The following is a 72,089-nucleotide window of genomic DNA, read 5'->3' on the forward strand; positions in this document are numbered from 1 at the left end:
TGTCCTTTTCCGGAAAACAACCGAACGCATCATAAACATCAAATTCGACGATCAAGGCTGGAAACAAGCTTCCCTTCCTGTCTCCTTTGGAGGTCTTGACATCCGAAATCATATCGATGTGTCCCGCCCCGCATTCCTGTCTTCACTGTACAGCAGTCAAACTCTGGTTCGGAAGATTCTCTATCTCCTCCCCGAATCTTCAATACCTAAGATGACTACCTACTTTGACAGTTGGAGCGCAAACGAATCGAAGCTGCCGTCGGACTTCTCCTCACAGAAGAGTTATGACAAGATTGTGTGCGAAGGTCGGTTCGAGAGTCTCCTAAAGACATCGAATCAACACCATAGAGCATGCTTGCTTGCCTGGAGGTCCACGGGGAGTGGAGAATGGTTGGAAGCCTTCCCGATCGGAAGCTTGGGGACTCTCTTGGATTCTGACAGACTGCGAGTTGGTATCTGTCTACGTATCGGTCTCAAAGTTTGTGAACCACACAAATGCCGCTGTGGTGCATCGATTGATCAATTTGGACTTCACCCTCTTTCTTGTCGAAAAAGCGCTGGTAGATTCCCGAGGCATTCAGCTCTCAACGACGTTATAAGAAGAGCTCTCGATTCAATCAGATTCCCATCAGTGCTGGAACCACCTGGATTAGACCGAGGAGATGGAAAACGCCCAGACGGGATGACTATCTTTCTGTTTTTGGAGGGAAAGCCTCTCGTATGGGATTCAACATGTTCCGACTCCTTGTCCAAGACAAACATGTTGGAAAGTGCCTGCAATGCAGGCACAGCTGCGAATAAAGCAGAAGACATCAAAAAGAAATATGATGGGCTCACCGATCGTTGCGTTTTCCGGCCGGTTGCTGTCGAAAAATATTCGATCAAGCATGTGCGTGGTAGGGCACGAGCGCCCTGGATACAAGGGCAAGTAGAGAGGTTGCCTGATGGTTTTAATTTTTTAAGGTTCAACCAAAGCATAAAACGTTGGATATCTTCAGCAAGTGCCTCTCGTGGATATAATCAAAGACATTGTTTGTGATTACAATAACACAATACATTCCACAATAGGAAAAGTCCCACTGCATTTCTAAAAATGGCTCAAAGTTGCGTTTTTTTTGTATCGAAGACACTGAACTTAAGTTAAAATTCATTGAAGTAGTGTATTTGTTTATTTAAATTAGGCTCAACACAATCTTAATTACTTTGGACGTGATAAATTTTACAGTTTATTGACACTCACCATTTATAGTGCCAGACGTACTGATGTGGCATCTGTGGTATCTAAATGTGTTTATTGTCAGGTAAATTACCAATTTTATTAATTCTAGTCGAAACGATTGCTTGCGACTAAACCAGCAATAACGCCTATTATTGCTTCTTCCCCAAGAGAACGATACATTGTACACCTTTTTGGTATCAAATATCCGAACTGAGATGTCAAACGTCATTATTGTGGTTTCTAATATCCGAACTGAGATGTCAAACGTCATTATTGTGTTTTCTAATATTCGAACTGAGATGTCAAACGTCATTACTGTGGTTTCTAATATCCGAACTGAGATGTCAAATGTCATTATTGTGTTTTCTAATATTCGAACTGAGATGTCAAATATGTTAATGTCAAAATTACGTATCTAAAAAAATATAAATGGATTTTTGTTCGTTCGAAATGAATACTTTTGTTAAAACTATGAATACTTCTTCTCGTGTTAGTGAAACATATAATAAAACAAATTTGGAAGCCAAAATGAGAATTATATCTGCTTATGAAAATGATGATGCAGATTGGCATATTGTGGCGGAATCGAATGGAGTTAAGCGAAATACAGCTTATAAATGGATACGAAATGCTTCACAACCTAATAAAAAACGCGGAGGATTCAGATGGTCAAAAATCACAGACAATGAAATATCGAGAATGATAAACTATGTTGAGGAAAATCCTGTCATCACTTTAAGCGAAATTTGTGCGAGACTACTTAATGAAACTGGAATTTCTATCCATTATTCGACAGCTGCTAAATATTTACATGGAAAATTATTTACAGTTAAAAAAGTATTTTTATATTGGTAAAGGCAAGGTTATAACTGAAACCAATTTAATGAATTCAGAAGCAAACAAGATGAAAAGGAAAGAATATGTCGAAAAAATAATAAATAGAAAAAGTCGAGACAAAAATATAATTTATATGGACGAAACTAATGTAAACTTATTTTTAAGAAAAACTCAAGTATAATTTATTAATGTTGATTTTAGAAGGGGCGCTCGTTAAAAGGGAAAAGATGCATTTTAAAGACTGCAGCAAACAAGGGACAAAATATTCACATAATTGGAGCCATTAATGAGAACAAATTAATATATTGGGAACGAAGACGCGGACATTTTAAAAAAGAGGATTGCCAGCAATGGTTCAGAAATATGATCAGAACTACAAATGAAAAATATTCAGAAATTTGTATTGTGATAGACAACGCACCGGTACATTCACAGTTAGAGAAAATGATTGGAGAAGAATTTCGAGATATTGAAATTATAAGATTGGGACCTTACAGTGCACCATTAAATCTAATAGAGGAATGCTGGAGCGTGCTTAAGAGTAAACTAAAAAGAAAAATGGCGACAACTGATTTTGTAAGTGCAGAAAATGGACTCACCCTAAAAGAAACCAGGCTACGAATTTTAGAAAATTGCATAGACACTTGTATTTCTGCAATAACACCAAGAATTTGCTCACGAACATGCAATCATGTTCAGAAACATTTTCCAAGTATTATCGAGATGAACGATTTAACTCCCGATGACAATATTTAGCAACTTAACATTGATTTCATCAATAAATATCATTTTTTCACTATTGTGCAGAAAATATAGGAACGGACATTTGACATCACAGTTCGTATATTAGAAAACACAATCATGACGTTTGACATCTCAGTTCGGATATTAGAAACCACAATAATGACATTTGACATCTCGGTTCGGATATTAGAAAACACAATAATGACGTTTAACATCTCAGTTCGGATATTTGACATCCTAGTTCGGATATTCGATACCAAAAAGGTGTAAATCTTATCGATTTAAGACGCTATTCGACCCGAAATGAAAATTATTCCTGGGTAATTTAGTAATCTAAATAATAGATTCTTGTTTTATTGGATTCCTTTTCAAAATTTGCTATGGTAGAATGTGCTTTTACCAAATCAGCTAAGGAGATCCGCGGAATCCTAGATGATATGTTTTGTATTATCAAGGGTCCACTTATTCTCCATACTGATAATGGCAACAAGTTTAGAAATTCTGAAATAAAACAACTTTGTGAAGAATACGAAATTGACCATGTTACCGGACGACCACGAGCCCCGTGGATACAAGGGCAAGTTGAAAGGTATTTCTGTGTTTAATTTCAAAAGAATTAACCAATCTTTAAAACGATGGATCTTATCCACGAGTGCATCAAATGGAAATTTTGGATGCTATAAAACATGCGTGAAGAAAATAGCAAGAGACTACAATAAATCCGTCCGCGAAACTACAAAACAAAGGCCTTTTGACCTCTTGTTCGGAACTGATTTGGAGAAACCAAATAAAAAACTAACAAATTCTGAGGTCGTGAAAAAAAGGAAAAAAGCCCTTGAAAATATTGTAAAATCGAGAGAAAAAATGAAAAGGCGGAGAAAATGGAAATATGATGAAGTTGAAAGTGGCGATAAAATTTTAATACGCCATGATGGGGATGCAAACCCGGGTTATAGAAAATACCCATTATACGACGAGATATCTGCACAAAAATATATTGTGAAAAATAGGGATCGAGAACTCGTAACGATAATTAATGAAGAGGATGAAAAAGATCAAAGGATATATATTAGCAGAGTAAAAAAACTTGGTTCTTTTCTATTTCATGAATCACGAAAATAAGCACTAATTTAACTGCAAATATTCATGGGGTTTGTTCTGTGTTTTTGCTCGTATCATATTTACTTAATTGTGAAATAATTGTGCCATTGTTACAAATTCGACGCGGCCGAAGGCCGCATAGGGAAAAATATTTACATTGAATCATCCGGCCGTAGGCCGGATTGTATTTTAGAGTTTTAATGATAAAAATAGAAATTTACAACATTTTTAAAAATTAAAAATGGATTTTCTAATAAACTTTATTGTTGAGAATTGTTTGGCTAACCTTGGTTAAAGCGTTTTTAAATAAAATGCAAAATCAATACGGTAATTATGTGGAAATGACTGGATGTTGGTTTTTTATGAACTCAGTAACTTCAATATTTTGGCAAAAATAATATTAAAATCAACAAAAGAATGAACAGAAAAAGAAAATAACTTCCGAAAGGTAGTTTTTATTAAAAATTTTATACATAACCGATCTGGCGCCCCGACATATCTGGACGGTGACATTATATAATAAGAATCGTTATACTTTTTAATTTTTTTTTCCAAGAAAACCAATGTTTAATAAAAATTAATTATGTAAATTCTATCTTAAATTATTTAAGAATCCAGATCGTCAGTGATTTCTCTTCTTCGCTTAGAAGAAGAGTTTGCAACAAAATTCTCATCATTTTCCATTTCTGCGTCAAAGTAATTGTTCAACTGAGTGTCCTCACGACATGCCAGCTCCGCAAGTTGATTGGCGGCAGAGGCGTACTCCTCGTTGTCTACCTTCATCCCATGTCTGTGTTCAATAAGCATACTCTCTAGAGTCCTCTTCAGCACAACCGACTGGATGTATGTCCTCGTTCCTTCTTCAATGGATAACTTGTCCATATGACTTTTAAAGAACTTTGAGACAACTCCATCCCATGTCAAGACAATTGGAATAATCTTCACTTTTGCTTCATAGAGAACTGACAGTTCGTTTGCAAGCAGGTCATATTTGTGAAATTTCTCCACTTCAACTTGCTTTAAACGGTCTTGCGAGGTAACTCCCACTTCGATTAAATGAATTTCTCTTTTCCTCTTGTCATAAACGAAGATATCAGGTTTATTGAATTGAACCTTTGTTTCAGTCATAATTGAAGTGTCAACTCTGATTTCGACATTTTGGGTCGACATTGTTGACACGACTGAATGTCCTTTCAATTTCCTGCTTCGTTTTATTCCATACATTCGACACAAGTGGAGATGAATACACTTTACCACTTCGTTGTGTCTTCGGAGATAATCACTGTTTAGCATCCTACCACACCGCGTGGCTAGATGGTCAACAGTCTGCCTGCTTTTTTTGCAGTGGACGCATAGTGATCCCGTGTATGCAAAGAACAAATTCCTATCTTGCAAAAGACAGTACAATGCTTCGCTTCGTGGACCATTGTTCCCTTTCGATAGCCATTGCGAAGAAGTAGATATGTCGACATCTGATTCCTCCATACATTTGAACATCACCGAGTGTAGTGATTTACTGTTAATTCGGTTAAGCAAGAGTTTCCTTTGTGCGTCCTTCAGTAACTCAATGGTCAGATTTTCCCTGCCGACAGCTGCATATTTGGAGACAAGAAATTCTGCGATTGTGGCTAAGTGCCATTTTTTTCCTTTTATTACTCGCAGAATACCCGACCTCCGCAGACAGGTAGTCGACTGTTTTTCCAAACTTTTAAGAAACTGGAAGAGCATTAATTCGCTTTTGAAAGAAATTGAGGCAAGTCCTCTTCCAAGGGTCTTGCGGTCCAAATACAACCTCTCCTTATTTGCAGGCTGGAGGTGTAACTTGAGAGTCGTAAGTAATCGGCGTATTTGTTGGTCAATCTCATCAAATTCGTAAGGTTCGATATTGATTAGCCCAATATAATAATTATATAGGGATAATGCATATTCATTGATTCCACGAAACAAATTTACAGCATTCAGGTTTGTTTTTGACAACATAGTTATCCTCTTCTTGACATTCTCCAATATGGAGTCCATAACTTTATTCTTGAGAACATTACTTCCGCCATCTTCAAGTACACCCAAGTAGCGATATCCGTTGATTCCATCGACAGTCTCACAGCATGATAAAGATTCCACATTAGATGCTGATTTTTCGGAATTCATCTCTAGGCCGACACTTTCAAAAAATCCATTAACAGCCTCCATCATTTTGACTAACACATCTTCTTTGAGGGCAACTATTTTCAGATCGTCAATAAAGAAGAAATGATTGGTGGAGTATGTCAACATATTGGGATCTTCCCGACTAATTTCGAGTTTGGGAAACATGGAGTTAAGCATCCTGCTTAGGGGATCCATCGCCATAACGAATAGCAGCGGGGACAATGAATCTCCTTGGAGTATTCCCCGGCTTAACTTTACTTTCCCAATTCTTTTCCCATCGATATGTAAGTTTACTGTCCACTTCTTGACTATGTTCTTTACAAAGCTGACAATCCAATGTGGTATTCCAGAGCAATCCAATACGTGGAACAAGAACTCGTGATCAACTGAGTCAAATGCCTTCTTCACATCGACCCAAGCAGAATAGAGGCCATTTCCATACTCCTTATTTAAGCATTGGTTAATGAGGGCTTGCTCTTTGGCGCCTTGACATTGCTTCCTCGTTCCAAGCTGATTATCTGAGATTAAGCCAAATGCCTCGATGAAATCGGCCAGTTTGGCATTAACACATTTGGTGACAAGTTTATACAAAGTTGGCATACACGTTATAGGGCGTAAGTCCTTCGGGGTCTCACACTCACTTTTTTTAGGGATCAAGTAAGTTACGCCAGTGTAAAACCAGCTATCAGGCGTGTACTCTCCATTAATTATTCGGACTATCTCTTTACACAGAAACCCATGCAAAGAATCCATCTTCTTTAAGAAAAAGTTATACGTTCCGTCGCATCCGCATGCCTTCCAGTCAGGTGCATATTTGAGCATATCCATAATAAAATCACTTGTGAATTGAGGTCGCATGGTTTCACCGCCAGTACACCTCACACCCACAAAATCATAAACTACGGGCCCCATATTTTTCTTGCTCCAGACATCTTCCCAAAATGATAAGCACTCACCATCACCAAACCCATACAGGGTGGCTTCGTTGCTCGAAGATAAGTTTCGATAAAATCTTCTGCGGTTTAATTCAAAACACGCATTGTCTTTCCGGAAATTTTTCCTCGAGGAATGGATAGATATCTGTTTCTTTTTGATTCTAATTAGATCATTCAATAGAGTCTCAATTCTGGTTAGCTCCCCCTTCTTAGACTTCTTATATCCGTAGCGGCAGAGAACATCCATTGCCTTTTGCTTTTCTGCCTGAGGCAAGGTTTGTTTGGAGAAGGAACGAACTGTGTCAATTTCATCTGCTAATTTAGAGATTTTTTTCCGTGTTTTCCAACCATGTGCTCTGTGGTCTGGCTCTCGTAGTTAAGGCCAAATAAGCACACTGTGCAGCATATAGAATATCGGTAATTTGATTAATATCTTGGGGCGGATCATCTTTTGTAATATGATAAATTGCAGAATTTAATCCAGCCAGGATATCAGTTTTTACCATCCTTCGTTGCACCTTTGGAGTTGGCTTTCGAGAGTCTCTCTGAATAGACTGAACTTTCCCAATTTGGAATTTGAGTTCCTCTAGGCAATTTCTAAAACTGGAAATTTCTACGTCCACATCATCTTGCACTCTGGAAGAGTCGCATCTCCCTTGCACATTGTTATTCCGTCTAGCCATGCTCTTTAGTTGGCATAAACTGGAGCACTTTGCCGAGTACTTCTCATTGAACTTCTCCAGGACAAGGTTCCAACCACCTCTTGGCATCCTTCCAAGTCTTTGCTTCGCGGCAAGGGCAATCTGAGACACCCATTCGCCTTCAGAGACACCATTGACATTTCCGATGATCGCAGAAAGAGAATGCAAGTTAGTTTTGGCAGCATCACCAACAAGATCTTCTTTAACACCATTAGCTCTTGTGGCATTGTGAGGTCCCATAGGCGACGGTCCTGTCTTTTTTAAGTTCTTTTTATTTGCAGGAAGGCCCGTAGGTTTCGTTTTCCTTAACTGCTTGAAACGTACATGCACACACCACAACAACTATGCTCATATACTTTTTAATAGAATACATTTCAAAGAAATGTTTTGATACATTTTCCAATCAAAAAGCATGCTTTTCTGTTACTTGTCTGAAAACCTCGATTATAAATGGATTTCGATTATAGACCGGATAACCAGTTCATATAACTCAACGGTGCATTCCACTACGTCGTTTGCACCGTTCAGAATTATGTTTGGAGAAAATGCCGATCAGTCTGCAAACATACACTATAGCCAAGAACTTAATCTCCTATTCGCAAATTTGGATTCATTCAACATGGATGAAAAAGATGAAGTAGAGAATTATATGGCTTGGAAATGGTTTCAGCCTGCAATCATTCTCAATTCGCGTGTCCATTTATCCGACTGTGACATAACATAAAATGGACTGGTCACCAAATACCATCAACGGTACTTAAGACAGCTGGATGTAGATAAGTCTCTACAGGCTTATATACAGTCAATTTTTCATAAGAAGACTCTGACCAGTATCTTAGGCCCAAAACCGAGGTTATTATGTTCATACAGATTGAAAAACATGTCAATAAGCATACATTGTGGTTGTATAAGTACTACATCGGGCTGATTGAAATCAAACATGCAAATTTGAAAATATTTCTGTGGTCCATAAAAGTAAGCAATTGTCCTCCAATTTCTCAAGGACATTGAGATGAAAGATGCAGTTATTTGATAAGAAATGGAATTATGGAGGCCATGTAATCAAAGAAAACAAATATGACTCCTATCAAGGAATTCCTATGTGGAAGGTACCAAACGGGGAATCCTGAAAAGCCTCAAATTGAAGGTTTGAAAGATGTGCAAGGAAAGTATTAAATTGGACAGAACCAATTAAATAAATACAAGTAACAAAGAAATAATAGTGTTTTAGAAATTTCAAAATATGTAAAAGAAACAGATTAAAGGAATAAACTCGAAAATATTCAAAAATGATGGAATTTCAGATAAAATAATCATTAAAAGAAACAACATCACGAAATATCCCTTCTGAATTCAATTACAATAAAAATCAAGTACAGTTAAATAATGAATACAGCACAACAAAGTAAATCAATCTCATGCAAACACGTGTCTTTATTTATTAGGTTTGCCATCAAAAATTATAATATTTTAAATAATAGATAATGAGAAATAAGATAGGAAAATATAAAATAAACAGTTGACCACTTTGCCACTAGATTTAGGAAAATGCTCAACAAGTTTTACCTTAAAAGACAGATTTCGTTGTGAAATGTTTATATTCCAATTTATAAAGAAAATTTGGAATCAGAAAAACCAAAAGGCTTAAAATCTATTCAGTTCAGTTCGTTGCCGCTAATGAGTTCTCCGAAATAAAAGTAGATAGAGCAAACCGACACTGTTATGAAAAACAACAAACCCGATATGTTCGTACATGATAAAACCACAAACACGATGACTCTTGTCGAGTTTGGAATGACGTCCCAGAATAGCTTGAAACAGATCAAAGTGAAGAAGATTTTAAATAAATTTTTTAGCAAGCGAAGTAGGGATTATTCACAAAATAAAAGTTAAGATAATTGAGGTTTCTACGTATTACAGAACCACCTTTAATTTCTTAGAATACAAATAGAAACAAAGGCATATATCCAGTTGCTCGTGATTCGGAAAACTATTATACAAGTGTATAAAACCATTCTACAAACAAGTCTGATAAAATACAAATCGCTTTTGCAGATTGATAACTAGGGCAATTTTTTTTTAACCTAAAAACTTCGATTTTTTAACCTAAAAATTTTAACTTTTTAACCTAAAAATAACCAAATTTTAACCTATAAAACAAATTTTAACCTAACAAATTTTAACTTAAGAATCATTTATTATACAAACATATAACATAATTCTCTATATTTTCAATATTAAAATTTCTGTTATCCCTCATAAAGTTTTTAATTTGAGAGAAGCATCGTTCTATGGAAGAGGATGAAGGCTGACACTTTAAAAGCATACAATATTCTTCAGGAGAAATTGATGAATTTGTCATTCTTATAATTTGACATAAATCATTTTTTTGTAATCGTTCATTCAATATTTTTTCAATTATATCTGATTCGTCGTCAAATTTTTAAATTCTTTAGCTCATTGTAAGCTAACTCTATTGAGGAGTGAGACTTTCAAATTTGCACAATAATTCTGCTATTATTAAACTAGTTTTACCTGGAATTGTCGAATAATTTCTAACAATAGAACTTAAGCTTTTTACTAGAGATTCATCTCTTAGGCTATTTTTTGCAGCCTGAACAATGATTCCATCATCAGGAATTGTTTTGAAAATGTTTATCACATGTATTAAATTTTTTGCATAATAAAATGCAGCAGTTAGCCAAGTACCCCATCTAGTTAAAACTACATGAGGTGGAATTCCAATTTCATTAAATAGTCGTTTTCTCTTGTTATTTTTTGTTATTGCCGCTTGAATTGATGCAATAAGAGAATCAATTTCAGGATAAATAGTCCTGATTTTCATTGAACAATTATGCATCAGATGAGCACACAAGTTACGTGAAATAACCTTGGATATAAAAGCTTAAGAACTTTTCCAGCTATAATTATATGTTAAATTAAAACCTGCTAGCATATATTTAGCGGAATCTGTTATTAGGAGAAGGAAATTTTGTCTTTCAATTAAAACGCATTTAATCGTATCGTCAACAATTTGAATAATTGTTTCTTTGGTAGAAGTTTTATCAATTTTTACGAAAGAAATCAAATAAGTTTTATCGGGATTTTTAAGTATCCCCATTAAAACTGCAACAAATTTTTGACTACGAATAGTGACCTCGTCACTTATGGCGAATACAAGTTGATTTCTAAAAAATTATATATTCATAAACCTAAACTTTTCTTGAAATAATACAATATATTCAGTTTTCAATTGTTTAACGCACATTCTTGCTTTGTATTGGGAAGGAAGAGGCAAAGAAGTATTCTTGAATAAATTCTTTAGAGGAGGCATAGTCAATTTATGCAAGGGTATATCGCATTGAATAAATGCTTTAGTGACTTGCATTGACCAGTCATCATTGGGTAACTCGTCCAAACAAGGCTGATAGAAATTATTCTCTAAAAATTATATTAATTTGTAAAAACTTAATAAATTTGAGTGCTTCTTCGATTCTCGGTGAGAATTCACAAAATGCTTTTTCTCACACCTGACTGTGCATAAGCAAAGTTGACATTGCAACTCGCCATTCTCTCGTAATAAAAACTCCAGCGGATATTCAATAACAATTTTTTTTGCCTTAAAATACATTGTTTTTGCAGTTCTTGGCATACTAAACACCCACGCGCTATTTTAAATAAAGTTAAAATTTTTAACTTTATAAAAAATTTTTTTAACTTTTTAACTTTATTTTTTTCTTTAATAAGTAACTATTTCATTTAAAAAAATACTTTATTTTTACTTTTAAGCCAAAATACACATTTTCATATATTTTAACTTTTTTAACTTAAATTGCCCTATTGATAACAGAAGACAAGAATCCATTTTGGTCTCTCTAAAAGAAAAAAGATATTATAAAAATTAAATATTATATTATTAGAATTCCAAATTTTATTTGTTAATAATAATATTTTAGAGCAGGATATACAACCTTATCAGATAAGGCAAACTTTTGATAGCAGAAAAACGTTTTTCCGAAAGCTGAAGGGACTGAGTAAACGATCGAAGGACTAATTTAAATTTGTCTTTTCATAGGTGTTGGGAAAATCTCCCAGAATGCCCAGAAATAGATAGTCTTCTCTTCTTCAGTACCTCAAACGTTGGTTAACACGGATCTCTTTGAACGTACAGAAGAATTGTCTAAAGCAGTGGTTCTCAACGGTGGGCGATTCGCCCCCTAGGGGCGATTTTTTTGGTAGGGGGGCGATTTTTTCTGACAGGGGGGCGATGGCTGATTGCTAATATTTGAAAAATTAAAATCTTATGTTAGAAGTCGATAATCTGTGAAAAAATAAAGATATATAATCGAGTCTTTATTAAGAAAGAAACTAATTAACTAAGTAATTTTACTAACTAAGTCCAGAGCCTTCGAAGTGAGCAGAAGGCGGCACTCCACGCACCTCCTCCCCTTCTTCCTCCTCTTCTCTGGCACTGTAGACCTTGAGAAGGTGCAGTCCAGCGCCTCTTGCTGACTAAACGTCAGGAAAGGGCTGGATCGGCGAGCATCAAACGAGACACTCTCCAGAGTCCTCTTAAGAACAGTTGACTGTATATAAGCCTGTAGAGACTTATCTACATCCAACTGTCTTAAGTACCGCTTGTGGTATTTGGTGACCAGTCCATCCCATGTCATCACCACGGGATGACATGGACTTTGCACTGGTGCATCAGTCCTAGCTCGTTTGCAAGGAGGTCATACTTCCTCCTTTTCTCCACTTCCACTATCTGCAAACGGTCTAGGCACGTGATGCCCACCTCCACGATAACAATCTCCCCGGTGACCTTATCGTGGACCACAATGTCGGGTCTGTTGTGCTGGACAACAATCGAGGTGCGTATGGGGGTATCCACCTTAATGCACACCCGCGAGTTCTCACACACCGATTGAACTCGATGGGTTCGCAACTTTCTGGACCGCCTCAAGCCGTACTTATTGCAGAGCAAAAGATGGAGGGACCTCACCACCTCGTTATGCCTCCATGTGTAATCATGGTAAAGCATACTCCCGCACTTCGTGGCTAAATGGTCAACGGTCATTGCCTTACTCTTACAGTGGTTACACTGTTTCCGTTGACCATTAAAAAAGTTTCTATCCTGCAAATATGAGAACAACCCTTCTGATCGGGGAGAGTTATTCCCATATTTCAGCCACGTAGATGACGACGATACGTCAATGTGCGGGTTGTCCAGGCTGCTAAAGAGAGTCTTGTGAAGGACTTTTAAGTTGATCTTTTTAATTAAAGACTCCTTTTGAAGTTTGATCAACTCCTTCACATTAACTTGGGTAGCACCTAGACCATACTTAGCCGACACATAGCCTTTTATGGTCCCTAGGTGTGTACCACGCGCTTTTTCAGCAGCAAGGATGGCAGCCTTCCTTTGGGATACACTCGACCCACTCCACAAGGTGTCGTGCATCTTAGTAAGAATTCGCTCACTTAAGTGTACGATGTTACTCAGTCCACGTCCTAGCTGCCCGCGAGACAAGTACAATCTCTCCTTATTGCTTGCCAACACGTGGACATGATTCTCTCGGAGTACTCTTCGGACAATAAGGTCCATTTCATCGTACTCACTCGGCTCGAATTCGATCAGGCCAACGTAGTAGTTTAGCAATGAGATGGCATACTCGTTCAAGGCATGAAATAAGTTCCGTGCATTAAGCCGAGTCTTACATAACATTGCCGCCTACTACGCACACCCTCCACTACACACTTTCTCGTTTCGGGTGTGATTAATGAGGCTGGACTCTCAACCACACCAAGATACTTATATCCTTGGTGTTCCTCCAAGACTTTGACTAGGTCACCACACACAGGGGTGTTAGTCGCCGACTTGTTGTAGTTGAGCTCCAACCCCACGGCCTTCATGAAACCTTTCAGGACTTTACCCATTGAGTGAAGGATCTCTGAAGACCGAGCGAACAGCTTAATGTCGTCTATGAACATGAGATGGTTGGTGCTAAAACACCCTCCTTCATGTTCGATCGACATTTGTTCGAATTGGGCAGTGAGGACTCTACTCAGCGGTTCTAGGCAGAGGACGAACAGCAGCGGAGACATGCTGTCGCCCTGTAATATGCCCCTCTCTAGTTTCACCTCGCCTATATCGCATTTGTTGTAATTTAGATGGACGTTCCACCTGTCCATCACAGTTGCAACAAATTTGATAAACCACATTGGCAACTTAAGCCTTCGCAGACACTCAACGAGGTAGGCATGATCAACCGAGTCATATGCCTTCTTCACATCCACCCACATTGACACTAGTGAGTTTCCGTGGGCTCTCGCGAGGCATTTGTTGATCAGTGCCTGCTCCTTAGCTCCCTGGCAATCCCGCCGAGTACCTAACTGGTTCTCGGACAGAATCCCATTCACCTCCACGAAATTTCTGACCTCAGTAGCCACCACCTTAGTCATCAACTTGTACAGGTTGGGCATACAGGTTATCGGACGATAATCTGTCGGAGCGGAAGGGTTATCTACTTTAGGGATCAAATAAGTGACCCCAGTACATAACCACTCTGGAATCGAGCCAGGGTCTAGTGTAAACTGTTCGATTGCTCGACACATGCAATCATGGATAGGTTTGCAATTTTTAATAAAGAAATTATACACTTTATCGACCCCAGGTGTCTTCCAGTCAGAGAGACGGGTTACTGCTTCATCGAACTTCTTGCGGATGTCAGGGACACCACAAGACTCGGTCATCAAGGGAGCATCGGGTCCACAAAACGGAAACGACACACCCTTGCGAGGACGTGCTTTCCACATACTCCCCCATGTGTCAAGCATTTCGGCCTTTTGCTGGGTACCCTCCTTCGTCTCTCCGTGCAACCGACGATAGAACGACCTGCGATTAAATTCAAACAGGTTGTTCTCCCGCCTGCGCTGACACCGAGACTCATGAGTTGAGAGCTTCTTCTGATAAACGAGAATCAGCTCCTCCCTCTCTGCCCGGACACGCCTCAACTCGTTGAGGTCCCATTTGGCAGCTCGTTCCCGACGAAGTAAAGTACGCACCAAGGGGGGAGTCTTGCCCTTGACCCCATTGCTCACATTCAAAATGTGCCCAGTCAGCGCTTCCAGCTCGGCTTTCCTTGCGGCTACTTTTGCGGCAATGTTTTCTCTCCATCTACTCTTTGGGGCAGGCCTCTGAGTGATTTCATCATAGGTTGTCTGTGCCGAGTACAAATAAAGAGAAATCTCGTCCATTGTCTCCGGAGGCTCACGCACGATCGCGTAAGCTATGGCACGATTGATGCAACCCATCACGTCACTTCTGAGTTGCCACCGAGGTATCTTTCGGGTCACTCTGCGGTCCGCAAGGGGGACAACACGATTCGCAGAGATATGCCTACTAAATATCTCCTTAACCTGCAAGAGTAGCGATAACTCACTACTCTGGTGCTCGTGTTGTTCAGAACACGGGGGGCATCCTGACGGCGTAACCGCAGCGGCAGTCCTCCCCCGCGAGCCAGGAGGAGGGGTCTTGGCCAGCTTCTTCAGTGCATCTAACGATAGGTTCGAGCTAAAGCGTCGATTGAAACACTGAAGCAGGGTAGGCCACCCATTTCTGGGCATCCTGGAAGCTCTTGCCAACACGGGAAAGGGCGGATTTGCGGATTTAACCCAGTCCTCCCGGGTCGTGCACTCGATCCTTCAGCAATGGCAAAGACGATGTTCTTGGCCATCGGAGCGTCTGTCTCTCCGATGCGGTTGTCCATCCTGCTCTAGGTATATTATTATTAATAATATGTTAGTTTCTTGTTGTCCAGGTAGAGCACACATCGAGATAGTAGCACGTTGCATACAGACTTTTGAATTTATATCGAGTCTAATAATATATTATAATATGATATTTTTATTATATTTTATTTAAATTTCTAAGCGTGATTTCTAGTTTCTTTATGGGTCGTGCTCAAAAAAAAGTCAGAATGTATAAAGATGAAATATTTTTCTTGGATTTATTAAGATCCTCAAGATCCTAATAAACCACTTTGTCTTCAATGTGGTACAATTTTTTCGAATGAGGCAATGACACCGTCTCGTTTGATTGAACATTTAAAGCGAAAACATCATAATTCAATTGGAAAAAAGCCAGACTTTGGCGATATCGTGTTTTAGCGTCTTAAAATCATAAGGGACCAATTTGATTAGAATCGCAAATAAATTATATTATATTATTTTTTAAAAATTATTATAATTATCAAAATAATTATTATCTGCAACGCTTTACAGTATTTTTGAATGATGTATTGTGGAAGGCCGTCTGCATCGACTATTATTGTTAATAAACTCAACCAACATATGATTTGTTACTATTTGAATTGAATCACCGAGATTTTGTGGAAATAACAATGACCACGCAAGATACGGTCAATTGGTTGGCTCAATATCAGCTAATCAAAAATTCGATGAAATGCGAAAACTGCAGCACGGATTGCCGTCTTCTTTCAGACAAATCCCGACTCGACAAATTAAAGTGGAAATGTAAAACATGCAATTTCTCAAAATCGATTCGAGATGGCAGCTTTTTCTCACATAGTCATCTTGAATTGAAGCAAATTTTGGACTATATCTATTTTTGGGCACTCAACTCAGAAACGATTATCTGCAGCAAAGAATCTCGATCAGACTTTAAAAAAACATCAATTGATTGGGGAAACTTTTTACGTGATGTATGCGTAAAGTGGGTCGAGGACCATCCTTGTTCTCTCAGTGGAATTAATTCAGAAACTATGTTGCCAATTGTCGTAGAAGTGGATGAAACAAAATATTTTCATCGAAAATACGCAAGAGGTACCTGGCACGAAGGGCATTGGGTTGTTGGTGGAAAAGAGAGGGGCAACCCTAGGAATATTTTTCTGGTCGAAGTTCCTGATCGGAGTCGAGACACGTTAATAACTATTAATTCTCAGTATCTTTTGTCTTAATAATTCGAATTTTTCACTGTTTTTGTTTTACTAAGTTGCTGTAAAAATGTAGTTTTAAAAAAATTTTAATTTAGGGTTGCCACAGTATTGTACATATAAATTTAATTATAATAATTTTTAAAAAATAATATAATAATATTAATTTATTTGCGATTTCTAATCAAAATTGGTCCCTTATGATTTTAAGACGCTAAAACACGATATCGCCCAGACTTTTTTCTAGAATTAAAAAAGAATTTTGAAAATAAAAACACCTTACCGTCAATCTTAATAAAAATATATCTCAAAATGTCTCTGGATTATCTTATTCATATAAAGTTGCAGAGATAATCGCAAAAACTGGTTGCATTATTATTTTAATTTATAGGTAATCCCATTCGATTGCAGAAAATGTCATCCGTCCTTGTTTAAATTTATTTATAAACGATATCTTACAAAAAGATTCTTCAAATATTATGAAGACTATTCCATTAAGCAAGACACTATACGAAGAAGAATTGATGAAATTTCTAATGAAATTGAACAATCTTTAATTTTATTTCTCAGAGAACGCAAGTTTTCAGTCCAACTTGACGAATCAGTTGTCGTTGAATCAGTCAATTCACTTTTGATGGCATATGTAAGGTATTACTTTTTATAAATACTTTTATAAAGATATTTCGATGATGATTCTATTTTGCAAGAAGAGTCATTATTTGCAAAATCTTTAGTCACGGATACTACAGGATTGTAATATTCAAAATGTTTGAATCTTATTTATTCTTAGATGATATTCCATTTGAACATATTTTATCGTGCGCAACTGATGGCGCAATGCCTATGGTTGGAAAATATCGTAGTTTTTTTTAGCTTTTCTAAAACAAAAATCTCCAATGTCCACTTCAATTCATTGTATTTTACATCGGCATCATTTAATTGCAAAAAAATTATTTGAAGAATTGAATGCATCAATGCAAATTGTTATCAAAGCTATCAATAAGATTAAAAGAAACAGCAAGTACGATCGTATTTTTCGTGAATACTGCACTAATCAAAATGAAGATTATGTTAGGTTACTTTTACATACCGAAGTAAGATGGTTATCCAAGGGAAATTGTCTTGAAAGATTTGTGATATTATTTGATGCAATTGTTGATTTTGTAAGATTACAAGAAGAATTTAAATGTTTAATTCCTGCAAAATTCATAGAAAAAATATTTTTTATTTTTACTAATAAAATAAGGGGGCGATATAAAAATTGGAGGGGCGAAAAAAATTTCAAGGGGGCGATACAAAAATAAAGGTTGAGAACCACTGGTCTAAAGTCATTTATTCTGGCTTGTGGTGAGAAATAGCGTTGTATTAGCTTGTCAAAATGCCCTATATTAAAATTAGTTCTCTACATTGGTTTTAAATCGTATTGTTTTATCAAAGAAAAAATTGAAACATGTAAAAATAATGTATAAATCATCCATGCCCAAATATTTCAAGCAACGTATGTGCACGCGTTTCATTGAACAGTTTTCGCATTACTCCATTGGCCCGACTCTGATCCAACTCTGTAAACCACCAGAAGAGGTCTTTTTTGGCTACAACCGCCACTCTTTAGTTTCCGAATCGGGCTACCGCTCCAGAAACATCAAACTCCTCAGGGGGAGCCGCAAGGGTCCTGCCTCAGTCCACTTCTCTTCAATTTGGTAATGAGCAGTTTCCCTTTGCCCCCTCTCGACCACCGGACAACTCTGCTTTTATATTCAGATGACGTCCTCTTCCTTGAGACCTCAAAGGACGCAAAGACCTCAGAAAGAAGGCTTTCCATCTACATTGAGGTAATAAAGGAGTGGTGCGCCAGCAAGCGGCTCTCGCTAGCAATGGACAAATCCGCTTATTTGCAAATCAACACGAAAAAGTCACCTGGGCCCCTAGCTGAAATTCACTACCCCAGCTGCATACGCTACCTGGTGCTTAAGATTGACGCTAACTCGGGTTATTGTCTGCATGTCGAGAAAAAGAGAGCGAAAGTCATCGCAGCTCTCCGCCTCTTAAGAAGCATGCATCTGGACCCAAGGACTTTCCTCTTCGTGTTCCACCCAACCATCCTACACAGCTTGCTGTATGGGATGGAAGCATGGTACTACTCGAAAGATCTCAAGAAAATTAACAGGAAATGCTAAAAAATCGGGCGCTACGCTCTGAAGCTAGCTTACAGGCTTGACCCGCGAGGCCCGGTCCCAAGCTGGGCGGAGACCAGGTTTGCGGAGATACGACAGGTCATCGAGAAATCTATCCGGTCTTTCTGTAGACGATTTTAAGTAATCAACCTATTTATTGATCTGGAGAAGTGACCGTCCAGCTTGCTCCAGAAAACAAATAGACGTTTCTTCAGAAGAGTTGGACTACCTCGAGAAATCGTCTTGTTGTATCGCCGTCGAAAAAATTTCTCTCCAAGTCTCTTGTTTATTACAATAAAAATTTATGCTCTGTTCTGATTCCTTTTTTCCTTAAAATGCTTTTGTATTCCGTTTGCCATGCTTTCAATTAATTTTATTATAAAAGTATTTGCTTGGTTTTAAAATCAGCGCATAGTTGTATTAATTCTTGAATTTTTGACGAAATTTGCATGATTCATTTAGGCCAGGGGTCACCAAACATTTTTCACTGATTTAAACAAAAATAAAGTAAACAAAAATTTTAATGGGAGCTATGGAACTGTGATCTTTTTTTGATAACTTCATCAATATTTGGTTTTAAATTGCTGCATCCTATCATGAGAGTAGATTTTAAGTGTCCGTCAGTCAATCTTGCACGATGGGCAGACTTAACTCGAAAACGTTTGCTCACATTGGTAAGTTGTGCCAAATATAGAAATCATCTTCATCGCAAAAATTTTTTAGTCTCGGAAACTCATCATCCTTGGGATATTCGTAGAACTCAGCGAATTTGGTCCGTCTGTGACAATCTTTGAGCTGTCCTTTGATTGTAAGTCAATAACTAGTCAATAACTTCTATCTCGAAATATTGCATGGACCAAATAAAATGTTTTCGCGTGACGTAGTTTGGTGACCCCTGATTTAGGGAAAACAAAAATCTTTAGTTTTTACACACCTTTTTTACCAGACCTATAGAGTGGTCGTGCAAATGCAAATATAAAATTTTTTTTAAGAAACGAACCTACTATAAATTTTAGTGACCGTTAAAATACATTTGAAATTTTCGTTTTTTGTTGAAAATCTTTTCAGGTCTATTATGTTTATTTGAAGATGTTCATTTGGACAAGAACCGAACGCATGGTGATTTATATTTCCAATCTACATTTAAGAGAAATGGTGAATTTTTAAAAACGCGAAAATTTGCAAACTTGGGAGTTTCGAAAGACTTTTTATAATCTTGTTCTTGACATTGAAATATAGAAGAATAGAATAGTGTTTATTGAGCGAAAAGAAAAAGAAAAACAAGGAAGAAATCATCGGCGGGGAGATAAAAACAAGGCACCGAAGTGTCTCTTTCCATGCGTATCCCCAATACTAGTCATGTTTGACGACAATTCTCCAAGACCATCCGGATCGTGGGCACAGAGGATTCTTGTAAGTCTTTTAACCTTCCGTCGAGTTGTACTCCGTAAGCCAATTTCATAGCGAAACGTCTTGTCTTTTCCAACTGTTCGATCAGGTAGTCACTCTCCTCCGTACCGTACCAGCCCTCGTAGCCATATGTGAGGACTGGCTGCACACACGTTTTGTATACGTAGATGTACGTTTCCGGATCCAGATGGAACCTGGTTAAGCTTTTGAGGATCCTCACACTCCTCTTTCTCTGATTTGCTATATGCTCTACGTACGAGCCACGACAGTTAATGGTTGCTCCCAGGTAAGAAAGATTTTTTCTTTTCGAGAGATCCATCACATAGCTACTCATCGCATATGCACACGACTCCGCATAGCGACTCCCTCTCCGCAACCATGAAATGGTGCTCTTCTCCGGTGCTAGGGTCAAACCCTTCTCTATAGTCCACATCTTTAGCGTTGCAATGTATGATTTCAGTCGTCTCCAAGACTGCGATATCCTTTTCGAGGTATCCATGACCAGGATATCGTCAGCATAGATAACGAGCTTGCCAGTACGTGTCGACGGCAGAGGAATGTCCGCCAAGAAGAGGTTGAACAGAAGTGGACTCAAGATAGATCCCTGCGGGACTCTCCTTCTAAGTTCCACACACCCCGATAAGCGGTTTCCACAGCGGACAAATGATTGTCTTCCTGACAAGAAGCTCTCCAGCCATCGATAGGTCTTTATCCCGGCTCCGATGTCATGGATTCTGGAGAGTAGGCCCAGGTGCCACACGCTATCGAAGGCTTTGGCCAGATCCAGACACACCACAGTTAGCCATGCTTCATTTCTGTCAGCACGGGATAATTGGTGCTCTAACTCCCTGAGGCAGTCCCCTGTGGATCTTCCTCCACGAAATCCCCATTGTTCGGTAGAAGCAAATTTTGTGAATCTATATGACCAGAGAGTCTGTTAAAGACAATCTTTTCCATTGTCTTAGAGAAAGCACAAATGAGGCTAATTGGCCGGTAGTTCTGTGCCAGCAGTGTCGATTTACCAGATTTTGGAATCATTCGAACAATCGTATGCTTCCACGCCGATGGAAGGTGTCCGAACGTCCAGCTGGCGTGAAACAACATAGTCAATGCTCGTATCAAGATTTCAGGGGCCTTCACTGAAATATTTTTCCGACAATATTCAATCTATTTACTATTCCAAGTGAAAACCCGTTTAATGATTTTACTACAAGCTTTATTTTTGTTTCATTATCGAGCAATATGACTAACTTTGGATCACTTGATTTATGATTATGTCTGTAAATTTGCAATAACTGTCATTGATAACGATGAAAAAAATTATTATACCACTTCCTTATTAAAATGAACAGAACAAGTCATATTCCCACAAGTGGCACAGACCATACGACCTTCTTAACCATCGTTTTCCACCTTCCGCGGCTTGGGGCCTGCCTGCAGAGTTCGTCCTGGTCATCGCAGTTTTTAGGGTTTTCTCCCCGTAAATTAGATCATGTTGAAAAGTGGTAAGAAAAGTCATGCTACTATGTCAATATTAACATTAATAATATATTTAAAAAATAATTAATATAAAAAAATATTTAAATATTTTAATTGGTCAGCCTACATAGCAATAGTATTTTAAAAAAGAAAGTCTGAACTTACCTATATCTACAAAGGAGACTGACTTGGCAATTAAAAAATTAAACAACAACAGAGCATCTGGACCCGACAAAATACATGGAGAAATGATCAAGTATGCACCAAGCAAATTGACAGTCATCATTACGAACATTTTCAATATGGTATTTGAGACACATTCACCTTTGAAACTTGGGGATGGAATTTCAATTCCTTTACATAAACTAGGAAAGAGCAAGGGTCCGCTAAAAAATCTAAGACCAGTGATACTACTGAAGACACTGAGAAAAATTCTATTTCCGATAACTCTTAATCGGATATTTTCTAATGTTTCGATTTTCTGTCGCCAGGACAGAGTGGATTCAGAAGGGGTCGCTCGACTGCAGACGCTGTCTGGTCTCATAGATGGATATGTGCTATGTGTCAACGATACAAAAATGACTTCAAAATTTTGGTAGTGGACATGTCCAGTGCCTTTGACACTATCAATAGGAAATCGTTGTTGGACGTTATTGGGAGTTTTCTTGATGAAGATAGTATTAGGCTCGTCCGTTTCCTAATACCGAATTAACTGTAGGGGTTGGAAACGAGTTATCAAATCCTTTCGGGACAACAATTGGAACACCTCAGGGGGACTATCTCTGGTTATATTCATAGTATACCTGGAAGCAGCACTGAGAGATCTCAGAACTAAGTGCGAAGGCCGATAGAAATTATATATGCAAACGACATAGACTTTGTGTCAGAAAATGATCAGGAACTTGCATCTGTTTTAGAGAAAATTCCGGACGAATTTGAGAGATGGTGTTTGCACGTTAATCAAGAAAAGACTGAACACGTAAGAATTGTTACTTGGTGATAGTGAGGACATGATGTACCGGAGAGTTTTAACCTCTGCAATGTACAAGAAAATGCAAAAGATCATAAAAAACTTTAAAAAACAAACCTCAAGCTAAAGCTGTACAACGCATATATAAAACCAGTTCTCATGTACAACTCGGTTACCTGGGGTGTCTTAGAGGCAGAGTTACATAAAATAGACACGTTTCACAGAAAATAACTACGCAATCTACTGGGCCTAGAATGGCCAAAAAAGATTCTTAACAGCAAATTATACGCAATAAACATCGATATTATAGAATCAAAATGGAGGCTGTTTGGACAAGTACTTAGGATGGACATAAACACACCAGCAAACACGATAATGAATGATTACTTTGACAATAACAACAAAACACCGTTCAGAGGAAGGTCCAGGGTCACTCTCCCTGTTGCAATAAACAAGGATCTCAACGGAATTGGAAGAAAACAGTCAATTTATATTAAAAAATACAAACAATAAATGTGTATTGTCTTTAGCCATCAGAAAGAAGTAGTTTTGCTTTCTATGGAAAAGTGTTCATATTGAGGTTATGTAGTTTTGTGCAAGTCATCCCGAGGTATGAAACAACAATCCTATCGCGGAATATTGCCAATGACATCAGATATTTTGCTAGTGTTAATAATTTGTAGAAGACTGACTTTTCTTAAGCGATGGTGAGCCGAACTTTGCAAGTGGAATACCGGTCAACAAGGTTAATATAATTACTATATCTAATTATTAATTAGATGAAGATACTTGTTAATTAGCGTTGAATTCGAGAAAATTATCTTTTACATGAAGATACCCGTTAAGGTAACGTAAAAATCGTCATAATCACATTGAAAAAAGAAGGTTAAGGGTAGATCCTCTTGTGGAAACATTTCTGTTCAAAAAGATAGGCCGTAACTTATAATCTCGGTATGAAAAATCGAAAATTGATTGGTTGATTTTTATAGTCTTTTGAATGATTTAACTAACTTTTCAAATAGAATTTTAGAAAACATCAAAAGCTTATAATCGGATAAATTCTAAAACGAAGCTTTACACTTAGCTAAAACTGAAAAGTTGTCAAAGACTAAGAAAAATTTCTTAAAAACATTTCAACGTTACCAAACAGAGAATGCAAAACTATGTTATCAATATGATAATATGATTAGTCAGAGTAATTCTGACTTTGTAACTAAAGATAAATAATTTAATATACTGGATTATCAATTCAAAATATCAATGCACCGGTATTTAACAGAACAAATAGCCATAGTCAGAGGCAATACTCTAGCTATCTGCCAATGACCAGTTTTCTTTAGTCTTTTCAATAAATGTTGTTACACGAAAAAAAAAATTTTAATAAGAAATATTATTCGAATCAAAATTACCACACAAAAGTCAATACAACACAGAAAGTTGCTAAATCGTATACAAATAATCGAAACTAAGATAAAACAGGCCATAATTGACCAATTTAAATTTAAACGATTTTTTGCAGACTGAGATATCGAGAATGCACAAAAAATAAAAATATTTTAATTAGAGTAAAAGAAATGAAAAGTGACTCGATAAGGATTTTAATGATAAATTGAGCAGTTCTCTAGAGGCTGAAAATAAATTAATTATGAATAAGAAAATTTTTTTATTAGAAAGGATGGGCATAAAGTCGCGCACCAAGGTAAATATCAAAATTTCAAATATGCTAAAATTTTAGAATCACCCATCTTAATTTGCTGTCTTTAATAATTCATTCTGATAGACTTTAACAATTCTCTCACTTATTCCAATCATTCATTCTATTCTAATCAGAAACAGAATGAGTCATCCATTGATGTCCGTAGGCGTGACAGTCGGCTCTAGCAGATGAATCATTTACGACGGTAACATTGTTGAGCCCATAATGTCTTTAAAATTGAAAACAAATAGAAATTATTTTACTTTGTGGAAAAATTTGTGCCACTAATGGATCTGTTGCGAAATCCTTTAACTCAAGCCAGAAAAGTGTGGACATAGGCTATACGACAGTCGACCGATGACTCACAAAAATTTGTGATGCCTGTCTGAAATCAATGGTGAACAACAACTACTAAATCGTGTGTACGATAACATTCTTTATCGAATTGACTTAGGTATGACTTCCTCAGATGAACATGTAGAAGATCTGTAGGCCATCTGTCTTTTCTTATGTTTTTTTTAAATAAAAACAAATTGCTAGTGTATGTCGTTTAAAATAAAAATAAATTGCTAACTTAGTACAGTGACTCCTCTGAAATTGGCCACCACTGAAATTGGCCACCTCTGAAATTGACCACACTTATAAAATTATCTTAAGAAAAATTCGAATTTCCATTGAAAGTGGCCAATTCTCAAATTGACTATAAATTTTAAAATATATTTTATGTAATTTGCAAATTAATAAAATTTCAGTTATTTTATGTCTTCGAACAATTCTCGTGGTAATTATACTCGTCTCACTTTTTATCAAAAAATACAGATTTTAACTTATAAAAATCAAAATGAAGATGTTTCATGTCAGTATTTGGCTGATAGATTTTCCCATTCGTTTAAAAAGAAGATTTCCAGCAAAACAATTAATAATATTATTTTGAAAAAAGATTTTTTTCTCAGTTCCTACAAAAAGTTAACTCTAAAGGATACTGTAATTTTCGTAAAAATGGCTTGGGAAGATGTGTCTGAAAAAACGATGGCAAATTGTTTCGGAATTTTAAGCAACCCATTCAAAAAGAATCATGTAGTTGAAGTTCAAAATATTGCAGTAGAAAAAACTGAGATTTTTGATCCCTTAGAAGTCGAAGAATTTCTTAATTTTGAATATTCTGAAAATGATACATTTCAAGACGTTGAGGATATTGAAAATATAAAATATGAAGTAGAAGCTGAAGTAGAATCCAATGAAGTAGAATCCAATGATTCAATTGACAAAGAAGACATTGTGGTTAAGTTAACTAAAATTGAAAACGACCTCCCAAAAAACATTGAGAACGAACATGAAGTTCAATTGATTACATCCATAAGGCGCTATAAGGAAAATGTCATTAAAACTCAAAAAAAGCAGATGGGCATCCAATTCTACTTTAAGAACATTAATAATGCTTAATTACTTAAAATTTTCTGGATAAAGGTTGTTCTTATTCAAAATTTAATTTACACAGATTGATTTTATTTCTCAAATTGGCCATTTCTCGAATTGACCACAAAAACACGTGGAACCAAAAATGGCCAATTTCAGAGGAGTCACTGTATATGGTTTTTGTAAATGTGAAAAATTGTGGGTTTTAATTTAGTGCGAGACTTTATGCGCATTCTATATTTAAAATCAGTAAAGAACATTAACATCTTATATTTACGATGAGATAACTAGACACAATTGCACTTTACCAAACAAAGCCTCAGTAACATCATATTCCAATGTCGTCAAATAATAATTACTAAAATCCGAAAAATAAAGTAAAGCTAATTTTAATGAACAACAACTATAATAAATATTGTATAGTTTTTAAAACAAATAATATTTTGGAAAGGAAAGATCTTAATGTTTGATGCTATGAAATTGTTCATAATGGTTGTGAAATAATAGTAAGTGTTAGATATAAATAATAAACAAAATTTCGAATTTGGGGCAGTAATAAAATTAATCAGATTATCTAAAATAAATTTACTATTCATTATTAATGAGGATAGAACTAATTTAAAGAAAGTCGTCGATTTAAAAAAGAAGATATCCACGGCTAATCTCTTGGAAGTTCTTACACCTTATAAAGAACCCTGTACCAAATTTAAAATCTTATTGCAACCTAGATGCTTTATATTCCAATAATTCGCCTTCTTATTGATTCAGTCTTATCCATAGGTGCCCTCTCTTCACCGTTACAAATTAGACACAATATGAAAAATTCACTCAAAAAAATTGAAATAATAATCATCAATTTATTAAAAACAAAATTGAATCATTGAGTAGCATCAATACACCCATCCGTCGCCAATATCTACAAATAATCTCGACCAATCTCACCGATGATGTGTACAATCTCTCCAATTCCACTGGCCCCACAGACGTAAACAAGGACACAAATGTCCAATAGTTTCTATAATAGAAAAATCACAAATACTGTTTCCATTCATTTAATTCGTCGGAATGCCCATCTCTCACTGCACTCTCAATCTGATCACCAATTTCTTGCAGGTTCGGACCAAGGATTTTAAAGGTCTCAGCGTCTTTCTCCGTCTCGGTTGTCAACTCGCCCAATTTCTTAAGTGACTTTTTTAACGACCGTAAATTTTCTTTACACTGGAACATATAAGGACACTCATACCTCACTAAACACGTGATCGGGCAATTTTATACTGGGACTAGAATTCATAATTTCTGTATCACTTTCAACCAAATTGGACTAAAAACTCAAAAAGACAGTAATACCGGTTCCACGTCTCCGGGATTACAGTTTCAACTATATCCGACGGATCCTTGGTGGCAGTAGTTGGTTTATTTCGGGAAGACTTTTTCTTTGTGTTTTTTGCAGTTTTCTTAGCAAAAACTGTTTCATTTTGATTCTTTAATGAAAAATACACAACAAACCTCACTGTCCTTAAAAATCTTTAATAATTCTTCCGCTCTAAGAATATATTTCTTCCAAGGCGTCTTACTCCCAGATTGAGGACATAACTTCAAAATAACAAGACGGTGGTAACTTTATCACTCAATCCAAGATCGGGATCCTCTCTAATGACCTGCCAATTGAGATGGCCATGTTTTGCAATCCCTTGAAGAAGAGCAAAGTCGTCCTCCACAGTCCAATCAGGCAATACACTCTTTATACTCTCAAACATTACAGTCAGACTAATACATGATTAATACAACCCACCTTTCTTTCTCTTCTGGCAAAAGTTGTGACAATTTGACCAAAGGTTGAAGAAGATCGACGGCTTCGAGAAGTAATCGCACATTAACTGGCGTAGAACACATTTTAACAAACAAAGGGGTCTTTCCTAAAGATTAAAATTGTGAGTATACTATTGCTAGAACACTGTCGATATGTATCACAACAACGTCTATATAGCTCTTCCGCCATTCGACTCAGTCCCCTAGTTGATTTGTGTGATAGTCGAGCATCCTCTGAAATTTCGGGAATTCTAAAATATAAAATAACCGCCAACCGATTCAGAGGATCGGGAAATCGTTTGAAAGATTTGACAAACCGCAGCATTTCTGCTTTGGTGAGGATGTTATTGACAGAGGAACGTCTCTTACGACGGAACAGATCAGAATCGTCAGAATCGTTGTCATCGTATACCAATGTTGTTTTCCTTACTCCCGAAGTCAACTCAGCTGCGTTAGTTCCCTCTGTGTTGAACACTCTCTTTCGGTAACTCAGGGGAATTATCTCATCCCAGCTCTTCTCTGCTTCTATAACCACATTTCTCTACAATACTTGTTTCGGGTACTTCTGTATTGTCCTCGTCTGTGATATTAAAATTCACCACCTATAAATTATATATTTCTATACAAAATACTTTAAATTGTGACAAAAGTGAGTCGTTGGACTGAGACTGTGATGGTGCTTCACTCTTCTCAGCCAGGTTGAGTATTTCATCAATGTCCACCTAAATTAGATCAATAAAAAATCACATTGGGCTCTTCTTCGTCTCCTTCATTCTCTTTAAATAGATTCTGTGCACCAAAAGCAATAATGTCGGCCAAATCGTCCTTTGAGTAGTCTTTAGTAGTATCTCTCGGTCTAGCAATTCAAAAATATACAAAAACTGTTGTTTAGAGAGAACTGCGTTGCCAGAAGTGTCCATTCTCTGTATAACCAAATGATCCAACACCATCTTCTTCTTTGCTCTCTCGATTATACTCTGCTCAATAGTGTCTTTACTTACCAAACGATAAATTGTAACCTATATAAGATAAATGGTATATCATTACTTGTTTAGTCTGGCCTATTCGATGAGCACGGGCCTGCGCCTGCAAGTCGTTCTGGGGGTTCCAGTCACTGTCGAATATTATCACAGTGTCAGCCGTGGCCAGGTTTAGTCCTAATCCTCCAGCTCGCGTTGAGAGTAGAAAACAAAAATCCTGAAATTCTAAATGTGAATATCTACATTCGAATTCTCAGCATTGAAGTGATCCATGGCCTGTTTCCTGACCTCTCCTCTAATCGAACCATCCAATCTCTGCCAATGAAATAAAAAAACAACCTGAAATTGAAATCCCCGAAGAACCATATATCGAGCCAACAAGTCAAGAATACGAACCATTTGAGAAAATATTAGAATTCTATGGCCATTCTCTTTCAGCCTTTTCAATAATTTGTCCAACAAAATAAACTTTCCACTTCCTCTGATTAACTTCTAATTAAACAGGTTAGAAAAAACTGAGTAACAACCTGCAAATCAATATTGTCTTCGGGTTTGACCAAAAAGGCGTGATTACAGCACTTTTGGAGCTCCATCATTATATTGAGAAAACTACGCTTACTGGCTCCCTTTGTTAACTCATCAAAGTTCTTGGTAACAATCCATCTAGAGATATACTACACTTAATACTTGTAATATTGCTTTTGGAGTGCAGACAAGTCAACTCGGAGGATTCTCTCCACTTTAGCAGGAAGAGACTTTTCGACGTCCTGTTTCATCCTCCTCAACAAAATTGGCTTCAGTTCAGCGTGGAGTTGTTCGTAGCTTGAACTATTCGTATGTCTCGCTTCAAAGACAGGCCACTCACAATAACTAGGAATGGTTTAAGGACTATACCTGTATGGATTTAGGAAGGAAAGGAGTGCCCACAACTCCCTCAATGTATTTTGAAGGGGAGTCCCACTCATAAGAATGCGATGGTTGGCATTGTAAGTTATGAGTGTCTTGTAAATTATAGACAAGTCATTTTTGAGTCTTTGAGCCTCATCTACCACCAGACAAGCCCAGCTGACGTCAGAAAGAAAGGCATCATCCTTTAACAGAATTTCAAAGGTAGTGAGAAGGACGTTGAATTTAATTCGATTTTGATGGAACCATTCATACTCCCTGATCTACTCCTAGTCAAATCTCGTCTACTTTTTCCCGACTATTAATATCCCCGGTGTAACACACAATATTCATTTCAGGAGACCAATTACGGAATTCCCTCTTCCAAGACTCGATAGTGGATAGAGGGACGATTATTAGAAATGGTCCGTGGAGAGAATAAGTATTGAAAATGTAATTGAGGAACGAAATAACTTGAATCGTCTTGCCCAGTCCCATTTCATCTGCCAATATCCCGCCCATATTTCTACAGGTTAACCAATTAAACTCACCGACACCATCCGTAAAGCAGCCAATTGAGTCCATCCAATTGATAATCTCTTAATTTATATTTCTGAACACTGGACAAGAACTCTGGCTGAGTCTGTAAAGCAATGAATCGAGGACGATACAACAACGCCTGACACATTACTCAACACAACCAACTCGGCAGAGTGGAGAGGGCAGACGCATAAACTTTTTTCGGTCGTAGAACTCATTTACAACCGAAGGAAACAACTTTAAAATTAAAGACTTAATTTCATAAGTACAGTCCACATACGGCAGACCCGACCACTTGCACAAAAACTCATCGGTCACTTCACCTACCACATAAAAATGTAATCCGACATATTATTCTCTCTAATTTACGGCATTGGTCCACCAAATCCAATCGGAGTTCTTCCTCATATTCCAAATACTCCAAGGTCTCAGGATCGCAGTTTTTCTTCCTGAAATTAATTTATTTCTTACGTGGCTTCTTTTTTATTTTCTCTTGCTATATAATTTTTGACTTTTTGGAGTCCTCCAATGGTAGCCATTCCCAACGACTCATTACTCTCCCACGTCGAATGAATATAAGATAGGCCTTTCCATTTAATGAGGAATTGCTGTTGGAGAGGACCAGTTCCAGTCTTGTTTGGATCTCCCTCAAACATGCAATTGTAGAAAGTAGTAGCATCTCCAGTCGCCCCCAAAAGCCCCTGTCTCATGTCCAGAACTGTTTCGATGGCTGCGGACAACTCCTCGTTAGGTTGATCCACCACTTGGTCTTTACCAAGTCCACTGTGAGAAGTACTACTGGAAGAACTTGTGCTATCCAATACAGCCTCATCCTCCTCCCCTGACTCACTACTGCTTTTATTTTACTAAAAGACCAACTCTCTGGCCACTACTCGAGTCCTTTTTGTCCCACGTCGACTATCTGTTTTATTTACTCGGGCTTTTCTCCGACGGGCATTCCTGAGAGGATTCTAGAATAAATTATACTTTAGATAATTGAGTTCTTTGTCGTCCTCCATATATTCGAGGGTACTGGAAATGTTAGTTTTAAGAAGAGTACTCCCAATCTAAGCGAGAGTGGTTGTTCTGAGTCTTATTTTGTTGTCTACGCTTCTTGGGGTAGTCGAATTCTTCATAGGAATCGTCCGAAAAGTCATTCATCCTAAAAACAGAACATTTAGGTAAGAAATAGATGGTGCATAAAACCGAAAATTGATAGTATGATTGATATAATACTATTTAATAGTGTTTATGTTCTATATTTAAGGTAAATAATTCACACTAAAAACTTTTTTAATAAAAATAGTATATATTTAATTATAAGAAAAGCACAACATGAAAATAATGCCAATGCTTAATATAATAATTAACTTGTGTATGATATTTACACATATAAATATTTTTTATCAACATTTAATGTAATAATATAACTAAATGTATTTAGCTGTCCAATATTGTATTTTTTGTCATCCGATTAATTAAATTCAATTAAAGAAAGTTTAGCCAAGTATCAAAATTGGAGCATTTTTAAAGAGGAAAAGGTCATTTGTTATATTTTTGGCCTATTTAGCCATCAGGAATGATCCATATTGTAAGTTTTGTAACAATCGTTAAATTTTAGTTATTTATGGCCAGTTTAAATGGACTTTGATAATAAAAATATTCTGAACGTCACTAGAAATGCCACTCGAACATAATTATTTACTTTGACAATACTTAATGTTTATTCTTAATGAGAATTTTAAAAAGGAAATGCATCTATTTATAAACTCGGTCAAGTTTTTGTCTCATTTTCTCTAATTATTAGGACCATTATCTCTATTTATTGTCTAAGTGGCGATAGCACGGCAGCAGAGATTGTTTTTAATAGGAACTTGTCGACAAATAAATGAATTTAACCATTGACTAAGTTAAGACTACATTAAAACACTGAATATTACCATTATAATCAAGCTTAATCAACTAATAAAAACGTCGTTAATAATTAAAATTAATCAACAAATTTTTGTTGCCTTCAAATGTGATATGTGATCGAAATAACTCCATCATTTCTCTCCACTCTCTACGTTTATACCTTTCCGTGCGATAAACAGTCCAAAAACAAATAAATAGACATAAAGAGATTTTATGGAGATTAACCTTTTTCTACTTCTTTCAATAATATTTCGAAATGGTTACTTAAGACAGTTGGGTATGAGTCTTTACGTGATGACTGGAGAGAATCTTTTTTGATGCTTCTTGAACAAGTTAGTTAGCGAGAGGCTCCGGATTGCACTTTTTTGGAGGTTTATAGAGCCAGAAAAAAAGAAAGGATGGAAGTGTCTGAAGTTCTAAGCTTTGGTCACTTTAGACCAGGGGTGTCAAACTCATTTCGCTTTGAGGGCCACATTATGTAACAATTTCGCTTCGAGGGCCGCATTTATAATAATTTCTCATTAAGGGAAGATTAATTCTGATATTTATTATGATGAATAACCAAAATAAGAGAAACTAAATTATTCAATTATCGCCCTTTAATTTTGGTGAGAGCTGCTTCCAGAGCAGGGGTGTCAAACTCATTTCGCTTTGAGGGCCACATTTTGTAACAATTTCGCTTCGAGGGCCACATTTATAATAATTTCTCATTAAGGGAAGATTAATTCTGATATTTATTATGATGAATAACCAAAATAAGAGAAACTAAATTATTCAATTATCGCCCTTTAATTTTGGTGAGAGCTGCTTCCAGAGGATTGACATCTTTTTTTAGATACAATTTTTGATATGTCAGGCTGAGCTATTCGTGTAGTTCCGACTAAATGTTCATCAGTTAGTCTTGTTCTTTGAGCAGTTTTTGTCATTTTCATAAATGAAAAAAGCTGTTCACACACATATGTCAAACCAAACATAGCAATGATTTTTGTTGCAAACTTTTTAAAGTTTTTAAACTTTCCAGGAAGATATGAAAAGAAAGCAGATATTCCAACCTCCAAATATTTAGCATTAAGTATAGAATCTGATTGGATTTCCAATAGTTCCATTTGTAAACTTTCATCTGCATTGGAAACATTAAAAGAGAATGGTGATGCGAATAATGAAAATTGGTGTTCAAAAAACGAAAAATCATTAAATCTTTCTTGAAATTCCTTTAACAACGATTGTCTTTCATACTGAGAAAAATTCATTACATTATGTGCATCAACAGTACTCCTGAGCTCTTTGCACGTAGGAAAATGAGATAAATCTTCATTTAATAGCTGAAACTTCCATAATTTTATTTTCGAAATAAAACACTTGATATGATCTGACAACTGAGTTATGAGTTTGTCTTTGCCCTGCAATTCTAAATTAAGGTCGTTCATATGTGTGGTAATATCCACTGCAAATGCCAAATCTTTGATCCAAGATTGACTTTTCATTTCGTCTGTGTTTTGCCCTTTCATCTCCATAAATAAAATTATTTCCGATCTCAACAAATAAAATCTTTTAACAACTTTGTGAAGTGATAACAAGCGGACTGGAGTATAAAAAGGAATGTCGTGGAACTGATTATTAATATCTGTCAGCAGTTTACTAAACTGCCGGTGGTTGAGGGGATGACCTCTGATATAGTTTACTGTTTTCGTGACCAAACTAATGGTATTTTCCATTTTTAATATTTTTGAACACAAATATTGCTGATGAATAATGCAATGAAAATGAGCAAATGATGACCCGGGATTTACCTTTTCTATTTCAGCTCGCAATTTAGCGGCAACGCCAGCATGTCGTTCAGCCATATTCGGAGCACCATCAGTGCATAAACATACAAGCTTCATCAAATCAAACCCATATTCAAAGAGAATTTGTAGAAGTTTTATAAAGATATCCTTACTTGTAGTAATATCGAGCATTGGTACCAGTTCGAGAAATTCTTCATAAATATTAAAATCTGATTCACACGCTCTAAAAAAGATTGCTAATTGTGCAATTCCAACGACGTCGACTGTTTCATCGATTGCAATTGAAAAATATTCAAATTTTAACAAATCAGACTTTAATTGGTATTTCAAATTCAATGCCATTTCATTAATGTGTTCGGCAACAGTATTTCTTGTTAATATCTTTAAACAAGTGGGCGTCGTCTGGACAAATAATATTCGCTGTTTTAACAAGGCATTGCATGATGAAATCACCATCACAATATGATTTTCCATTTACTGCAAGCATTCTGCTGATTTCATAGCTTGCAGTGACTAATGCAGTACTTCGACTATGATTTTTTGTAAAATGAGTTTGTAACGCAGATAAATTTTTTCGCAATTCATCTTTCAAGGAGCGTTTCTTTTTTATTCCAGAAGAAGCACGTGACATTAACAAACACGATTTAAAAATACAATTAAAAATTTTAATTTTTTTTTTTTTTTTTTTTTTTTTATTTTTTTTTTAAGGAAGTTAATAAAAAGATAAAAAACGCCGAAAAGATAAAAATACATAAATATTCTTCGCTCGCGGACCGCTACCGCGTTACGGCAATCGCTCTGGAGACCGCTGGAGTTGCAGGAAAGGAGACTGACTCGTTCCTCAAAGAGGTCGGGCAGTCCATCGGGAGAAGGCTCAAGGACTCGAGAGAGAGCCTCTGGTTCCGCCAGCGCATCGGCCTGGCCATTGTTCGGGGCAACGCACACTGCGTCCTCGCCGCTGGAACTTAACTATTTTCGGTCTTAATAAATTAACTTCCTTAAAAAAAATAAATAAAAAAAAAATAAAAAAATAAAATTTTAATTAAATGTAAAAAAATAAAAAAATAATTTTTTGCATTTTATAGCCATTAAATCAGACCTCACTTATGTTTGGTAAAGTACGCTGAGGGCCGCACCTATGTCTTTCGAGGGCCACATGCGGCCCGCGGGCCGCATGTTTGACACCCCTGCTTTAGACGCTCATTAGTTAGTTTTTTAATTAAATAGTTAATTTTTTTTATTAATAGAGTTTCTTTGTTTAATATTTTATTTTCCTTAGGTGTTATCACATATATTTTTTTTAAAATTCAGGGCAAGATAGATTGTTAAACATTTTAAAATGTTATATTAAAGATAAATTTTCCATACATTTACTGATTGAAAAAGTCGTTCGATGTTGGCTATTATATGTATTAATTGTCATTTGTGAAGTCTATTTTAAAATATTTCACTTTTTAATACAGTATGGAAATGCCGCCGAAAATAAAAAGTATCTTCATTTTCTCGATAAAAATTAATTCTTTTTGTGTACTTTAAAGTTATCATTCAAAAATATTTCATTACCTTATTATTTTTGATTCTAAAACTTTCCATTGGTCGATATCGCCAGGCATCATGATAGGTACATTTATTATCTATAATAAATATAAAATATTGTTGGTCAACGTATTGATGTCATGTAATAATTATTCTTTTCGACTAAATCGAAATCGCTCTAGTGATATTAAAATAATAGGACATATACAAATTTGTACAATTTTGAAATTGGATACGAATTAACGCACTTTCTGGCCTGTAAAATATTTTCGATTATAGTCTTTGAAAATGAAAAATTATTTTCATAATTTCTTCCACAATTCGGAGTTTTTGTCATGTTTTTATATTTATTATGGTTATTTAGATTTTCAAACAAAAATCGGGATTTACCATTTTGCTTATAATTGTCAAAAATAATTTTTGAATAAATGCTTTTCATTTTATTTTTGATAAATGAACTTCCATTTTTTATGGATGATAAATTTTATTTTCCTTGTAAAACTTAATCTTTAAATCTGTGAATTCATCTTGGTCATAAAATAATCTGTAGTTTTTGTTAAACAAATCATTTTTCTTATTCATTTGTTCCGAAATATTACATATATTGTGCTTTTGATCCAAGAATTTGTTATTTTTATTTACTATTTTTTTCATGTTCATTTCTCTGTGATCAATCAAATCAGAGATAGTTTCATAACGGTTCAAATATAGTTTTTCTTGTAGATCTTTTTCTGATAATATATCGTCTTCTGACAGGCCATTTTCATCGTTATCCAATTGAATATCAATACTTGATAGATTAATAATATCTGAATCATTCTCAAATTGACAATGAAAATTTTCATAATCATATCTATTTTCCAATATTTGCTTGTCGTTGATATATTTACCTCTAAAATCTGAAGAATTGTAATATTCATTTTGAACATTTTTGTCATTATTTATACTATATTGGTCATCGTGATTTTGAAATATAGTTTCGATTTGATCGATGTCATATTTATTGGTATTCTCATTATCACCAGAGATTGATAGTTTGTCGCCTGAAATGGTGGATTCATTTTCTACTGTACATGTATGAGTTTTTTGAGTGGATTTAATATTTTCGGATTCATTTTGACGTATGTCAGTGTTGATCGACATTTTTTGCTCGTCATTTTCTAATTGATTTTTACTTTCTAGAAAACTTTTCAATTTTTGATTATCGCATGTTTCTTTTTTATTTTGAAAATGGCAATTTGTTTCAGGGAAATTTAATTTGTCAGAATTTATCTCTTCAAACAAATTACAGTTTTTAATTTCAATAGTTATGCATTCATCTTCTTCTAACAATTCATTGTGAAGTAAGCTAGAATCAGAATTCTTACTAACTACAATCTCAGAGTTTTGATCAACAAAAATAGCTTTCTGCGAATTGTTAGAATGGAATTCAGATATAAATGAGGTTTCAACTAAAGTATGTATTTTCGGATTTTTAGATTGTGTTTCAATACAAGAATCCGTAGGAAGAGTCTCTTGAAAATCCATTCACAGATAAATGTAATAAAAGATACTTATATATACAAAGGATCTTCGATTATTATATACGTGATGTTAAATCAATTATTAATAATTACGGTTACATCAAAAAATTCTGATATCTACCAGAAAACGAACTTGTTGATAAACTGGAAATTGTTACTAAAAATACTATCAAATTTTACAAATAATCAAAGATTTTTTAATCAATCCGAAAATTTAATGGTGCTATTGGCTTAAATTAAATAAGATCCTCAAAAAGATGAAAAACTAAATAATTTATGGATTTTGTTTTTTGCCATTTTCTTATGACCGCCACACTTTTGGAAGTCTTATTTTTGTCGGATATGAGAGAGCTTCAGTCGTTTTTCCATAGTTACAGTTTTTTTTCGGTTGTTCTGTCGAGGAAAATAAGTTTATGATTAGTTCCGAATATAAACTAGTCTTTAAATGAACACTTTTCAGTTAAAAGGTAAAGAAATGTGTTTTTTCCTTTCAGAGTGATTTTGAACTAGTTTTGTTCGTATAAACATAAACTCTATCACGTGAAAGTGCTTCTTTAGGAACGACTGTTTTATACACTTTTTGAAATGACTTTTCTGAAAAAAATGAACTGTCCAAACAGTGAATATAAATCCTACGTCGACAAGTACTCGTTCCAACAATTTAATTGGCCACATGCAGCAGTTACTTTAAGAAAGGTCTAAGACTAAAATGGTCTGTGAAGTGACTTAGAATAGATTAGTTTGTCTTTTTAAATTTTTTGCTTATAATTTTTTTTATTTTTTAACTTCATATGTAATTAATCATATTACAATTTATCACATTACTTATATCTGTTCTCGTGTAAAATAGCATGAAATAATGTTTTGTGTTATGCTGACTGAGATACAATAGTCCTGTAGTAAATTGCGTGAGTTTAGAGACCACGTTTCATGCCTACAGTACATTATCTTAAATTCGTCTTTTGATAGCGATTGCCTATCTATTTTCATATTCGCAAAATTCTTAGGTTCAGTGATAAAAATTGCAGCTATGTGGTGTTGTCTACTCTTTTAACACAAATTTTATATCATTTTATGCGCAGTTTTTAACTAGTAGGAGCTGATGGCGATGTTGTCAAAAATATTGCAATAGATCTATCAAAAGCCTTTGACTCGGTTAATAGGAACACCTAATGACAGTGTTGGAAGGGATTATTGACGAATCGAGTCTAAAAATGACTCAAATTCTTTTATCTAACACAGAGCTCCTTGTGAGGGTTGAAAAAACCTACTCAAGGAAATTTGAAACAAACATAGGCACTCCTCAGGGAGATTCCCTGTCTCCACTACTATTCACAACATACTTGGAGGCTGCTATGAGGGAACTGAGATCATTATACTAAGGAAATATAAAAGAAGTGATTTATGCTGATGATATTGACCTAATCTCTGAAGACAAAAAACTCCTGGAAGATGTACTAGAAAAAGCACCAGATATACTTGGCAAATGGTTCCTTATCGTGAACAGAGAATGGACAGAAATAAAAGAATGAATAACTGATCGAAAAGAAATTGAGGAACATTAAGAAACTTGACTGTCTATTAGGAGACAGTTAAGATATCATACGAAAAAAATCCTGGCAAACGCGGCATTACACAGGCTAAAAAACCAATGGCTAAAACGGAAAGGGAATAACATAATACAAAGGATAATGCCATACGACACATTTATCAAACCAATCCTCCTGTGCAACTCTGGAACCTGGGACAAAACAAAAAAGTTTGAAAGGCTCGATTTAAGAAACATAACTGGAATGTCCTGGCTATCCAGGATCTTGCAAGTGTGATTATACGCCAATAGCTCTTTTTGGAGACTTTTTGGACACGTCCCGAGGTTAGATCCGACATTATTCCCGAACATCGCTTTCTTGGAAGATATCCTCCCAATTGTTTACAAAAAGATTTAAAAACCGTGAAGAAAACATTGGCATCCGGTGACGATTTGAACTCTTTGAAGAACTCAGCTAAAAACAGGAGAGCTTAGAGCAATCTAATTAGTTTTCTAATATCTTTTGCTGAACATGCGGGGTTATAAACATTATGGCTCTCGTGAAAGTGCTAATAATAATCGGACTTGAAATTGCAAAAAAAATTCCTGTATGTTTCAGTTTAAATAATCTGATAAGTAGGGCAATTAGTGCTAAAATGCTATTTTTACTTTGTATATTTTTTTTAATATAAAATTGAATTTGGAATAATTATTTTTTAATTTTGTTAAAAAAAACATACATTATAAATGCTATAAATGCTATTTGTAATTTTAAATGCTAATTTTTTTTAAATGCTAATTTAAATTGCATTTAAATTTTTTTAATGCCACCCATATTAAATAAAAAGAGTAAAATATCGTGGAAAAGAACCCATAGTCATATCGAAAAAATTGGCAAATGGTGCCAGGATAAAGGCTTGTCTTTATCTTTTGAAAAAAGCACTGTTTGCTGGATTGGTGAAAGGAGAAGGAAACCGGATGTTTGTATTAACACCGGAGCGATAAAACCCGTGGAGGATCTTAAATACCTCGGAATAGTTGTGGATGCAACTGGTTCATTCAAGATGTATATAAGAAAGAGAAAGAACAAGGCTACCCAAATGTTGAAAGCTCTGATGCAATTCCAGCTGAAACCGGAAACGTTCTTATACGTATACTCTGCGTGTATAGAACCCTCCTGATCTATGGATCTCAAGGATGGTTCGGAAGCTGCGAAGGAAAGAAACATATTGATCTTTTGGAGAAAACGCGGAGATATGCCATTAAACTGGCACATGGCTTGGACTTAAAATCCAAACTAACCCCAGAGCTGGAGGGATCGGTACGATCCATTGAAAAACTGTGCATCACTTAAATAAATAGTGGTGCAAGGGGTCGTTATTTTATCGAAGGGACATCTGGTGTCCCATTAGAGTGACCCCAATCAGCAAACAAACTTGTTTCTTCCGTCTCCTTGGTTTCGTTTGGCTCTTCTCTCCCCCTTTTAATCTAGTGACGAGTTTGTTACATAGAAAATAAACAATTCAATAGTTCAAATAAAATAATTTAGCACGCTATATAGTATTTTGAGTGATGCCAAAACCCAAGTGTTCGTTGCTTAAGAAAGCCAAGCGTATAGTCTCAGAATTCAAAGATAAGTTTTGTATTGCTGACCATGGCCTTCTATTTTGTTCTCTTTGTTTATCCAAATTCAACTGTGCAAAAAAATTTTCTGTCGATTCTCATCGTTCTTCTTTAAAACATCAGAACAATATGCGTATAAATGTAATACAATTATAGGTCATTCATGTGATTCAGTTCAAACAAGATTAACTGAATCAATCAAAGTAGATTCGGTTAAAGAAACGATCACGGAAGCTTTTGTACATGCAAACATCCCGCTATACAAATTAAAAAATGATTCGATCAAAAAAATGTTTAAAACATTTAACATTAACACTCCGTCCGAATTTTCATGCAGAACTACGGTTAAATTTCTTGCACAAAAAAAGATAAATGAGTTGACAAAATTATTAACGTATTAAAGTTTATTTTTTAACTTTTAGAAACGAAAAGATTTTTATAATAATTGATGAAACAGATATCCGAAGGATGCAAACCACTAGAAAATCATGCCAATGCTGCTATCATCTGCCAAATAATAGATGACGTCATTAGAGAAATGAAGATTATTCGTGACAATTTTTATCTGTTAATCTCAGATGCCGCTCCTTATAATTTCTGGTGATATAAAAGTATCTAAATAAATAGGCGGTAAAACTTTAATGGTCATGTATAATAACATGCATCATGTGACCCAGGTGTTCTCAACCGGGGGCGAATCGCCCCCCTAGGGCGAAAATTTTGTACAGGGGGGATAATTTTGTACAGGGGCGATAATATATTTAATAAAAAATAAAATTTATATTTATTAAAAATTGTTTTAATAATATTTTTAATGGCAAGCCTAATAATTTAGACTCTAAGTGGATTTAGTTTTGTCAATCATAATACACAATGTGAAAAAATAGACTGGAAGTGTGTTATAGAGGCGATATACGTTTAAAGTTGAGCAGAATTAAACCCGACATAGAATATTTAGCGAGTAAACATCAATATCAAGGGTCTCACTAATAATTTTTAATAAAAATTCAATTTTTTACATTTGATTTATAATTTTATATTTTGATTTTTGAGTTATGTACAAAAAACAACCAATTAAGGGACAATGCCCAAAAATTTTTAAATTGTATGTGGACAAGGGGGCGATAAAATTTCAAAGGGGGGCGACAAAATATCTAAGGGGGCGATGAACAAAAAAAGGTTGAGAATGCCTGATGTAAATAATCCCGATATTAAGTTGAAATTAACGGAGATAAAATTTTAATGTTATTTTTATTATTTTGGCGCCTGGGGATCATATCGAACACAGAGAGAGGATGCGTAGTCTGATTGGGAATGTCGGGATCACCTAATTAATCTTGTTTTCTGGCCTGACGGTGCTCTTGTTTTTTAAATAAATAAATTTTTATTATTTTAAGTTATAGATTTTACAATTTAATGCTAGATTTGATCATTTAAGTGCTAATTTTTTAAATTATAAATGCTAGATTTAGCGCTAAAAATTTTTTTTAAGTGCTAGAAAAAAATTGCCCTACTGATAAGAATTCATTAATCCTCTTATCTACATCGATATTATTCAGTCATGATTATTTGTGTTTTAATTTTATACATTACACAAAGTTGAAGTCACCAGACCGTATCACGTGGATACAATTGGTACCTTTCTCATTTTTTCAATTTTGATCTGTTGTAAATCTTCAAAGATACTACTGGAATTTTACTAAACAAAATTGATTTTTCTTTTTATTACAAAAAATTCGGATTCTGTAAATCGACTGAATCATTCAACGCTATAGATTTCGCTTAATGATATTTGGATTTTCTTCATTTTTAAGGCCAAATTCTCGACAGAAGTGAATTTCTATTTATATTAGTACTTAATTGTGTTTCCTCAAACGATTTCCTTTAGAGAAGATGAGGAAGAAGGGGAGGAGGTGCGTGGAGTGCCACCTTCTGCTCACTTCGAAGGCTCTGGACTTAGTAAAATTACTTAGTTAATTAGTTTCTTTTTTAATAAACGGTAAGTTTTAAAAATCACTTTTAAGTTTATGTCAAAAAAAATCCCAAGAGTATACTTGCAATCCCAAAAGTAGCTGGAAACAGAAAAAAACTTTTTTAGTAACTAAATATACATTGATGTTTGTCAAAGTGTTATTATCATTTAATTGATTGATCCGGTATGACATAAATAAAATAATTATTGAAACATTTCTAAAATCTTATTTAAATAACGTGACCTATAAAACCCCTAGAATTCCTGTTTTAGAATGAAAATAATAATTTTTTTCAATAAATTAAAAACAACCAACACGACTCTAATGACTTCGAATGATTTTAAATTGTGGTTTATTGACCACAGAAGTTGCAGAAAAGAGTGTTTATCATACCGCAAATATTGATTCTTGTTTTTAATTGAATTGATTGCGTTTTTTAATTTATATATAATGCTATATAAGTGCAATTATCCACTAATTGATGATATTCTTGTCTCGATTCCTGACATTTATACTTTTTAATACAATTTGTTCAGGTTTTTTATTTGGTTCAAATAAAATAATTAATTGACACTTATTTTATAGAAGAATTAAATTGCAGTCAAATTTTCGATTGTTCATCGTGCATATCTTTTGGGTGTTCATGGTGTGGTCAGGTTGATTATATTTAAATAAGATTTAAAGGATAATTACACGGACATACGATGTTTCCCCATTTCTCGTGACTCTAATAATTGCAATAACACAATAAATAATACAAGCTATGCTATAATAACTGTATTTATAAAATATTTTATTTCATTAGAATAATATTGATGCAAATTCGGGTCAGTTATATACTGAAACAATTAAACTAAATCTCAGACCAAGTTTATATAATTGTTAATATTAGTGAAGATTCCGTACTTACAACGAAAATCAAAGTTCTCAGTAGTAATTCCTCTAAACTTGACGTGTATTTTCTGGTCGATGGGAGTAAGTCATTAAGTGAAGGTCGCCTTACTATTGCTTCAAAATTGTCACTAGCCCGTATTCACTTAAAATTAACTTTTTAAAGTAAATAAATTAAATTCTGATGTGTTTACTCATATTCGAGTTGGAATGGGGATTTTCGATGATAAACCGACTCTACCCTTTACTGATGATTCTCGTTTGAAGTAAATTTAGTGCTTAATTCCATTTTAGAGCTGGGGGTGGCTGTGGAGGTGATATCTGCTATTTTGGATATTCTTATTACAATGCTATGTCTCTGAACAACCAGACTTATGATTTTTCAGTATATAACTTAATATCTTAACTGTGATTTAGCAAAAATTAAACACTTTGCCTTCTGGAAGTCGAATGTCTGACTCCAATGGAGGATTCGATGCTTTACTTCAAGCAATGACGTGTGAAGTAATCAAATTATATAGCCAATATTAGTCTCAAATTGGTTGGTCGGATCCAACAAGAATAATAGTATATCTCTCAAACTCACTTCCACGGACAGCCGGGGAAGGACAGGTATGAATGATGAGTAAGTATAATAGTTGGGATATATTTTAACAACCAATGACCGAAAGTGTCATTTAGTGGATTCAAAATATGATAATTATTCACTTTTACAAGTTAGGGTTGCGTGATTGATTTTTAAACAGGACTATCCCTCTGTTGAGGATATTGCACTACTCTCAAGGGAAGGGCGATTTCGAATATTGTTTGTAGTCAATTCTACTTTTGCTGATTTTTATAAACAAATCAGTGAAAATATTCCTGGCAGTCATTTGGTTACATTTGACAATAATATTAGTAAACTAGATATACTTACTAGTCTGAAAGTATGTACTTTGTTTTAATATAGATTTTAATAAATTCAATTTCGCTTGATTTGGGTCCATATAATAACAAATATAATGTCAAACTACGTTGTCCGAATACTGAACTACATTCTTTTCCTGTAACGTGCTTAGCATCAAAATGGAAACAATTTGAAGTCGAAATGACTGGTGAATATTCCTTAAAAGAAGAAACCTCTAACTTTTTGGAAACATTTGGAATTCCTTCAACTATCAAATTTGTAGTTGAACAAAAATTTTCCCGTTCTTGTCAAGTGACCAGTCATTACTCACAATTAGATAAGGAACGAAACTTATTTGACAAATGAAGTTTGTAACGAAGGAACTACATGTCAATACAATGACACTCTTTCTTTAATAAATGAATGCATAAAGTTAACATTTGACTTTTTTAATTGCCTAGACCTGGTAGCCAGTTAGTATGTTCAGGGAGAGGAATATGTATAAATGGGAAGTGTGAATGCGTTAACAACTTCACTGATTTATCTGATAATTTGGCTAATAATATTGCAAATGACAAATATTGCGAGATAGCTACTGGATGTTCAAGGTATAAAGGAGAACTATGTGGAGGTAAGTCTATTAAGCAACATTTTAGGCAATGGAAGATGCATTAATGGCAAATGTTTTTGTAACCCTGGATACACTGGACCCGATTGTGGCTGTAGTAACAGCATTGATAATTGTATGACGCCACGAACAGACTTACTTGGAGAATATGTAATTATTTATTACTTTACTTTAAATTAGCAAATTTGCAGCGGAGTTGGTCAATGTGTTTGTGGAAAATGTCAGTGTACTGACGACTCTTTGATGGAAGGTTCAAAATGTGAGATCACTAACAAGGTTTTAAGTCGATATTCAATCTAAGAACTATTTTTCTTTGTGTGCTTTTCACCAAAAATGTGTGATGTGTATTGTCAGCGGGAATACGACTTGTGATTCAATTTGTAATGCAAATATGGAGACGATTGTGTCTTACAGAAACGAATTAGACCAATACAATTGCTTTGTAAATATGCCCAATAAGTGTCGTGTACAATACAGTGTTTTTGTATTGACGAATGGGAAGCATTCTGTTTTTTTACAGGAGGAGAATGGTTATTTTTCATTTGATTAGTGCAGGCTGCCACTTTCGAAAAACCTCGAGAGTTATTTGGGAGGCTACTTTAGTCGTGATTGCATGGTTTTTACTAGGAATTGTCGTTTCAATTATTTTACGTTGTCGCGCTATACAAGTTAATAAAGAAGAGTGCGAGAAATTTGTAAATGACAGTAAAGATATTGTGTGGAAGGTATAATAGTATTATTTATGTTAAGGATGTTCTAACACATACAGATAGTCAATATTCTGATTTTAGAGGTCACAATTATTATATTGGTGAAAATAATCTTTAATAAATTTCTCAAAGTTGCAGATAATAAAATTACATGTAAATGACGGAAGAAGATATGTATCCTGTATATATAGGAATTGTAGGTGTTTTTGAACAATCATATATCTACCTTTAAAGTTTATAGAAAGATTTGTATTCTAGTAGGTCTGAATGATGAAGCAAAGCATCACTTCTAATTCTTTCTAACAAATTGAACTGATTTAGTAATCGAAATCTATAATGGCTTCGAAATCAGTAATTTTGACGATTTGTGCTCTCAAGTTTTAATCAATGTCAAACATCACAAATTTTACATGCTAGCCTCCTTTGTAATTTGGTATAGCTCGGAACTTGTAAACTCGCACTTTTTTTTTGTAAATCACCTGAAGTTACAATTAAAATAACAATGCATGCACCGCATTAATAATTAACTTAGGTGTCCAAATTAAAATTATTTTTACCTTCTGGTTTGCTCTCACTATTATTTTCGAGAATTATTTATCTTACAAGACTTTACTCTCAATGAAAATTAAATTCTAAAAGTTGTTTTTAATAAAAATTTAACTTTAAAACTTGCATTTCAATATGTAAAAAATGTATCTTTTAGATAAAATAAAAAATTTCAATAATTTTGATCATCGGCTTAAAAATTCATCTATTTACGCTTGGGCTTGGACATGTGTCAGTCCCAATTTTGTTAGTGGGGGTGGGGGTCCACAATTTTGTCGACCAGTCGTGCAAGAAGAGTACTAGTAGAATACCTTGCCAAACTCAACTCAATGACGTTGCCAGGAAGGCCTTAGAACAGTGTTTCTTAACTTGGTCCCCAGAAATATGTTTAGGACAGTTAATTTTTATGAATAGAAAAATTATATATTCATTTGTCTTGGCAATGTCTTGTCTTGTTATTCTGAAAAGTAAAGTTCGTAACTGACGTAAGGTTGAAGACGATACCAACACTGTACCAAAAATTAAACAGCTAGTTTCTGAGAAGCAGGATAAAAAATCACACTAGCTCTAAATACTATGATTTTTTAATTTTGTTAGCTTTTTTAATTAAATTGTTTTGTTACTGGTGGTCCCCAGAAAAATTCAACAGACTAAAGTGGTCCCCAGTCAAAAAAAGCTTATAAAACACTGCTTTAGAGTCAGCTGATTTCTCTTCTACTCTAGAGTCAATCGGCCTTTTTCGGAGCGACGGAAAGCGTTCTGACGTGATAAAGATTTTTCCTTTCAGGAAAGGCAATTCCCTGATTTGAAATGCCACCTGCATAGACTCTTTTTTGGCGACGATTCTTCCCAAGACTTGCAGCATCCCGGGCTCAGTCACTGCTTAGGTTGAAGAGTCAAAGATGTGTATTCCGGACGCTTTGGAATTTGTCCCCTTGCCTTTGAAACCTCAGGAATTTTCGGCAGGGCTGCGAATTAATTCATCACCGACATTAATAGGAGAATCTCTTCGAAAACAAATGACCAGAGGGAGATGAACTGGTTCTTTCAGCAATTTTCGGTCGCTGAACTCTTCGGAAATTGGCTTAAGCTCTCGACTATCTATTCAACCAATTACCCTGGCTAGCATCTAAATTTGTTTTTGTTATAATTTGAATGCTAAATAATTCATTATAATTAAGTTTTTAGCGTCATTTTAATTAAAAAATGGTTTCGTCCAAATGATATTATAGTCTCAATGCTTAGGTTACGTAAAAATAATAGTGAATACCAAAATCTTGTAAATGTACTACTCCAACATTTAGTAAGAAACTACATCTAAATTTGAAAAATATTAACTTATGAAAAAAGCGAATCAATTTATGATAATTGATGATCGGTATATTCAATTCCTGCCTTTTCAGGGGATTTAAACCTTGTTCATTTACTTGATTTATTTATCAATTCACGTTCCTGTCTTCCTAATTAAGCTACGTAAGATGTCTCTTTTTAAAAATATTTAGAATGTTATTCATTTAGAAAATTAATAAAACGATATTAATGATCAAAAAGTGGTTGGTTAAAATATATTTTTATTGAATGTAAATTTTTTAACATCAAAATCTGTGAAAAACTTACAAAAACATATTTTATTGACCAAGAATAAATATAGATGTTTAAAATTGAATTAATTAGATTCAATAAGTCCACAAGGTAAGATCACCATTGAGGTCTGTAGAAATAAGTTGATCACTATTAGGAGACCATGCGACAGATGATATCCCATCGCTATGAATATAATGCGTCTAATCACAACCTCTTGAGAGGCCCTGTATGTTCAAACTGAGTGACTAATTTTGCTGTATCTGCTTCCCAAATAAAAACAGAACCATTATCTGCTCCAGCGGCAACGTAACGGTTGCAAGGACTAAAAAATTTTAAATAAAATTAATATTTCCTGACCTGATACTTGGTTTTGAAAAAGGGAAGTCTACAAAATACTTATCAGAACTAAAAAACGGTTAAATCAAAAAAAACGCAAATGTTTGGACAATCTCCCATTTGCGCATATCAATTTTAACCAAATTCCTCCCTTGTAAGGAGCAAATTACATGATTATCTAAAATTAGCAATATAATGCAACCAGAGCACAAAGCAGCCCCAGTGATTCTAGTATCCAATTTAGTGTGTGTCATTTGTTTGTCATAACCCTCTCTTGTATCCCATTCTCTCAAGGTTTTATCAAAATGAGAGGTCATGACAACTTCAGTTGGAAAAGGGAGAATATCAACTACAGAAGAACCAGAATGAATGCTACAAATGTCTAATCAAGTTAACAAGTTATCAAATACTTGTTCTTTTTTCGACATCAAATAGTTTGAGTATACGGCAACCAGAAATCATTTTTTTGGTCATTGAATTCGATTTTATAAACGCAACAGCCATAACTTTTGAATAATGATGATTCGTGAACTGAATCGTAAATAATTAAATTCAAAACCAAAGATTTGTTGGTTAAAAGGCTCCACGCAGGTACACTCAGGTCATTAGAAGATGCGGCAAGATAATTATTCTCAGCATCAACAGCCACACAATTAGCACTGAGACTGCAGATACTATAGTGCCTATTTTCAACTAAAATATCTAAAGGATAACAAATTTTTCCTATATTACTGTTGGAAACTTTGAAACTATTTACAGATCCATTAGCATAGCTGGCAAATACCATTTTGTTAGAGAAAACTGCATGATTTGCAGCACATTTATGCAATTTCTACAATGTTGTTATTGAAAAATAAAAAATTACAATTTTAGAGCTATTTTTCATTTTATCTGGAATTTTTGGTTTATTTCTAATAATCAGACATAATAATCTCACTCAAAATCACACATTTCTTGTTTTGTGTTATCGGAAATTCTAATATTTATTATAAAACGATAAACGAAAATGATGTGGCTGATTTTTTTCTGATTGCTTCGTCGGCTTTAATATCTTGTATCATAATCTGATAATTAGCAATATCCTGAGCTTTTCTGTCGAGACATTCTTGCAATTTGAATTTATCCGACTCTAATTCCTACAAAAATTCAATTAAAATTTTGACGGAATAAATTTGTTGATTTCTTATCAGCTGGTTTGAAAGTGTTTCTGTTTCAGTTTTTAGTTCTTCGTTGAGGCACGTAATTTCTCCCAATCTAAAGATAAAACATTATTCGCAATACTCTTCACAAATGCGAGTCAACTGTTCCTCTTGTTTCTCAAAAACAATTTTATTCTCCGCAACGGTTATTTCTTTTTCTTTGTTTAAAGCTTCTATTTTATTATGTAGTTCAATTATTTGTTTAGAAAACTATATCTATAATTAGTTTATCTAACCACAATGTTTTCTTGTTTCAATTCTGATTCACTTTTCTGAAGTGCTTGATAATCATCTTTATTTACACTTTATCAATATTTACTACAAATTTACTTTTTTGATATAAAATTTTCTAAATCTTCCACTTTTAATGTAAGTTGTGAGTTGATAATTTGTAGGTTTTCTATATTAATTCTATTTTCGGCAATAATACTGATCGCATGATTATCTGCAAAAGTAATAAATACATTTTCATACAATTTTCTACAACAGTCGAATATGTTTCATTTACAGATTTTCTTTGAGCAATTAAACGAGAGAATAATAATCTTGCATTTTCTGCATCACATTCAAAGTTTATCATATTTCAAATAAGCAATGATTTTAAATTAAATTCAAATTTTTAATGTAGTTTTATTAATTTAATAGATCAAATTTTTAGTTCATTTTTAATATTATTAAAAACTACCACTGCGGATATCGTCAGGAGTGACAGATGGCGATGCACTATTTATAAAAAAAATTAAAAGACACACGACCATCCTCGTTATCGAAATGTCTAAAGCCTTCGATTGGGTCCATTGTCATGACATACTTATCGAGGTCCTACAAAGTTTTCTGGATAATGAAGAAATGAGAATGATACTGTTTGGTAAGACAGAATAATCAGTTCATATTGAATCGTCTTTCTAAGGGCGGTTCAAAACGAATGTCGGCACACTCTAAAAGACTCTCTATCGTCTCGGCTGCATGTAATCTACCTTGAACCCGCGCCGACAGATGTGAGAACTTTCTACGATAGCTCTGTCACCGAAATTGTCTATGTGGACGACGTTGACTTCGCTTCAGGTAACGCTCTAATCGAAAAATTCTCAGAATACACTTAATAGATAATTTCTCATAATCAACATATCTAAAACCGAATTCACTGCGAAAAAACGCATAGACACCAGAGTTTGCAAAACTTGTAGAAATGTACGAGAGAACGAAGACATTATTCGCGAAGGTTGCTGGCTGAATAGAATAGTCATAAAAGAATTTAAATCGATTATATAAGCTGTTAAAAAAATTAATAAATATTTTGTAAGAAAAAAATTAGCGGAACGAGGTTTCGATCCTCGGACCTCTGGGTTATGGGCCCAGCGCGCTCCCACTGCGCCATTCCGCTGTTAGAAACATGACATTAGAGGACGCATGAAGCTGCCTTTATTGCCAGACAATGGGCTGATGCGGTCAAAAAAGAATAATAGCGCACTATCGTTAGGGATATCCGCCTTAAAAACCAATACGATTTGGGACGTCGCCTGTGATTGTAGATCTCCTGATTGACATTGATTGCCTTTCATCCCAAGGAACCGGAAGTCTTAACTGGAAATGTAATTGTTAATGAACGCTTTGGTCATCTACTATCTTCATATCCGCACTGGTATTGGCCAAGTACACACGACTGATGCCAACGATCTCCGGATCCTCCATGCTATCAAATGCTATTAAGACTGATTTTCATATTAAACATTCCACACGCATTCGTTTATTAACTGCCTTAGATCTTTAGACAGCCACGTCGGCTTGTTTCTCCCGTAAAACTTTATTGACATGCCCAAATTACTGTACTCCCACGCACCATGTTATGAATGGGGACATTCTTACTGTTCTTGGGAACTCACTTCGTTCGAAGATTGAATCTATATGCAATGTCGAATTTGAAGATAGAGCCAAACATCACTCTCTATACACCACGGATATCTCGGACTCCAGTGCCCGAATGATGTCATACTGTTTGCATATTTTTCGTCACTTTCTTCATACCAGAAACTTATGACCACGGTTCTCTCAACTGATTTTGAACATTACGTGTCATCTGAGTCATCATTTTGGCGGTCCTCAAGTTGTTCCTTACATCCATCGATCAACATCGTTTGACCTGCTTTGAGACGACCTGTCGTCTATAAATAATTTTTGCTATTTATTTGTAGGTTTCTTAAATGTTTTAATTATTATAAATCGTGGAATAGCTATGTAGTTTTACTTTGTTGTGAAATAAATAATCAAACGATATATTAAATATTTTTGATTGACATTGTATAAGTACATGAAAATAATTATATATTATACAAGTATGCCAATTTGCTCAGCATGGTTCCAATTTTGATAGTAATCTCAAGTATTTTCATTAAAACAAATTTGATCTGAAAATTATTAATTATATTTAATAAGCATGTTAGATGTATTAATAATGTGTTTTAAAATATTTTATGAATAACCTCTTGAAATCTATTTAATTAATATATAATTTCTTTTTCGAAGATGAATAATCAAATTCAATATAATTTTGTAATCAAAAAACAATAGATTTTTTAAAAATATAGCATGATATGTTTTGAAAAAATTAAAATGTGTTCAAGTAATCATACAATTTAATTGAATTTAAAGAATAAAATAATGATCGTTTATGAAAAGTATTAAAAAGTGTGGTTAATAAAAACTCGTTTCTATTTATCCAAATACATGTTTTTTTCAGGTTGATTTGAAATTAACTCACTTTATGAAAATAATTCAACAAATTTTGATAAAAAATATTTAAAAAATCTTAACTGATTTTTAAATCACGTGCTGCGCTCAATAAAATTACATCCGTTAATGTCTTTTTTAATTTATGGATTTCCTCTATAATAATTGAGCGGAAACCTTTCATCATCTTTTTAATGTAATGTCTAAGTAAAGGGTCATTTGATACTATGCTAAAAAAGTTCTCCATTCTTGACATTAAAGCATCAAAAATAGAATTTATTTCATGTTATGAAGATGAAATTATTTCAATTTTTATTACTGAGCTAATTTTATAATTATGTCAGCTTGTTTAAATTACAGATGAGTTTATTGTTTTATTAGATAATATTCTATTCGACACTGGCTTTGTATAAATAACAGAATAAATATATTTTAGGTTAAACTCAATTTTTGTTAGAATTAAACATTTAAATTCTTCTCTTATGTGTCCCATGAGAACCAATATTAAATTCATTTTATATTGATTTAATATACAAGTTTATCTAAAACCATCAGATTCAACGATAAAAAGTATTTTTAAGAAATTTCTAATTCAAACTAAAATATTACTTTCAGACGCCGCGTAAACTGCCGCAATAATATAATACAGAATTTTCTACGTTAATCTGCACTATTTCTAAAACTAATCACTGCACAGTAAGATTCAATTGTTTCTATGCACCTTGCTGATTTCCCGTCTAATTTTTTATTCGAAGCAAGTTAGTATAATATGAGTGGTCAAGGCAGCACGGGCTTGCACAATTTTTATATAACGATTTATTATTTGATGCATAGCTAGATTTAAATTTATTGAAAATTAAGCGATCGCTGTGTTTTAGCTGTGAAAAATTTTGAAGATTTTAAGTGTTATCAGAGTTAAGTAGAGTGGGCGTTTGAAATGTCTTTTCGTTTGATATAAACTTTTTATGATTTTAAAGTACTAATAATTTGAAGAACCCCTAGAAAGATAAAGACTAGCCGCTTTAAAATTACCTAAAGTAGTGCACTAATTATTGAGTGTGTTCCCTATAACCGGAAAAGGGCAATCTTTATTTATTTTTCAGACTTTTTAATTTACTAATAACTCTAGAACGCAAGAACTATGAAAAAAACCGACTTTCCAAAATCGAAAATAAAAGATTATTATGAAATGAATTGTAACGAAAATATAATTCCCTATATGCGAAAACAACCCTATGATCTCTCAAGGGAGCATTATTTTATTCCTGATCTTCATGTTAAATATGATTATGACCATATGCACTCCTATCAACCTTACATATCTTCATGTTCATTTGTCGATAATACTTTCCAACAAAATCCATACCAGTATATTGAACCACCAGGTTGTCCAAGTTTAACCCAAACATATTTAAACACAAATTATGATGAAAATATAAATTATCAAAATTGTACAAATCCTTTGTTTTCAAATCAAATTATGGTGAATTCAACTCATTATGTTTGTAAATGGCTAATTGAAAATGATATAAATATTTATTCCAAAATTATTTGTGAAAAAATGTTTATATCACTTAATGATTTTGTTCATCATATTACCGCTGATCATGTAGGTAATTCAGATAGAAAAGAACATTGTTGTATGTGGCTTGATTGTACACGAACATGCAAACCATTTAAAGCAAAATACAAGCTTGTTAACCACATACGAGTTCATACTGGCGAAAAACCATTTTGTTGTAACTGCTGTGGAAAGTTTTTTGCTCGGTCTGAAAATTTAAAAATCCATCAGCGAACTCATACTGGTGAGCTGTTTTTCAATATCAATTTAGGAGAAAAGCCTTTTATTTGTACATTTGATGGGTGTGGTCGACGTTTTGCCAACAGTTCGGACAGAAAAAAACATTCCCATGTTCATATAACAAACAGACCATATTTCTGCAAGTATAAAAGATGCAAGAAAAGTTATACTCACCCATGTTCTCTTCGAAAGCATTTGCGTATGCACGAAGAAACTGAAATAACCGAATATCCCACAAACAAGATAAACATGAATATAAAAGATACAAATTTAAATTTTTATGATTTAAATTCTAACGGATCACAAAATGAATCGGAAAATTCTTGTTTAACAATTAATTAAGCAAGTCTAACATAATGATTGAAATTTTTGAATATAAATGTCAGACATTTTTTTATTTTAATTATTGAATTAATAACTATAAAATGAACAGAAGTAACAAAATCCGTATATAAGCTTCACTATTTTAAGATATATTAAAAAACATTTAGATTCTGTATTGTTTACATGTAAAATAACATTTTTATGAGAAAGCCTGTATACTTTCCTTTAAAAATAAATTCCATAATTCTCCTATTTTTAAACATTAATTTAAATAATATGATTTTGGAAAGCGCCCTGGTAGAGCGTTGCGAGCGATCCATCAATGTCAATGACTGTCAAAAATAAAAATAATCTATTATATCAAAGTTAACTAAGGTCAATTATTGACAATTAACAAATGATAATTAACTATTATTTAGAGTCGTCTTAAATTTTTTTAGTCGCCTTGAATGAACCTTCTTAATAACCCCAGCACTATTTTCGGCTTTGACAAAATTGTTAGACAATTTCTCGACAATAGTTACTAGATCCCCATACGGATGCTGAAATTTTTTTAAACGAAGAGAAGAATTCTTCCCATAATCTTTTTATACGAACCTTCAAGTAATTAAAAATAAAATACAATATCTCCAACATCTAACTCATATTTTGATCGATGGACTCGCATCTTCCTATTCATTCTTCTATAATATGAAAACTGCAAATTCACTCTTTCAAAATTAAACAGGTACTCACCATCTTTACTAATAAATAACAATAAAAAACCTTTATTATAAATGTCGGGGTTTTCTAAAACTTCAATTTCTTGTATATCAGAACTTTTTGGATTTTTCTCAACATCTGATTCAACAACAGTGTAAAATGGAATAATCCCTAGAAAATAAAAAAATGCAATTTACAGATGGATAAATAAGCTCCCTGATTCTACAAAAATACAGCCTTTCAAATGTGTTCAATCCATTCTTTTTATCATTCGAGGCCATATAAATTAAAATGTGAAGATTTTTGAATTCTATCCCGTTATCAGACTGTAAATATCTACAAGGGCAATGAAAATGTTATTTGATTTTTCAGCCTCTTTTTTGCAATTTTCCGCATCTCCTGTGTGTTGGTTGAGGCAATAACAAGCCTGTGATTAGATAATAAATGTTAATGATGAAGCTATCCGTCTATTAAAACGAATTTTTTAGTCTTCTTTTTTAGTTTATACTTCCAAGAAGCTGATATATTCAGTTTTTGTCCTTTGAAGATAGATTTTATTATGTTGTACTCTTAAGTATTTTTATGATGATTGCTAGGCATAGGATAAATATTGCTTCGAAAGCATGAAAGAATTCGTTGATATTTTTCTGAAGACATAAATCTCCACATGTTGACATTTGAATATGATTTGAAAATGAGGTCATTTTTAGATTCATAATTTTTATCTCAATTTTTCTTGAATCACCAGCTTTCAAAAACAAAATTTTTAAATTTCTCCATCAGGTTTTTTGTGCTTTACTAGGGCACGTGTCAGTCTCAATGATACAATTGTTGCGGATCTGGACGAATTAATAAAGTCTTTTAAAATTTTATGTTGTGAAAAAAATCTTTTTAATTATTCAACTTTCTCTTTTCGTAATTTGGAATTTAAGGGAAAGTCTTAGTTGAACTCGGGATTTAGTGAATTAAAATGCCGAAAAAGATTTCCTCTTTAAGGAAATGAAATGATTTTATTGCATATCATACATGTGTATCGTATAGTCTTCTTCCCATTTGGCATTAAATTTATATCGTTTTGTTGCGCCTCAAAAATATAATTAGCAATTTATACATCAAAGGCGATCGACCAAGAAATGCGCCTCGATCGAAACGCAAAATAAATAAAAAATTATTCAAAGGCAATCGACTGGTTGGCCACCCCTGGCCTAAGCTTTCGCTTGTGTCAACAACACAATTTTTTGAGAGCAAGAAAGAACAAATAGGTTAGTTATTCTAACTCATTTCGAATTGTGGCATGAATGAGTCTCTCTTATCTTTTAAGTTTTCTTTTTACTGGCGTTCAAAACTAGGAAGCGCATTACGGGCCGTAGATCCGGGCGATACATTGTCAACGATTTCAATCATTTAAACAAATAATTATATATTCGTGTTTTTCATTCGATAAAGATTACAAATATATTTTTTTAATTTACAAATTCAAAATTAGGAAAACCACGAAGATCAAATTTATGGCAGAACCAGAAATACGATTAACCTCACTGAGACTGGATTACTACCAGAGTAACGTGAAACAGGGCGGAGTGGGGGAAATGCATAAATAGGATCTGTTAGCAAGTGAACTTGGAATTATTTATAAATAAAATTTTGAGATAATCCATGCGGTACTTTTCTCCTTTCTTGATAGGTCTAAAAAAAGGTTGTGCAGAAAGTCGACAGACAAATCGTTAAAATTTAATAATATATATTCGTATTAAAAAACTAGTTAACTAGCATTCGGATTCTTCAAAAGTTTATTTATTTTAAAACTTTTTAATTTTTTATTAAATTTTGTTTGATTATGAATAAACAGTAATTAATAAGTATTACTCAATAAATTATTAGCTAAGATCCAGTTTAAATTTTGTTAATTTTTAATAAATTAAATATTCAATTAATTCAAATTTTTTAGAAGTGTAATCCTGCTAATTTTATCACATGACCAGTCCAACAAATAATAATCAGCATAGAGTACAATAATCTTCTAAACCTATAGATGCCTTCTAATTCTCGTTTTCATCCATATAACAATTTTCCATTGGGTGAATCGTATTGCGATGAAGATGACGTAAATCAGACATTTCCTACTCTTGTAAACTATTATTTTATTATTCACAAAGACTTTGGCCAATATGAAATACTCTAATTTCAAAATTTCTGACCATTCGACAGATCATAAGCGTAGTATTGAAGAAGCGGTAAATTATAGATTTATTTATTTCCTAGACTAAATGGCTTATCGATAATTTTGAATATTCTGAGGGATTTTCCATAGCTCGTAGAACAATTTACCTTATGTATCAGAACGAATGCAAGATGCAGAAGAGGGAAAGTGCATTGGATCAAGCAACTTTGGGAAAGATTTTGCGAAAAATTTTCTTTCCTAGTTCGATAAGGAAAATAGGCACGCAGTTACTTTTTTATGATTACTCACTAGGAAAAATTCTAGATACCATTACTACGGAATTCGCCAAAAAATTGCTTCTGAAACAGTCGATATTAAAGAAATCGAGTTTTTATTTTTACCTAATTTCTAGATCACCAGATCACAAAACTACTTTTGATTTTTCCAATTCTACGCAATTTCGTCAATTTCCTAATATACCAATCACGGTTCCATCATATTGCTCCCAGGATGCATTTCTTTTTGTAGAATTATATAAAAATAACTTAGCCGTTGTTTTGTTGTTTATTTGTATTTTAGAAATCCTATGAGTATTTTATTAATCGGCAGTTTCAAGCAGTCTTTGACACTTGGCGAGTTTTTTGGTTTGGAGAATTCTCGTTTGAAAATAAAAAGTTCGTTTCATTTATAATAAATAGATTGGGAAAAGTTGAGTTGAATTGTCTAATTAAACAGAACTCTATTCTTTCTTTTTTATTCCAAACTGATTGTATATTCTTTCAACATTTGCTTGATATGTGTGTTCCCGACGACTTTACATCGGGCAACAATTTATTAATATTTTTAGTAGTGCCTGTTGATGAATTTGACAGTTTTATCATAAATGTCGAGGAAAAAAGCAAATCTATTGTAGAATGTCGGTCTAATTCCATTCTTACAGCCATTAAAGTAAAATGAAACTGTTTATTTACTAAATTAGTCTGGCGTTGCCTCCACTTTTGTACATTTTTATAAAATTCGTTTATCGTTGCAAATTTTATCCAAAAACTTGAGTCAAATTAGAGAGAACGACAAAGGAAACGAAAGTATGATGAGAGAGATTACTAAGATAGACTTTTCCAATATTCGAGTAAATATTAACTTCGATTTTTAGAGTCAAATGAAATGGACGTGTAACTGCGAGGAAGATATGATTATCGCAATTGAATCCTCTTTTATTACAGGAGTCAAGCATTTTCTAAATTTGAATGAGTGGAAAAATTGGGTTCTGGAAGTCATTGATAATTCTACTCACTGGTCTGAACCCATTGAAACCAATTATCGTTCTTTGGTTTCGTATTGGTCAACATTCTTGTAAATTTATAGTTTAATCTGTATAGGAATCTGGTGATTCGAGAACTTTTTTTTATTCGCTCATCTATTTTATGGAACTTTCATCTTTTTCAATATATGTGTCAAAATTATATGCACTACGTTTGCAGAACAAGGATTGGATATAATCTAAAAACAGCAGCTGCTGAAATGATTTCTAAGACTGTTAATCTTTCCAAACTAAGAGATATTGTGGAAAGTTATTCTGTCGAAAATAATCAGGGTTTATTGTATGATATTCCTTTTTCATAAATAAAGTAGCTTCAATAAAAACTTTTCTTTATATGAGAATAATTTAAATGTAATCCGGTATGAAAAACTGTTCAATAAAATAGCTCATTTTGTGTAAATAAGTGTTTAAATTATACTCCTATTATCAACATTCAAAAATTTTCCCACACCGCAGGCTTTTCCGAAAACACATTGTTAGAATTTTTTAGGTTATATAGTCAAACTTCTATTGCTCACCACATTTTTTAAAATAATTAAAAACTTCTAAAGAAACATCTATTGCTCGCCAAATTCTAAATTCGCCACTATTTTTTCTAAATTCGATGGTTTTTTGTCGGCAGTAGTGGAGTGCTGGTGTGTTTTTGATGTTCCTGTCGGGTTGTTGCTGTCGTGAGATTGTGACTTAAGTTGTTTTTGATCATATTTGCGGATGCGAAGAATTGGGTTAACAAACATATGACAATGGAATATATAGCCTCTGTTTTTACTTCAATCTTAAAAAAACATTTCACAAAGATCAATCAATTATCTCAGGCTATAGAAAGAAAAAATACTTGATAAGAGTCGGAAAACCTGTTTTAAGTTATCCAGAAGATGTCCAAGAAAACGATTTATATATTTTCACAGTCCGAATAAAATTTTGATTTACTTGGTAAACAAATGCTGATTTTTCAATCAGTTTATTGGCAAATACTCTTTTATATAATAAACTTATTTTGGTATCAGAAAAAATTATTATTTATCTCCACATTTGTCCAGTAGAAGCCAGCAGTAGAAGAATGTATCATTTCCAGTTTATAAGAAAAACTCAAAGGTGTTTGTGTGAAATTAAATGCGTAATACTCTTTGAAAAACAATTTTCACAAAAAGCAACTTTGTTTGCTCTTATGATTTAAGTGAATTGTGCACATTTTAGAAATAAAGCAGAACATTATCACCATAAAAGAATTTTTCAAAACACTCAGTAAAAATTTCTAGGTCGGTCACGTACTACGGTGCCTGAAGTCCTAAACGATAACCTAAAGCAAGTGGAAAGAATATTAAAAGACGGAGAAGACCTCTGGATCCTGGTATCGTTATTCCTATATAATTATTATATCAGCTTAATAAATATTAAACCATAATAATTTGACGACATTAACTCAGTTTGGTAAAACAGTCGACTGTCTGTTTGCGGTGGTCGGGTATTCTACGATTAATAAAAACAAAACTCAGCTACAATCCAGGATTTCTTGTCTCCAAATATGAAACTGTAAACGGGGAAAACATGAAATTAATTCACTCAATAACAATTAGAGAAAACATTTTCTTAACCGAATCAATTTTTTAATAAATTTCTTTTGATCAAATAAGAAAATAACAAAAATCAAAAAAAGAAAAACTAGTCAGAACCATATGCGCTGATCAACTATCATCAGATCATACACCAATCCTAATACAAACTCATGCCCTAATCAACATTCCGAACAATAAAACTTTCATACACTACAACAGAGTCAAATGGAGTCTCTATAAAAATGAAACCGAAAAACTTTTCTCGGAAATTACCTGGGAGAAATGCCTGTCAAATATATATAAATCCAACAAGCTTTTCACCGATATTATCTCGAAAGCAGCGAAAAGACACATCCCCATGGGGAACATAAGGAAATACAGCCCGAACTACACCAAAGAAATAGCAGATTTAATGAAAACCTGTGACAACTTTAAACACAATACGTCTCGGTCAGGAATCACGGATATTGCCAACCGACCAAGGGAACTAAGCAAGAAGATATCTAACAAACTTAAGGAAAGGAAAAAAGAAAACTGGCGTCAGTTCGCCAATACCTTCAACTACAAAACAAAAACACTCTTCAAAACAATAAACAGCATCGTTAACTCCAACAACGGAGAAACTCATGAATCTATAAAATGGTCTACCACTGAAAAAGAACTTTCCAATCTGTTGATGAAACATTTCAAGAACATCAGCCACCGCACACGAGACTCACTCACACAAACCACGATTACAGAAATACCATCCTGACTACAATTCCAATCCATTCACCCAAGATAAAGTAAAAAACGTAATTGCCAACCTCAAACAATCCCATGCAACTGGACCCGACAACATTAGCAGTTTCCACCTCAAAGGTCTCGGTGATCATGGATTAAAATACTAAATGAATCTTTTAACAATAACACCATCCCACAAATATGGAAAATTGGGAAAATTGTCACGAAATTAAAACCACATAAACCAGCTCCTGACCTATTATCATACAGACCAATCAAACTTCTGTGCACCTCTTCAAAAATAATGAAACGTCCAATTTTAAACAGAATATCTCATAAACTTTCAATTAGCAAAACACAACATGGTTTCAGACAATATCATTCAACGACAACTCTACTCACAAATATGACAAAAACAATATCAAACGGATTCCACAAAAAAACTTTCTTCTATGGACAATATTAATCACTCTGGATCTGAGCAAAGTTTTTGACTCCATTCCGCGACTTCCACTAATAAACAAAATCATCAACACAAATATCGATAATAACTCAAAACGATAGATCCAATTACCTCAGTGGGAGACAAGGTTATGTCCAACTCAACAAAAAACGCTCAAATACATGCATCCTCCCCAATCGAGTACGGCAGGGCTCAGTCCTATCCCCACACTTTTCAAGTTCAACCATTCATTGATACTCTGTATAACTGGATCACTCTAAACGGGCTATCCCTATCACGAACCAAATCATCAGCCACTTTTCTAACAAATAATACATGAGAACACAATTTCACTTCGACAATCATGGGGGCCGCTGCTGTCAAAAACACTCCTTTAGAAGTTACAATCAATCCAAAACCAAACACTTAAAATCATTACTGGTCGTATGAAGTCTACTCCAACCGACCATGTGCATCAGGAAACTAACATGATCAAACTTGCAGCCCACTTCGATATCTTTGAAACCCAATTCTTCGCCTCCGCGAGTATGACCTAAGAGGTCTGTCGGTTTTCTTTGTGCCGCGTTCCTCCCAATTTCAGGGGGAATATTATTATTAATAAGCACACCGCAAAATAACGTTAGTAAAGTTATCTCGCTTGTGCCACCCTCTCCTGGATGCGTTTTGTTAATCGCTTCCAAGTCCCTCTGTTCCTCGATAGTTCCCTCAGGTGCTCAAGATCGTCTGCTGATTTCAGCCCTTTTCAATCAAAGTTAGGTCCTGGTGCAGGAGTTGGTAGAGTGTTTGTGGTCTTCCTCGAAAGTTTGTTCCCGGTGGGGGCCGTAGTGGTGTTCCATTGCGAGATTTACAGGTTTTCCCTGTCCATTCTTAGGATGTGACCAAATAAGCCCCATCTATTGCTTCTTATTTCTTCGTCAACGGATGTGCATAAACCCGGGAAGGAAAAGGAAAGCTAAACAGCTTAAGACCAATCATACTACTCACTCACTCACTTCGTAAAATTCTATCACTAATTGCTTTGGAGAGAATTAAAGGCCCACTACGTGAATTTATCGAGCCAGCAAAGTGGGTTTGTCTCTGGAAGATCAACTTCCGATGCTGTTTGGAGCCACAAATGGATGTGTGCTTCATGCCAAAAATATAAAGAAAAGTACCACATAATGGGAATCGACCTATCTAAAGCATTCGACTCAATCAGTAGAATTAAGATGTAAATATTAACGACTCGACCAGGATGTCTATGCTAACTGGGCAATGGAATCATATTACGCAAAGGACGAAGATTCTGCGTCCCGAGGACGCCCACGAAATACATTACCTATTGTAATCTCAAAAGAACTACAACGCGTTAAAAGACAACTGAAAAATGGAGACGACCTAGATACTCTCAGGAGTATAGCATACAACCGCACTCATGGAAAATTATGACCGAAAAGATAGTCTATATGTGGCACATGTGGGACTTATTAGTTTAAATTACATTATGTTCCTAGACAGTGCTAGAATAATAATAATATAAATATTAACGCCACTATTCGACGAAGATTGCATCAGAATAATTCGTTACCTACTCTCCTCCACTCAACTATTTATCCAGGTCAGAAAACAGAAATCTAGAGTATTTGAAACAAACAAGGGCACCCCCCCAAGGAGACGCCTTATCTCCGGTCCTATTCATCGTATATCTGGATGCGACCCTACGAAATGTCAGGAATAATATCCCCAGACATATTACAGAAGTCATCTTTGCAGATGGCATAGATTTCACGGCAACAGACCGCCAACTAGAAGGTACTATGGACAAATAGCCAACACTTTTGAAAAATCACTCCTAAAAATTAACACTGAGAAAACAGAATACACTATAGTGAGGCGATGTGACGAACGACACGAGAAAAATGGAGGCATACAAAGAAACTTGGCACTCTCTTAGGAGATACAGAAGACATGATACGAAGAAAATCACTTGCAACTTTCGCGCTCAAAAGATTAAACAACATATGGTTGAGAGGCAAACAAATTCTTTCTGCTCTCTACTAAAATCAAACTTTACAATATGTTCGTAAAACCAGTCCTACTATACAACTCCTCCTCTTGGGCACTCACAGTGTAGGAAATGGAAAATCTCAATTCCTTCCACAGAACGCAGCTGAAATACATCCTAGGAATCTTTTGGCCAAAACGGATTTCAAACAAACATCTCAGGGGGAATAGGGTTAAATAAATAAAAATGAACTGTTCGTTCCTAGAGCGGATACTCGCTTTGGCGTTCCAGTCTCCTGCGATAATTAATTTGGACGAGTCCTCCAGGCTGATGAGTGTCCTGGCTAGTTCTTTGTAGAAGGAGTCAAGTTTGTCAGTGTTCTTGGCAATCCTGCCGCTGTGAGGGATATAGACATTGATGATGGAAAGCGCTTTCCGGCCCTACAGCCATTTGCAATACCGATATTCGGTCGCTGACCCTCCAGCATCGGTGAAAATGTAAGGAAAAAGACTTGTGTGTCACGAATCCTTGCCCGTAGTGTCTGCATTCAGGAGGCAGTAAAGTTAGGCGATAATCATTATAGGCTTGGTCGACGTCGAGCGTCACTTTGTTTCTTGCAGACAGCCAACCGAAATTCTGTACCTCATCATGTCATACTATAGTACTTGCTGTTTCCAGGTCGGTTTGAGATCCCTTACATTAAAAGACATGATGGACAGTTCATCCGTATGCTTTGCTTGTATTTCAGATATAGTGAAATGAACTTTTAATTATCGATTTGGCCTTCATGCTAAAAAGGTAGAGAATCCCTGATCTATATGTAGTGTGGTATAATGCTAAACAGTGATTATCTTTAAAGACATAATTAAGTGGTAAAATGTATCTATCTTCATTTGTGTCAAATGTATGGAATCAAAAGGATCAAAAAATTGAAAGGACACAGCCATGTCAATAATGTCAACACAAAATGTCGAAATCAGTGTTGAAACGTCAATTATGACAGAAAAATAACTTTAATTGAAATGTGCATTACTTCAAAGACAAGTTGAAGTAGAGAAATTTCACAAATACGATCTGCTTGCAAACGAACTGTCGGTTGTCTATGAAGCAAAGGTAAAGATTATTCCGTATTCTTAACATAGGATGGAGTTGTCTCAAAGTTTTTCAATAAGTTATCTATTGAAGGAGGAAAGAGGGCATATATCCAGTCTGCGCAAGTCTCTTTTTTTCGGGATCAAGTGTTTATTTAATCTCAGTATAAAACCAATCATTAGGTGTATACTGATTGTTTGTAATTTTTGCTATTTCTTCACATGGACAGAGGTGAATTTCTTTATAAAGAGATTACAACTCATCATAACGAGATCCTTTGCAATTTGAAAGTCCATTATTGACATCTAACATTGTCAGACATTGGAGATTTCATAAGTAGTTTAACAAAACAAAAGAAATATTTCGCGCATTTTTTTCCTTCGGCCATTCGGATGGGGCTCCAGAGCTTTCAAGTGATGCTTTTATGTTTGGGCGTAAAAAGAGTTTACACACGTGAGATCCCAGACCCGATGCTTTCCCCTCTGGAAGAGAAATATCGTTATTTTATCGAGCCTTCGGGAGTCCCCCGAAAAAAATCCCTTTAGACTGCAGTTGAGAGTGGAATTCAGAGGGAGTTTTAGTTAGAAAAACAAGGTGATTATAAAGCGATTATACTGATTCAATAATTATTTAGAAAGTTATTCTATTCATTACTTGCAATCAAATTAGTCATTGCAAAAATTGTTTAAATATTTTAAAATAAGGCCATTTCCTCTATTGTGACTTTATTAACGTTAGCTATACCGTTATATTTTAAAAAACAAAAACCTGAAACAAAACAAAAAGCTGATTTTAGTTATCTCTTATAACTATTTAAAGAATACTATTATGTAAAAATTTTTCTCAATATATGCACTAATTATTAGTTTTACATTATTAGTGTAAATTGGAAAACTTTTTTCCGAAATAACGAACCGTCATGCGAAAATGACTACTTGTATAAAAATTTAGTCATAAAAAATAATTTTTCTGATTAAATAGTACCTAAATATAGAACTTTTATTTGAAAAAAGGTTTATTGCATTTCTAATTGTCTGTGATATAAGCATTTTAAACGTATTTTTAATTTTCAACGAATATTAAAAATTTTATAATTATTTTAGTTATTAAAATTTTCTTTAAATCGGAAACCAATTGTTAGTACAATTTTTAACAATTTGTTACTTCATCTACAATGTCTTGCAGTTTGAAATGGTATAGCTTATTTGATCTCACTATTATAAAATAACGCACCATTAGCTTTCCAAAATAACACCTATTGTAGGATATCCCACAGCGCCCCCTACAATTTTTGGCCAGTCAAGGTTAGTAATCACCATAATGTTCGTTTATTTATTATTAGATTATAAAACCCATCATTGGTACTCGAGTAATTAAAGATAAGGTCCTTATACGATACTTTGGAAGTCAAATATAGTAAGAATCCTACGAATTCATTAATTCCCCAGTAAATGGGTATATCCATCCGAGTTGACAGATTTCGAGAAGGTGAAATACAAGATAAGTGATTACTTATCGGAAGAACACTACAAATTCAGAGATGCTTTAATCAGAGTCGAAACTTTCCTTTCTTATACTGTCCCCGAAATAGATGTAATCGACGATTTAGTAAAAATACTTAAAATCACTGAACGGCCAATAGAGGAAATAAAGGTTTTAGAGATTTTCGGTATACTTTTTATTATAGGAAATTGTCGGCAATTCTGGATTAATGAGAAGGGTAATTTGTTGTTAGATGTATAATTGATTTAGAGATCGGTACAAACTTACATTGCATGTCTTGAGGTTTTTATTAAATCATATATAATTAAATAAATTTAATTATTTATATTAAAAGAGGGATGATGTAAACAATAGTCATAAAAAATCCAAAGTTCCAATCAAACAGCGGACCGCTAAAAAGAAAAAAGTTATTTGATACTTATATTTTATATAAAAAATTCTGGAATGACATGAAATTGACATTTTTTTAAATCTTTAAAGTTTTTCTATTCATCATTCTAATAAGATTAATAATCACTTCGTAGTATTCAATATTTTTAACATTTAAATGTAAATTAATCTGAATAATAATTGCACGACTGTTTTGGATACTCACGAGGATTAATTCTCCGTAAGTTGAAATCTATTAATAGCAAATTTATAGTAATCAATGATTGGTTAATAATAGAATATAGGCGGTATTGATCATTTTGTGAAATTAAAACTTTGTCTGGATATATTGTTTACATGGTAAAATATCAATACATCAAAACGAAAAAATAATTATGTGTTTTAATTAAAGGGAACGCTCCAAGGATTCCAGAATCATTTTCTATAACGATGTTCAGACCTTTTATAAAAGCTAATAGATTTTCTTGAATCATTTATCTTCTCCGAAACGAGGAGCCTGATTTTTCTGATATAGTATGAGTTTTAGTAATTTATCACCGAAACGAGTGCGAGGATAAAGCATTAAATTAAATAATCCATAAATTTCTTTAATTTCTCTTCTTTTAGTTTTCTGTCCTTATGGTGGCCAGTTTCAGAGACTATATCGAAATTAGGAAATTTGTTGACGAGAAGGCGTAACAGAAATGACATCCCACACGAGACATTTCCGATCCGACTAAGAAAAGATCTATCTTACGGTATAGAGCGAAAGGCATCAAGTAATTCGGGAGTCTTGTTAATTCAAAATCGCTTCATAATAAATTGATACATATATAATAAAATCGCACTGGTAATTTTCTAATGCTCACGATAATTTATTTAGCTAATAGCGTGTTAAAAGAATTTTAAACTGTAAAACCTCAAGAGAAAATGACTTAGGCTATATAAGATATTAATTATGTCGAAAGCCGAGAGTGAAAACGAGCCAAAAGTAAACCATGACCACTTGTTACTAATCGAAATACTAATCAACTCTAACAAACACAGAAATGAAAGTCATTCGTGAAGAAATCCACAAAAAAAACCATTTTGGGCATAATGCTCTGGATACACTCCGCATAAAGGGATTTTTCGTAATAAGCGAAACATCATTTATCAATATGCAGTTTGCTGTGCCACTGAAAGATTACAATAAAATTTGTGCTTTAAGTTTTCCGTAGTTGTTAGTCCATTTCAGCGATATCGAAGGATTCACTGAACCCTCACTTTCCTTGTTTAATTAAATAATACTTAAACAAGGAAAGTCTCTGCTCTCCCACTGGCGGGTAATGGTTTGCTCCTGGAAGATGAAGCCGTCCGTATCACCGTGTGTTTGCGACTGGGATTGGGCATATGCCAACCGACCGCTGTCGATATGGTTCAATGATCTCAAAAAACAGGTTACACGCGTTTTCATGCAAGAAGAGTGCTGGTCGTTTCCCGCGCCATACACTTCTCAATGATATCATGAAGAGGGCTTTGCATTCCGCCGAATTCACGTCTACAATGGAACCTGTTGGACTCTTTCGGAACGACGGGAAACGTCTTTGCGGTGCATCCAAATCCATCCATAGAATGTGTCCAAGCAGCCTCCATCTGCATTCGGTAATTTCGAGCAAAATCGGTTTGCTTGATGTTCTGACATAAACTGTTCTGCTACTCAGCCTTGAATGCCACTTGGAGGCTAGAGTACGTCGGAGGTGATCTCTATAGAAAGACTCTAGGTTGTCATTGTCTGTAGCGGAAGTCCCCAAGTTCCGGCATTATATAGGAGTATAGGCTTCACTAGTGAATTGTATAGTCGTATCCGTGTTTTTGTGCTGAGTCCTTTGTTTTTTAATCAAAATATAAATTATTAAAAAATTAATTTGTTTGCTGAATTTTTAATATATTTAATAAACAACTATAGAGTTGATATAATTATTGTTTCCAAGAGAATTGTTATTGTATACAAAGCATGGAAAACTTTGTTTTGTATGAAGAAATTGGACATTACTGTAAATGCTTAAGTTATAAAGGAAGAAAAAAAGGGACGCTTGATTTTTTGACAGTAAATTGCATAAAGAAATCGTTGCGACATTATGTGACAAATCAAGTAAAACATGGAAATATTCATTAAAAATAGGTTCGTCTTATTTATCAACTGGATCATTGCAATGTACTAAAATTTTACGAATGGTATGAAACTTCAAATCATCTATGGATGATTAACGAACTTTGCGCAGGTTGAGCCATCATTAAAACTAATCAACTTTCAGGAGGTTCTTTTGACAATTTGTTGCAACTAGACGGTCCTCTTCCTGAAGAGTTGACTTTTAACTTTTCTTTGGATCTTTTATCTGGATTAGAATATTTACACAAAAACAAAATATTTTTTGGACCCATGGTTCCTTCTAAGGTCAACGTTGATTAATAAAAACAATTTTTAGATTATGTTAGATGCTGATGGAGTATTGAAATTTTCAGATTTTTCTACTTCAATGATTATTGGTGAAGATTTAAGAGAGATTTTATTATCTTTTGGAGGAAATTATGAGGAGGAATTAAATTCTGGTATTATTTCAATAAATAATTTTATTCAAGAAACTTTACCATATGTGGCTCCGGAAACTATATTTGGAAAAGACAAAGTTTTAAAATCGGATATTTGGTCATTAGCTGTTTTGATATATAAAATGCTACTAGGTATTTGATTTTATTACGAAAATTAAGGAAAATTGCCATTTCATGCAGAAAATGTTGAAGAATTGAAAAATAAACTCCCAAATGATGAAAATTTGATTCAAATATTTTCCCGTATTTTAAATTTTACTTATTAAAGTTGACGGAAACCCAAAAAAAATTTCTGAATTTTTCTTGAAAGTTTTAAGTTTATGTTTCAATCTAAATGACGTTGAGAGGTATTCGAGTATTTTGCTTCATTTTCATTAAAGACCTTCTTCAAGTGAATTAATCGAATATTTTAACAATGATCGCATCAAATTTAGAAATAGCCAAAATGAAAATACAAAATATCATACACCGTTATCTCAATTGTCTGAATCATCATCTCAAGGTTGTATATAACCTATAATTTTTTCAATTTAGTGCTTACAGCAACTTTGGGAAAATCAATCACTGAAAATCCAAACGAATCTAATCTTAGTGAAAACAGTCCAATTCGATCCTCCATGTTAACACATAAATAATAGATTTTTTAGAATGAAATTTGCTAGCAGTCATGATGAAAATATTACCGACTCTGATATTAATACATTTTCTACTCCTGTTTTTAAAACTAATGAAGATGCAACATTTTGTACAGATGAGTGGACTATTGAACCATTTATAAATGAATTAGTATTGTTATAAATAACCAAAATCATTTTTCTTAGAATATTAATATTCCAAATTTCGATTCAAAATCATTCACTTTTGAAATTTTAAAAAGTATCTTTTGTCAAATCAAAAATATAGATGACAAAATTTCATCACTTAGCTCTGAAAATATCGGAATTTATGTGACGGAAATACTAGATTTTTTATCTACTCAGATTCAAACTGAATCAAATAAACCAGATTTAATTATCAAATGTTTATATTATATCCTTCATTTGTCAAAAATATCTCCTATGCTGTGTTTTGAGTTTTTATCAAATAATATTGTGGATCTTCTCATTGAATTTTTAAACACCAGCTATGATTTTGAAACGTAAATTTCATTATTTTGAAATGCTAGTCAGCTAAAAATTTCGAACGTTGGTTTGGCATTGATTTTATATCTAAACAATATGAAAAATTCTAAGAAGAATCAGATCTTCATTGATGTAAAATTCTAGTTAATTTTTAAGATTTTGAATTTAATCACTGAAAACATAATAAACAACATGAAAAATAGTCGTTTGAAAATGGTTTTGCTTCCTCTCGTGGGACAAACTTTTTATTTTATATTATCAAGAGTAGAAAAATATAGTTATTTAATAACACTTGTAGGAAACTGATTTTGAATCATGTAGCTTCAAAAAATCAATTTTTCATTCTCAAACTATAATTAATCGAATTCTTCGAGATATTGTTTCATTTTATATTTTATTATCTCTTAGAATGAGACTGAAATTTGTTTAATTGGCATTCGGATCCTCTATAATATTTCAATTTTTAAATCGTCAATAATTAATGTATAGCTGTTTTTATTTAATATTTAATAAGAATTTGGCTAATTCAGAAACAGGAAATCTGTTATGGCATATTTTAAGTGGTAATTTGGATGAAAAAACTCGATATATGGCTGCAATGGTTTATAAATTACGTTAAATTTTAGGCATTGGCAAGATTGAGTTCAGTAAATCATATTCTTTTTCGATCCGTATTAGATAAAATCGGAATTATAGAATTGAATAAAGTTATACAGGAAGGCACAATTTCAATAAAGAAATGTTTAATAAATTGTCTTATTAATCTTATTCGGAAAGAAAAAAGTCGGCCAAATTTTGATAAAGTTTACTGACACTTTTTAATTTGCAGGATTTTATTTCATCGATGACTAAATTGCTTGATAATTCTTGTATTGTTTTACGGGCCAAAATTTTACTGTTTGTGGCATATCTTGCTGAAGTTGATTTTGAATCTCTTCAATATTTTTGTCAGTTAAAGTAACCTCGTGATATTAATCATTTAAAAGATTGATCACAGTAGTTGAATGTGAAATTAATAATTTAAAAATGTCTTCACAAATTAAAGATACTCATATTATATTTCTTAATCACAGCATTCAAACATTTCTCAATAAAATTATGGAAGCAATTCCTGTCTATTGCGGTTTGTAGTCTAAGAATTAATTTTAGAGAAACTTATCCAGTCTTTAGAAGAAATCTCTAACGCTAAAAAGTCTACCCCCGCTACGTATTTAACTTGCAAATCAAACGCTTCGTCTTGTTCAATTTTACTTCATCTACTAGCTTCCGAAGTACAATTTAGTTCATAAAATTTCATAGATATTGGCAGAAAAACTACTAAATAGATGTTTTTTAAAAGACTTAAGCAGAATCCTGTATCAAATACACAATTTTAACGATAAACATAACAAATTAGAGATTCCACTCGGTTAATATAATTTAAATAATTCTCATAGGTAAAACCAACTATGATATATTTTTGGACTGCCTTTGTAACATAATAGAAATAATATGTCAAAAGTCCATTCTTTTATTATCAAATCCTGAAATAGTTAATGATCATTTAATTCCCGCTTTAATTGGACTACTAAATTCATCTTCAAGTATATTATTTTTATTTTACACGAGAAAACGTGAAATTTAATGCTTTCCGATACATTAAAGACATTTTTATAAATATATGGAATTACTTTCATAGCAACCAACATTTACGAATAGAAAAGACCAATGATATTAATAAAATTTTGGAATTTTTTAATATGGAGTTTTTAAACAAGTACGCGTTGTAATTTTACTAACATTAATAGGGTTATTGGATTTCTACTTGAACAACATCCTCTGCCTATTTATTTTGTAAAATTGTCCCAAGTAGTACTCTTACTAAATCCAGAAAAAATTATGTAATTAGTTATTTACATTTTTAGTGAAATAAACAACCCATACTTTATTGACCAACTTATTCAACATCTTAGCGTAAGGACAATTTTTATGTATATTTAAAGAAATCGATATATCCCCCTACATGCGCTTTTCTATTTATTAGCTATGACATTATATCTCGAATTTTTTCTAAAGAAAGTACAAAATTAGAAAACTGGTATTCTCATGGTTACTCTTAAAAAATTATCTCATAAATTATAGGAATTATATCGCTTTTGATTCAAAAAACTTCGGAACTAACAGAAATTATTCGAACACCAAATCATGACCCACAATTGATTTTGAAAGCAACAAATATAACTCTTGATTTGATTAATTCTATAATTAAAAGAATTACAGCAATTATTCAAAAAGCTATCGAAGCTAAAGTATTTAAAAATTTTTAATTCACAAAGAGAAAAAATAGTGCATCAAAAGGGGAATATGTTAAGAGGGCCGAAAAATTTCTTCAACTAAATATACTATTACCTAATATAATGCCTTATTTATTAATTATGGTATTAATCCTGAATTAAATTTTATAGTTGTCTTATGGTGACCGAAATATAACTAACAAGGCTTTAAAATTGCTTGTTATGGTTTCAGACATCTATATTAACGGAGGGAATTATTTACTTGAAACTTCAATAATTGTTTTTTATCATATGCATTATAAAAATAGGAGAGCATTCGGATCTCTTTAGAAAAATTAAATGTAGAAAAACAGACATCTTTATTACGGGTTCTGAAAAGGCAGGTTGTTATCCATATTATTTAAATATAATTTTAGCTTATAAACTTCAAAGAGTTTAATAACAAAAAAAATGAAACACAGGAAGCTGCTTCTATGTTAAATAATTTCATTGAATCTTCCAATATTAGGTTTGAAATATATAACTTTATTAATTAGTTCTTCCGACCCTAATTATGAAACTTTTGTCGAAATTGTTAATCATTTAAATAAATTTTGTTAGTTTTTGTTAAATTCGTTAAAGTTTAGTTTTGGATTGTTTAAAATTAAAAGGTAGGAATAAGCATTTTTGCTAAATTATTTGCTCTTATGCCTTTTACAAATAGATCTTTGGGAAAATC

General features: G+C 33.9%; 3 protein-coding genes, 1 non-coding gene and 1 pseudogene across 4 annotated transcripts; 1 reads left to right on the forward strand and 4 right to left on the reverse strand.

Annotated features, from left to right (window-relative positions):
* Positions 1 to 13,358: 13,358 nt before the first annotated feature.
* Positions 13,359 to 14,996, reverse strand: LOC115230380. The gene has a single exon (XM_029800583.1). The coding sequence runs from the start codon at positions 14,994 to 14,996 to the stop codon at positions 13,359 to 13,361; it is 1,638 nt and encodes a 545-aa protein (XP_029656443.1).
* A 1,088-nt stretch (positions 14,997 to 16,084) lies between these two features.
* LOC115230381 lies at positions 16,085 to 16,660 on the forward strand. The gene has a single exon (XM_029800584.1). The coding sequence runs from the start codon at positions 16,085 to 16,087 to the stop codon at positions 16,658 to 16,660; it is 576 nt and encodes a 191-aa protein (XP_029656444.1).
* A 10,754-nt stretch (positions 16,661 to 27,414) lies between these two features.
* Positions 27,415 to 30,015, reverse strand: LOC115230382 (annotated as a pseudogene).
* A 2,682-nt stretch (positions 30,016 to 32,697) lies between these two features.
* On the reverse strand, positions 32,698 to 34,038 carry LOC115230383 (general transcription factor II-I repeat domain-containing protein 2-like). The gene has a single exon (XM_029800587.1). The coding sequence runs from the start codon at positions 34,036 to 34,038 to the stop codon at positions 32,698 to 32,700; it is 1,341 nt and encodes a 446-aa protein (XP_029656447.1).
* Positions 34,039 to 49,971: 15,933 nt separating this feature from the next.
* Positions 49,972 to 50,043, reverse strand: Trnam-cau. The gene has a single exon. It is a non-coding gene; the product is annotated as a tRNA-Met (tRNA).
* Between the last annotated feature and the right edge of the window lie 22,046 nt (positions 50,044 to 72,089).

This window comes from Octopus sinensis, unplaced genomic scaffold (genome assembly GCF_006345805.1).
Source record: "Octopus sinensis unplaced genomic scaffold, ASM634580v1 Contig15464, whole genome shotgun sequence".
In the NCBI taxonomy this organism is placed as follows: domain Eukaryota; kingdom Metazoa; phylum Mollusca; class Cephalopoda; order Octopoda; family Octopodidae; genus Octopus; species Octopus sinensis.

Excerpts from the sequence above, each read along its gene's own strand:
- LOC115230380 (XM_029800583.1), bottom strand. The coding sequence starts at position 14,996 with ATGGGTTGCATCAATCGTGCCATAGCTTACGCGATCGTGCGTGAGCCT.
- LOC115230381 (XM_029800584.1), top strand. The coding sequence starts at position 16,085 with ATGACCACGCAAGATACGGTCAATTGGTTGGCTCAATATCAGCTAATC.
- LOC115230383 (XM_029800587.1), bottom strand. The coding sequence starts at position 34,038 with ATGGCATTGAATTTGAAATACCAATTAAAGTCTGATTTGTTAAAATTT.